The sequence below is a fragment of the Trichoderma reesei genome (genome assembly GCF_000167675.1).
Source record: "Trichoderma reesei QM6a unplaced genomic scaffold TRIREscaffold_14, whole genome shotgun sequence".
NCBI lineage: Eukaryota > Fungi > Ascomycota > Sordariomycetes > Hypocreales > Hypocreaceae > Trichoderma > Trichoderma reesei.
The window spans coordinates 115003-174046 of record NW_006711161.1 but is presented as its reverse complement, the minus strand read 5'-3'; the positions used below and the strand labels follow the sequence as shown (position 1 = coordinate 174046).

The 59044-nt window shown below is 54.2% G+C and overlaps 20 protein-coding genes across 20 annotated transcripts; 11 read left to right on the top strand and 9 right to left on the bottom strand.

Moving 5' to 3' along the window:
* Positions 1-4330: 4330 nt before the first annotated feature.
* Positions 4331-5196, top strand: TRIREDRAFT_64790 (uncharacterized protein; the record flags this gene model as incomplete). Its single annotated transcript, XM_006966796.1, has 3 exons — positions 4331-4566; positions 4645-5040; positions 5103-5196. 3 exons carry the CDS (start codon positions 4331-4333, stop codon positions 5194-5196), a joined length of 726 nt encoding a protein of 241 aa, XP_006966858.1.
* Positions 5197-7459: 2263 nt separating this feature from the next.
* TRIREDRAFT_64545 (uncharacterized protein) lies at positions 7460-8830 on the top strand (the record flags this gene model as incomplete). The annotated part of the gene is made up of 1 exon (XM_006966795.1): positions 7460-8830. The coding sequence occupies one exon, from the start codon at positions 7460-7462 to the stop codon at positions 8828-8830; it is 1371 nt and encodes a 456-aa protein (XP_006966857.1).
* Positions 8831-9576: 746 nt separating this feature from the next.
* On the top strand, positions 9577-12123 carry TRIREDRAFT_64498 (uncharacterized protein; the record flags this gene model as incomplete). The annotated part of the gene is made up of 4 exons (XM_006966794.1): positions 9577-9637; positions 9709-9943; positions 10011-10542; positions 10651-12123. Coding segments are annotated over 4 exons (2301 nt in total), but the record flags the coding sequence as incomplete, so codon positions are not given.
* A 216-nt stretch (positions 12124-12339) lies between these two features.
* TRIREDRAFT_122657 (Hypothetical protein) lies at positions 12340-13475 on the bottom strand (the record flags this gene model as incomplete). The annotated part of the gene is made up of 1 exon (XM_006966690.1): positions 12340-13475. Exon 1 carries the CDS (start codon positions 13405-13407, stop codon positions 12340-12342), a length of 1068 nt encoding a protein of 355 aa, XP_006966752.1. The 5' UTR covers positions 13408-13475.
* A 1625-nt stretch (positions 13476-15100) lies between these two features.
* Positions 15101-17662, top strand: TRIREDRAFT_122656 (uncharacterized protein; the record flags this gene model as incomplete). Its single annotated transcript, XM_006966793.1, has 1 exon — positions 15101-17662. One exon carries the CDS (start codon positions 15101-15103, stop codon positions 17660-17662), a length of 2562 nt encoding a protein of 853 aa, XP_006966855.1.
* Positions 17663-19311: 1649 nt separating this feature from the next.
* Positions 19312-20998, bottom strand: TRIREDRAFT_49696 (uncharacterized protein; the record flags this gene model as incomplete). The annotated part of the gene is made up of 3 exons (XM_006966689.1): positions 20869-20998; positions 19524-20764; positions 19312-19434 (listed from the first exon to the last, which is right to left on the bottom strand). Coding segments are annotated over exons 1-3 (1470 nt in total), but the record flags the coding sequence as incomplete, so codon positions are not given.
* Positions 20999-21683: 685 nt separating this feature from the next.
* Positions 21684-22648, bottom strand: TRIREDRAFT_64836 (uncharacterized protein; the record flags this gene model as incomplete). Its single annotated transcript, XM_006966688.1, has 2 exons — positions 21684-22133; positions 22193-22648. The coding sequence occupies 2 exons, from the start codon at positions 22646-22648 to the stop codon at positions 21684-21686; spliced, it is 906 nt and encodes a 301-aa protein (XP_006966750.1).
* Positions 22649-24258: 1610 nt separating this feature from the next.
* Positions 24259-24840, bottom strand: TRIREDRAFT_108975 (uncharacterized protein; the record flags this gene model as incomplete). The annotated part of the gene is made up of 3 exons (XM_006966687.1): positions 24259-24302; positions 24508-24648; positions 24753-24840. The coding sequence occupies 3 exons, from the start codon at positions 24838-24840 to the stop codon at positions 24259-24261; spliced, it is 273 nt and encodes a 90-aa protein (XP_006966749.1).
* Positions 24841-25012: 172 nt separating this feature from the next.
* Positions 25013-26701, top strand: TRIREDRAFT_122653 (squalene synthase; the record flags this gene model as incomplete). Its single annotated transcript, XM_006966792.1, has 4 exons — positions 25013-25068; positions 25132-26185; positions 26243-26404; positions 26461-26701. The coding sequence occupies 4 exons, from the start codon at positions 25013-25015 to the stop codon at positions 26584-26586; spliced, it is 1398 nt and encodes a 465-aa protein (XP_006966854.1). The 3' UTR covers positions 26587-26701.
* An 815-nt stretch (positions 26702-27516) lies between these two features.
* Positions 27517-28898, bottom strand: TRIREDRAFT_64719 (protease; the record flags this gene model as incomplete). Its single annotated transcript, XM_006966686.1, has 4 exons — positions 27517-27686; positions 27770-27965; positions 28018-28320; positions 28404-28898. The coding sequence occupies 4 exons, from the start codon at positions 28896-28898 to the stop codon at positions 27517-27519; spliced, it is 1164 nt and encodes a 387-aa protein (XP_006966748.1).
* Positions 28899-35567: 6669 nt separating this feature from the next.
* On the top strand, positions 35568-37661 carry TRIREDRAFT_79466 (uncharacterized protein; the record flags this gene model as incomplete). The annotated part of the gene is made up of 3 exons (XM_006966791.1): positions 35568-37026; positions 37106-37398; positions 37481-37661. The coding sequence occupies 2 exons, from the start codon at positions 35568-35570 to the stop codon at positions 37363-37365; spliced, it is 1719 nt and encodes a 572-aa protein (XP_006966853.1). The 3' UTR covers positions 37366-37398; positions 37481-37661.
* Positions 37662-38064: 403 nt separating this feature from the next.
* On the bottom strand, positions 38065-39513 carry TRIREDRAFT_64543 (glycosyltransferase family 50; the record flags this gene model as incomplete). Its single annotated transcript, XM_006966685.1, has 3 exons — positions 38065-38340; positions 38432-38690; positions 38795-39513. 3 exons carry the CDS (start codon positions 39511-39513, stop codon positions 38065-38067), a joined length of 1254 nt encoding a protein of 417 aa, XP_006966747.1.
* Positions 39514-40080: 567 nt separating this feature from the next.
* TRIREDRAFT_64625 (uncharacterized protein) lies at positions 40081-40990 on the top strand (the record flags this gene model as incomplete). Its single annotated transcript, XM_006966790.1, has 3 exons — positions 40081-40259; positions 40335-40352; positions 40417-40990. 3 exons carry the CDS (start codon positions 40081-40083, stop codon positions 40988-40990), a joined length of 771 nt encoding a protein of 256 aa, XP_006966852.1.
* A 2460-nt stretch (positions 40991-43450) lies between these two features.
* TRIREDRAFT_33811 (uncharacterized protein) lies at positions 43451-43858 on the top strand (the record flags this gene model as incomplete). The annotated part of the gene is made up of 1 exon (XM_006966659.1): positions 43451-43858. A coding segment is annotated over one exon (408 nt), but the record flags the coding sequence as incomplete, so codon positions are not given.
* A 2124-nt stretch (positions 43859-45982) lies between these two features.
* On the top strand, positions 45983-46669 carry TRIREDRAFT_64672 (uncharacterized protein; the record flags this gene model as incomplete). Its single annotated transcript, XM_006966789.1, has 1 exon — positions 45983-46669. The coding sequence occupies one exon, from the start codon at positions 45983-45985 to the stop codon at positions 46667-46669; it is 687 nt and encodes a 228-aa protein (XP_006966851.1).
* A 901-nt stretch (positions 46670-47570) lies between these two features.
* On the top strand, positions 47571-48308 carry TRIREDRAFT_41590 (uncharacterized protein; the record flags this gene model as incomplete). Its single annotated transcript, XM_006966663.1, has 1 exon — positions 47571-48308. A coding segment is annotated over one exon (738 nt), but the record flags the coding sequence as incomplete, so codon positions are not given.
* Positions 48309-48819: 511 nt separating this feature from the next.
* Positions 48820-51817, bottom strand: TRIREDRAFT_79464 (uncharacterized protein). Its single transcript, XM_006966684.1, has one exon. It carries the CDS (start codon positions 51715-51717, stop codon positions 48892-48894), a length of 2826 nt encoding a protein of 941 aa, XP_006966746.1. The 5' UTR covers positions 51718-51817; the 3' UTR covers positions 48820-48891.
* Positions 51818-52549: 732 nt separating this feature from the next.
* TRIREDRAFT_64685 (uncharacterized protein) lies at positions 52550-53387 on the top strand (the record flags this gene model as incomplete). Its single annotated transcript, XM_006966788.1, has 3 exons — positions 52550-52605; positions 52680-52750; positions 52858-53387. The coding sequence occupies 3 exons, from the start codon at positions 52550-52552 to the stop codon at positions 53385-53387; spliced, it is 657 nt and encodes a 218-aa protein (XP_006966850.1).
* A 292-nt stretch (positions 53388-53679) lies between these two features.
* Positions 53680-55579, bottom strand: TRIREDRAFT_108962 (uncharacterized protein; the record flags this gene model as incomplete). Its single annotated transcript, XM_006966683.1, has 2 exons — positions 53680-55443; positions 55514-55579. 2 exons carry the CDS (start codon positions 55577-55579, stop codon positions 53680-53682), a joined length of 1830 nt encoding a protein of 609 aa, XP_006966745.1.
* A 1080-nt stretch (positions 55580-56659) lies between these two features.
* Positions 56660-58998, bottom strand: TRIREDRAFT_79461 (uncharacterized protein; the record flags this gene model as incomplete). The annotated part of the gene is made up of 3 exons (XM_006966682.1): positions 56660-58369; positions 58430-58693; positions 58741-58998. 3 exons carry the CDS (start codon positions 58996-58998, stop codon positions 56660-56662), a joined length of 2232 nt encoding a protein of 743 aa, XP_006966744.1.
* Between the last annotated feature and the right edge of the window lie 46 nt (positions 58999-59044).

Here is a 59044-nt window from a genome sequence, read left to right as displayed (position 1 = left end):
CGAATCTGGGGGAGATAAGATGCTTAGTTCACCCACACGCTAGAGTTGACAAACGAACAGCCTTTTTGCGGGGGAATCGGGACCTTAAGCAAGCGCTCTCGTCGTAGCAAGCAGCATAATTATCTTCCATCCTGACAAACAAAGATGCGTTGTGCAACCCGAGCCATTTCGTCATGACTAGTTGATCGATCTGGCAGGTTGGAGATCTGCGACTGTGCCCCAGATGACGATTTTGGTTCGTGCGGAGGGAGAGGGGCCAAGATCGTGGACCAGCAACTAGAGGGCCACGACACCAAGGCGAATAGCCCTTCAACCGACCATGGCGAGCGCCCATCTCTGTTGCGTGATAAATCAACCGGCGTGGCGGGTGGCTGTCGGTACGCACGCAAATACAAGCTTGCTTCTTCGTGCCCGCTCACATCCACGCCACCTCCAGTCCCGAGCCATTTGCTGCGCTGCAGTGACGACATGGTCTGATTGGAAAAAAGCCACAGTCAGAACACTGAAGCGGCTCGCACCAGGGGAAGGGCTGACATCGATACTGTCTCGAACGGCGGTGGCAGTGTTTTCGCTTCCTGCTCCTCTGACTGCTTGCTTGTAGAGAGTACGATGACCTCGTCGTCAAGCCAAATGTTGCAAGTAGTACTCGTACCTGGAGAAGCGACCCGGGCACACGAGCGAAACGCCGGGACAGGACGTGATAGTGCGCCGAGGCTTTTGAGGGCCATGAAACGTACGAGAACGTTCCGAAGATCTCAACTTGAGTTTCATGGCTGGCTCTCCCGACTGATGAGCAGACATGAAGCTCTGACGGTCGATCGTGCCACTCTACTCTCCCCTATGTGGGCTTGGCGATATTTGTAGCATGGAGACAACCACGGAGGCGTCATGCAGTTAAGATGAAAAGAGGTTTGGCGGTAATAATAGTCAGTCATGTATTCCGTACCAATGCATGGTGCCGCGCACGAGTTGCAAACAAGCTCTCCTGAAGAGATGGCGAGGAGGGGCTCAAGATGGGGGCGAGGAGCTTGCTGAACGATCGTATGAGTAGCTCAACAGCCGTACACCCGGAGCTCCTCTATTGTCTCCGTCCCAGCAGCCAGCTTTGCCAGCCTCCATGCTACTACTGTAGTTCCCCATGGACATTTGCTATCCTCCGACGATCCGCAAATCATTGATTGACTCGACTCTGATGAGGAAGGGTGCGGGACATCAGGCGGCGTGTTAGATTAGCCGCCTCCTAGCGAATTCTGGACATTCTTGCGAATCCCCCTTCCGTCGCCGCTGGCCATACGGACAAGGCGGCTATCTCCCTGTGAAGGGAAAATGAAGATATGCGCGAGGCACCAGCATCGGTGGTATCTGCACGGAGTAATATGGCGGGACTCCACAGTGTTCGTCGCAACCGAAGACAGACAGATCTCTGCAGGCCCCTTTCCATCCTCTCCACAGGCCGACAGGTTCCTGGAACGAAGAGGCCGGGAGGATGATTAGATGATCAAGAGCATCGAGATTCACAGTCGATATATTGCCCACGATGTGTCATAACGCTTGTGGCCGGAATGGAAGAGACTGGCAAATCATACTGTAATTCCACAAAAAAGAAAGGTCAAGCACGCGCTCCCAGCCTTCTGTGCTTTTTATTGTCGTTTGCTTTTTCTCTTGTCGATTGACTCTGCTTTGACCGATTGCGCATGGCAGCAGCAGCGACAGCAGCAACAGCAATGGGTTGCGCGCTTGGACCTGATCCTGGCTCGACGATGCAGAAGCGTCATGCAGCATTTGATTAGCGACCCAGACAATGGCCACCAGGCTTGACTCGCGCACGGAGCTCCTGTCCGAATGGAGGCATGGGCTCGACTTGAGTTCTCTGGCGATCCCCCAGTACCGCTGCCAAAAGCACCAGGCAAACCAGGGTCCGTCACCGCATGGAGCTAGCATCCCTTTGCCGGGCGTTCGAGTGGCGGACAGGGGGGAGGGATCAATGTTGGTCAGACCGGGCCTCGATTGCTCGGTGATATTTTTGCGTGCCATCGAAACCGGGTGCTGCTTGTTATTGCTTCCATTGCGATGTGGCCAACCTGTAACTTGCCATGCGTCAGCTACTATTCTGAGGTTGGTGCACCGTGCCGCTACCAACAGCACTTTGAGCCGCTTCTACCATGAGTGATATTCGCATTGATTGTCAGGAGAATCGTCAACGACGTGGACCCGCTCGCATTGGACCAACAACAACAGCAATTTCTACATGCTAAACATGTGTGTATCCGTTAGCATGCCGCGCAGGAGACAGGAGACGCTTCAGGAGCCAGTGATGGCCATTGGGGGTGTGTTTGGATGCTTACCTTTACAGGTACGCAGTTGCGAGCGGCCTCTCATTGGAGCCAGGCCGGCCGAAAGGGAGTGTGATCACATCTCACCATCCCTTCTAATTGCTTCTTCCATCGCGGATCTAGCTACGAGTATTACTTCGTGGAGGCTAGCAGATGGGCCCTTTCGAGAGTACGAGGTACGAAGTAATGTACGGTGTACGAGACTTCAACGGCTGGCCAGCAGCCTTACGAGCGGACTGCGTATCGACGCTTCTCATTCTCTTTCTGGCCAGGCCGTAATGATTCACACCTTGCAACTGCTCGTTCGATGTGCATGGGCCTCGCCAAGCCTTGACACGTCCAATTCCCACAGCGACCACCAATCCTCTCGACTGTTGTTGGTTCTCGTCGTCGGGCTCGGTGACACGCCCAAATAGCCTAAACTCTGAAAAATTTCCAGAAAAGCCTGGGCAAAAGTGGCTGGCCAGGCTTGGCCCTAATGCGTTGTGGCGGCCTGTGCCGGGGACAAGGATGACTTTTCCTCTCTCGTTCTCTCTTGTTTTCTCGCCGTCTCGCCCTTTCACCGTTGCGCCCACCAAAGACAACGGATGGCGGCCTAAGCATGCATGAGATCAAGCACCAGGCGACGCCTCTTCGGCAACAAGGTCCTTCGTCAGCTCAAGGAGGATGTGGGTCAATACTACCCCAATCCTGGGCTCATTCGACGGGCTTGACTCTGGAGGGCAGGGATCTGGAACCCCAAGCTCTCCCCACTCCTCTACCCCAATCGTTGTTCTCTCGTTTGACCATTGGTTCTTTTCTTGGCCGCAGAAATTTTGGAGTCTGTAGTTCCCTTCGTCCATCCATCCTAGCGGGAGGTAGCCTTTTCCACAAGCTCAAACATAGCCTCGAGCAACGGAGTGTCCCGTAATCCTAGTGAGATGATTTGACCTGTAATGGGCGGCAGAGAACGCCATGAACGGAACCTGCGCTGTTCGCCTAGCTCCTAGCCCAGGCTAGATGGGGCTTGCGGGAACAGTCCTCGGCAAGGAAGTCGACCGTTCTGAACATGGCCCAGGGGGTAGCAACCCGTATGAACTGCGAGTACCTGACTTGCGGTACTTCGTAGCGAAGTGACGAGTGCAATTGAGTACTTGACAGCCACCTGGAGTTTCTCCGTATGTTGATAAGCTTTCGAGAGGAGCGGCACCAAGTCGAGGTGGACACAGCAGGCTCGCCACCCACCTCTTTGGCTTGCTGGCGACGGGACTAGAATCCTTCATGTACTGCCGGAAGTACGCAGTAGGTACGGAGGGGAGCCGTACATCACATACTGGATGCAAGAATATCCCAATGACCCCATAACGAGAGCTCCCCGGAGGGCTACGGGACAAGTCCGTCGCCAGCGTGTCACTCGTTGCAACCCTTTTCTCTTCCCAGTCTCCACCTGCTAGATCTGTCGCACGTTGTTGATTGACTCGCGACCGCCGGATTGTCCCCCTGTATCCCGCAGTGCGGTGCTAGCTGTAGGCACGGAGTACGAAAGCAGCTGCGGTACCAGACCGCGACCTTTGGGGACATTGGGTATCCGCCGACGAAAGTCTCAGCCATCGGTCTCGTTTTGTCCGACCCTGCGTACGGCAGCAAGGCATAGCGTGCTCAATGTAGCAATATGCCCTGTTTATAAAAGCTTCTTTGCTCCCCACCCTCTCTTCTTGCTACCCTCTCCTCTTGCTCCGGTCGTTCCTAATTCAAATCGTATTAGCAGTTGCTCTGTATGCGAAGCTCTGCTTTCTCTCAACCCATAATACCCCGGTCATAGCTGGTCTATAAGAGAGCTCTTCACTCAGCCTCGTCTTCGCGTTTCCAACCAATTCGATCGATTTCAAAGCAAACAGCAATCCACAATGGCTGACGAAGTTCACGTCGCTCCCAACGAGAAGGAGACCAACGGTGTCGAGCAGACAACCACCCCGCGCCATGGATTCAGACACAGCCACCACGGCGACTTCAGCGAGATGACCCTTGGCCAATATGCTCAGGCCTTTGGTGGTGCTCTTCAGCCTGGTGCCTGGAGGCCATATGAGCACCGAAAGCTTGCCAACCCTGCTCCTCTGGGTCTTTCCGCTTTCGCCCTGACCACGTTTGTCCTGTCGGCCATTAACATGCACGCTCGAGGCGTCTCCGAGCCCAATGTCGTTGTGTCCCTCGCCTTCGGCTATGGCGGTCTTGTCCAATTGCTCGCTGGCATGTGGTAAGTTTCGATCCAAGCTGGGGACCACCCGCTGTCGCACAAGTGGAGCCGAGTGCTGATGACATGTCTTCAATTCAGGGAGATTGCTGCTGGTAACACCTTTGGTGCCACCGCCCTGAGCTCTTACGGCGGCTTCTGGATCTCGTACGGTATCCTCTTGACTCCCGAATGGGGCATCACGGCGCCCGATGGCCCCTACAAGGGCGATGTTGCCAGCGTTCTGGGCTTCTTCCTGACTGGCTGGTTCATCTTCACCACCGTCCTTCTTATGTGCACTCTGCGATCCACCCTTGCCTTCTTCCTCCTCTTCTTCACTCTCGACCTGGCCTTCCTCTTCCTGGCCTGCGAGCAGTACGCCTCCGACCTGGGCAACGCCTCCGCTGCCCTCGCCCTGCAGAAGACTGGTGGTCTGTTCGGCTTCTTGGCCGCCTTCTTGGCCTGGTACAACGCCCTGGCCGGTATTCAGGACAGCAGGTTCGTACCCTCCAGACATGTCGGCGCGTTTGTATGTTGCTCGCCTGCTGACCAATCAATAGCAACTCCTTCTTCCAGGTCCCGGTCATCCACTTCCCCTGGTCTGAGCAGGCTCGTCAGCGCCGTGCCAGCAAGTCTGAGCGCGCTCAGGCCTAAATTCCCGTCGAGGATAAGCGAAGCGTGTGCTTGGTTACGTGTGAGCGACGGTGGAGGAGCGTGGATTGATACCTGAGTGAAGCGAAGTCGTGGTTCCTGGCGGGCTGGGCTGCGAGCAGGAACCAATACCTTATCTTGAACCTGGCGTTTCTTTTTTATCTGTTTCTCATTTTCTGATTCCCAAACGTACTGCGATGTAATACAGGAAGCAGCTACCCAGCTGTTGCTATATACCATTAATGAAAATGACGTTTGCGTCTGCCCAACAATTGGAAACTGTCACCGTGACCATTGATTGTAAACCTGCCTGGCTATCTAAGGTACCTACATGACCATTTGTTGACAGGTTCGTACCTACCTCACCTTACCTTACGGTACCTTAGGTAGTGTTGCCAATTGAACTCGTTTCAACTCGGCGACACCTTCCTTCCTCAAAGCTCGAGAGATTCTTTCGGGGCAGGACTTATCTGCAGCAATTGACAACCGGCAGATGTACTAGTACGGCGACTCCCCCCTCCTTTCTTGTAACTGCCGTCTTTGGTGCAGTGTTGTGTCTCAAAGAGGTTTCCTCTTACAGATTGGGAGATGCCGGTCTGCAGGTGTGAGCTAGTTACTAGGCAGGTAGTGGTAGTTACTGCCTTGGACGGCACCATCCCATTCGACAGCGATGTTTTGCGGCACATGATGTTTCACCGCGAGAGTCATGAAGATCATCCAAATTCTGCCTTGCTGCAATTTACCATCCAGACGCTCATTCATTGTGCTCTGCTGTTGATCGGGACATTACCCCTGAGGCACGAGGACATGCGTCGTCAACGGAGAGTCCAACGGCGCCACGTCTTCGTCAACTTCTGCTTTGACCACCTCCTATGTTCGCGTCATCAACACTGAAGGCCGTTGAGTCGGGTAAGGATCTATCTATAGACGACCAACGCTCAAACAAGCGCCAACGTTTCGCTTCTTCTACACCTAATGCAAGGTACAGAGAAACGTTCCATCTGTTGGCGCAATCGAGCAACCGGCTTGGCAGCCCTACCGACGGGTTTCAAAGCGCCGGTCTCAGAGCAATCTCAAGAGAGCGGGAGGCGCCCCTGCTAGCATGTTTCAAGTAAGGTGAGGTTCATGCCGTGAACAGAAGATCTCCATCTCCATCGAAAGGCGCAGCAGCAGAGCAACAGAGCAGCAAGAGTTTGTTGATCCTTGACCAGCCCACAAGAGAGGCGGTCATGGTGCCGAACGGAGATATGGTATGAGGCTCTCTTGGCCCCATCCCGACCTCATAAGCCATCATGCGCACGGCACAACGAGCACGAAAGCCGGAGCAGTATGAGAACCTATGACAAACTCCCGGCATGCGGGATGGGGCAGTCCTCCGGCTTCCGTCCCGGCACCGAAAGAGTTCAATCCGCAGTCCGGGACGTTTCTGTTCCTCAACAACCGACGAAGGGCGACAGACCGGGCGCATACCTCTCTGATCCGGCTGAACTTTGGCTGATTCGCCACTTCTATCTTGTGCGTTGCCTCTGTTGGCAGACTGGAGCTCGCCGCTGAGCTGTTAATTACTTGGGATCACTCTCTGTAATGGATGTGTCTCGCTCAACGTTTTGTTACTTGCAATCTGACATTCTCGATGGAATCGCTCACCGATAGTGATAGGACTTTGTCTGATATCGTGGCCGCAGAATTGCCTATTGAGACTAGTCTGAAAATGCCAGCAATTGCAAGAGTTAGCTGAGTTCAATTACCATTCACACTCATTAATCCCCGGCAGATATTCCCGGCTTGAGCGAAGATATTGTTGACCGCGCCCTTCACGTTAGATCCCAAGCCAAGCTTCGGCGTGGCCCAAAACAGCAAAAATTGGAAGTGTTTTTAAGTAATTAGTTGCCTCTTCAGATCTTTGCGGATAATGGGGCCGATTTTGGCCCCCCGATGACCCATCCAGCACCACATACATAATGCTGCCCATTCGGCTCATCGCCAACAGACATTTTCTCTCCTCTATCGTCTTTATCTTGCTCTTGCTGTTTCTTACGAGCGTACGATCAGATTCGTCTCACTGGCAGGACTTTGACTCGATAGTCACCCTGTGCAGTTGTCGGAAGCTGTTTGAAAGGTTTGAATGGGAAAGATGAATCACGGCCAGACGCCGAGCGACAAGTATGACACAGACAACACAATCGTGTCGGCCTCGGGGCCTCGCCTGGACAACAATGACCACGGAATTATGAGTGATGAGACGGAAAAGGGAAACTTGCAACTCATGGTTGAGTCACAGGGTCAGCAGCTCGAGAACAATGCGCCGCCTCCACCCCCAAATGGGGGCTATGGTTGGGTTGTCACCGCCGCCATCTGCATCGTCAACGCCCACACATGGGGCATGAACTCGAGTTACGGCGTCTTCCTGGCTTATTACATCAAGAACAACACTTTCCCTGGGGCAACGACTCTACAGTATGCTTTCGTGGGATCTCTCAGCATTAGCTGCGCCATGGGCATCTCTCCGTTTGCGACACTCGCCGTGAAGAAGTTTGGCACCAGACAAGTGATGCTGCTTGGCGTCTGCGTGGAAGCGGCCAGTTGGATCGCAGCAAGCTTCGCCTACAAGATATGGCATCTCTTCCTCGCGCAGGGTGTCTGCTTCGGCCTGGGCATGGGATGCCTCTTCACGGCCACGGTGGGCATCATTCCACAATGGTTCACGACTCATCGTTCCCTCGCCAATGGCATAGCCGCTGCCGGATCAGGTCTGGGAGGCCTTGTGTACTCCTTCGCTGCCGGCGCCATGATCCAGAACTTGGGGCTTGCATGGGCTTTCCGAATCCTTGGCATCATCGCATTCGTCGTCAACTTCATCTGCAGTCTCCTGGTCAAGGATCGCAACAAGATTGTGGGATCGACGCATATAGCCTTCAAGAGCACTCTTCTGGCGAGGCCCGAATTTCTGCTGTTTATCTTGTTCGGCTGGTTTAGCATCTTGGGTTATTCCGTGGTGATTTTCAGTCTTGCCAACTATGCCAACGAAATCGGCCTTGAATCGTCCCAAGCAGCCCTCATCAACGCATTCTTTAACCTGGGCCAGAGCATTGGCCGGCCGATTATGGGATACTCTAGTGATCGAACTGGGCGAATGAACATGGCTGCCGTCTGCAGCTTCTTGGCCGGCATCTTTTCGCTGGTAGTCTGGGTCAATGCCAAAGTATATGGCGTATTGATCTTCTATGCTATCATCTGCGGAACTGTTGCCGGCACATTCTGGACGGTTGTCGGACCTGTTGCGGCCGAGATTGTCGGGCTACAAGATGTGCCCTCGGCGCTCAATCTTCTGTGGCTGATGATTCTGCCCCCTTGCACCTTCAGCGAGCCCATTGCTCTGCAGATTGTGACTGGAACGGGGAGCTATCTCGGCACCCAGCTATGGACGGGGCTGATGTTCATTGCTGCTACAGTCTGCATGGTTATACTTCGTGGATGGAAGATTGGCGAAATCGAGGAGCTTGCGAGGGCGAACAACGAACGGCCGGAAGAGCTTGATCCTTACAAGACGAACAACGGGGAGGAACTGGTTGAGCAAGGCAGAAAGGCTGGTCGACGACGAATGTTGGTTGACTTTTACAGGAAAAGGGTGGTCTGAGGATTGAAGGCGAGTTGCATTTTACGATACGATAAGCGATGTTGGTAATCATGCATTAAGGGAGGAACCTGGGTGACTGGCAGCAGGACATGTAATGAATGCCATGGTACCTACTTACCTATATACCAACGTCCATCTTTGTACATATAGCATTTGCACTCTTCATAATGCATATACGAGCATATAGAGCAATTATAGCCGATTGTAGATTGTTGATGGCTTGTGATGTATACAGCTTTTCCTTCTGACGAAGTCCATGTCTCTTGTTTGGGGGGACCTGAATCCAGTCTTCCTCAAATTTGTTGGTGAATCATCGCACTCGAAGAAGTGATAAGTAAGCTGATCCATATGACGCCTCTGATATTGATTGGAGTAGGTAGTTTCAGAACGATTGGGAGGAGCATCAATGTTAGCAGCACGCACCAAGAAAGACGCAGTTTAAACGGCACGTGAATTGGCGTCGAAGACGAGCCCAAGGTTGACGCGCCGCCCCGCCCAGGATTCACGACCAGCCAAGTAAGTGCGTGCACGGCGTCATTCGCCTATCAGCAACACCACTACCTGCCTACTTGCACCTACTACCTATACCTCTATCATACACGCCTCTAGGAAATGGCCTGTGGCACAGAATGAATCACAGCCTGTGGCGATGTGGCTGTTGACAAATGAAGGGGCCTTTCAAGGTGAGCCAGAAGACGCGCGCCTCTGCGCCAGAAGCCCTGAGCTGACCCGATCTCTTTCACGCAGGGCGTACACTTTGGCTGCGGCCGGGCAAAACGTACCTCTTTGGGAGGACGGCATCGGAGCGTGAGTGACGAGTTTTGATTTGCTTTGAGCAGGTATTTCTTGGGGACAAGCGCTGATTGACTTGAATATAGCTGGCCAGCTAGTACTTTCGCACAACACCATCTCGCGCAAACACCTGACAATCACGGTCGACCCCGTTACCGAAGGACACGCGCACAATCTCTCAAGCCGGTCCAAGATCAAGATCGAAGACCTCGCGACTAAGATAGGCACGGTGGTCAATGGGCAGAAGATCAAAGGAGAGGTTTACGATGTCCAGGTCGAGGAATATGAGATCATGCTGGGCAAGTGCTCAGACTCGTTCAGGTACTTGCGCCACAAACTCGTGGATGCGGATGTCTGCACAAGCGCGTTCTGCTGACAAGATCTTCAGTCTGAGATGGGATCCAAAGGTCTTCACCTTCTCGTTTACGAACAAAGAGCTGCAGACGCAGCCACTGACCTCGCTCAAAGAACGATTCGAGCAGCTAGATATCAAGCTGTTGACGGACTACAGCGTGAAGCACACGACACACGTCATATCGAAGAAGCGAAATACAGCAAAGGGCTTGCAGGCTCTCATCAACGGCAAATACATCGTCACGGAGTCCTTCCTCGATGCAATATCCGCCGCAACAGAACTCTCTGGCGGCGCGGACAGCCAAGAGCCGAGCTCTTTAGAGACGGACTTTTACAGATTTTGGCCCAATGAGATGGAGCATCTGCCGCCGCGGGGTAGTGAACCAGTGCAGCACCCGGACGAACTGTATGCGCCTGACAGCGGGAGGAAGGGCGTCTTTGAAGGATATACCTTCATCTTCTACAACCAGATTCAGTATGATAACCTCATGGCGCCGATCACAAACGGGGGCGGCAAGGCCATGTTGCATCCCATCCAGCCGGAAGAGACGCGGCCCGATGATTTCGTTCGATACGTAAAAGGAGTTGCGGGTGAAAAGGGGACCGGGTCTTTCAATGACGGGAGCGAAGGCAAAGGAGTTGTTTTGGTGAGGTTTCTGCCAGCTAAAGGAGAGCTTGTTGGCTGGTACACCGAATTCATCACCGCGGTCTCGCTGCTGTTAGACCACAGGCCTATTGAACAAAATGAGTTTCTAGAAGCGATTCTGATCAAGGATGCGAGCCGATTGCGACGACCATTGGAGGTAGAGTCCTCCCTCAGGTCCCAGGATGCTCAGCCTGCAGAAAGTGCACAGTCGGAGCGAATCACTCAACCAAACTCGGAGAGCCAAATGACAGCAGGGGTGAATGAGCTTTCTCAAGAAATTAGTTTTCAGCCCCTTCCGCGGCGCAGCAAGATGCGAAGACCAGTCAAGAGGAGGTTTGCGGGCTTTGACGACGACGACGACGATGAAGTGCCTATAGAGGAAACGCCTCCGCCCCCTGCCCAAGCCGCAGCGAGACAGCAATCGCAAGCGCAGGAGGACGAAGGAGGGTTGTTTGTGTCACAAGAGGATGATGCTCCATTGGCGCCCGACACCCAGCATGGCACCTTTCGGTCACAGAGAAAGAGAGCACCTTCCCCTGTACCAGAAGCTGATCTGATGGAGGGCATGGCGCCGGCTGTGGCAAAGTTCAAACGGCAACGTCTCGAAAGGGGAGGACGCTTTGCTGAGCCTTCGCCTGAACCTGCGCCGGAGGAACGTGAAAAAGCAGAGCCAACCAGCGAAAAGAAGAAGAAGAAGGTCAAGGAAGAGATAGACGTCCTGGCCTTGGCTGCGAAGAACCGCGAAGAGGCGGAAGCCCGGGCTCGAGCCGAGGCCGAGGACCTGGCCCACCTACCAGAGGACATCGACCTGGCCGAAATACGTCGGCTTCACATTGTGGAGGAGATTCAACCTCGCCCCGCAGACAGGGCTTCGGACAGGACGAGGGAACAGGACATTGCCGACGGGCGATGGAACCCCAAGTGGAACGGCATGAAGAACTTTAAAAAGTTCCGCAAAAGGGGCGAGGCAACGGGAAGGCAGCCCGCCCGGGTCATTGTCGCCCTCACCGAGGTCAAGGCCAAGGAGTTTGGAGTCGGCGACAACTACTGGCTGGAAGATGTCAGTAGTGACCGCAGAAGGGCGACGAGCCAGCGCTCTGCCGTGGGCGCCGGCGAGGCAAGGAACTCCAACTCCCCCTTTGTGGAGCCGTCGCTGCCGACGACGACATCGCGTGGTGCCTCTTCGGCGCGGGTTATTATTGCCTCTGATGGTAGCGACGAAGAGGAAGGAGCAGAAGCAACGCCGGAGGCGTCGTCTGCCAGAGCTGCGGCGTCGAGAAGAGGTGGAAGTAGGGAGGAGTCGCAGAGGGGCACACGGAGCCAGCTCACCGGCGGACAGTCTCGGGCGACGAGTCAAGCGAAGAGGGCGGCCACGGAGCCTGCGGCAGCTAGGGACGCGCCGCCGCCGAAGAGGTCGAGGGTGGCGCCGAAGCTGCTGGAGGTTGGAGATAGCGATGATAGCGACGACGAGCTCAAGTTTAGATTTGGCAAGAGACGGTAATCGTCGCCTGTACGTAGAACGTAGCATACCTCCATAGGTAGCGTTACGCCATCTCTTCATATATGTACATGTAATTCTATCCTACCAACCTTGGGGGGGTATCTCTCTAATTGTGAATGCGTAGCTTCCGTCTAGTGATTTACGAAGGAAGTCCTCTGTCTGCTCTTTGCGTTGCATGCATATATCACTTCGTCTCGAGGCAAAGCCCTGAATCATCTAGTCCATCCTGTCCATCTCACTCTCCTTGCCCTCCGGCTCTTCTACCAGCAGTCCGACAAGACACGCAGCCAGCATAGTCTCGTAGTTGACCCAAGGGTGAATCTCCCCAAACAGCTTGGTGCCGTCCCTGCCCGCGCCCCTCATCAGCTCCGGCACGCCTCCCGGGTGGAACTTTGCGTACGGCGTGACGTTGTACACCTTTCCGTTGATGGCCATCCAGGCATCCTTGCCCTTGCGGCCCGTCTGCGCCTTGAGCATCGAGGGCGTCACGCGCAGGTAGGGCGTCGCAGCGGGCACGCCGCGGAGGTCGGAGTTTGGGCCGGAGATGCGAGCCCAGTCCAGCGGGGAGTGGCCCGGCGTGAGAACAACTTGCCGGCTGGGCTTGGCGGGCTTGGAAGAGTGCGTCGGAGGAGGCGCGAGGCCAGAGGAGGAGGAGGATGATGATGCGGCGGGAGGGCCTCTATTGGGAGTTGGGCCACGTGCTCGCTGGGCCGAGTTTGGGGCTGGGTATTGATTGAGGGCGGGAATGCGGCCGTTGGGTCGGGACGAAGGGAGAGGCGGAGGGGGCATCATGAGGGAGGATGATGACTCGGCGAGGAAGAGGCTGGGGACGGGCTGTGATAGGCTCGTGGGCTCGGCTTTGGGCGTGGTTGGACTTTCTGGCTCTTGGATGACTGGGGACGTGATCGTGGGAGGCATGATCGTAGGCGGTTGGATGATCGGAAGTGTCGAGGGAGGGACATTGTCGGGCTTGCGCTGTCTCAAGGTCGAAGAGGCTCGATCGGTGGAAGAGGCTGATGACGACCCCCTCAGGTCCAGCTCTGTGTCGTCGTTTGGTGGCTGAAGTGCGATCTCTGGCGCGACTCCATGGCTGGCGCCTTTGCCGTTCTGTCGCGCTTCACTGTTCCTCCGCTCATGGCCTGAGAGTGTCTTGTTCTCCTTGCCGTCCGTGATGGCGCCGACTCCTCCGACCCAACTCTGCCACGGCAATCGCAGCCACTGCGGCTGCTTGAGCGCCACGAAGACGAAGGACACGACAATCAGCGAGATGCCGAGCAGGGCCATGGCAGGCTCTGAGACGCGAGGGAAATGAGCGAAATGAAGGGAGATTCCAGACGAGGCGCAAGAATCGCCGATATCAAAGTGTCATACAATCAAATCGAGAGAATCGCCCAATAAAGAAAAAAAAGATGACGGCAAAGCAAAAAGGCATGCATCTGGGGCTTCTACAAACAACTAAATTTGGAAGGCATGGCGTTGGCGCCCTAAACCGTAAATAGGGGGTCCCTTGAGCGTGCGCAGCCAATTGGAGGCTGAGTCCTGATGTGGCCGGGATCTTACTAGCGCAAGACCGGGCGGGCGGGGGGCTAGGCTTGATGTGGTAAGAGAAGAGATGAAGAAGAAATGGGTTGTTGAGGCAGCTGCTCGCTTTGGGTGTTGTTTTGTTTCATTCAGGGGAGCTGTTTGACTAGGAACGTCTTGTTTATTTGAGGCGGGATGGCTTTGCGTGGCTGTTTTTATTTATTTTTATCTCGGTTCTGGTGAAGATTTCAAGTCTTTGGGTACGTACTGGGTTCATGCAGATAACCAAACAAGTGGGCGATCCCATGATTTACCCGTTGACGCCATCCTTCGAGAACATACAAGGTCTGTTTGTAGGTACCTAGGTAGTAAAAAGGAGCGTGCACTACTACTAATAAATCATTCGGCACGGAGGATTCTTCTCATAGCCCAATCTGCGTGCCGTGGGCGCACATGGATCTCATCACTCTGCCTCTGCCGGAGCCAGGGGCCTGATTCGATGGGCATTTCTGCATGCACGAGGCGCGAGTAGTTGTAACGACGTATGCGGCACTGGACAAGTCAGATAGCCTCGTAGCATCCCATCTTGCATTGCTCGATATCCACCGGCCCCCCCCCATCATACGCTGCTATATGGACTAGCAACTGTCACGAACGACCATCTCCTCACAACTGCTCCATGCTCGTACATGCAAGCTTGGACGAATACTGTACATGGTAGACGCGCGAGGCGAGCGCACTCTTACTCGTACCGAGCACTGCCGACCCCATCGGCGCCCATCCTGGTGCCCTTTTCGACGGGCATGTGCGCGCATGCAGTGGACTTGGGCATCTCCCTCTGCTCGCTTCTCAGGCTCTCACTGGACGGCTTCGATGCATCTTGCACCAGAGGCTCCTTACCGCCTTTCTGGATACAGACTTGCGGGGGGGCATAAACCCTTGCGCTTGAATGGATTGGGCCACTCTCGCAGCGTGTGCAGCTGCGTCTCCTCACATCGTCTGACGATGCGATGCCGTCCGCCTGCATGTAGTACCGCCGCCTCGTTTGCGCAACGTAAAAAAGGCCCCCCCTCGCGATCTGCGGTCCTCTATCCAGCTGCTGCGCAGTTTCCATCGTCTCCGTCTCTCCGTGCCGTATCTGTCTGTCTGTCTGTCTGCCTGTCTGTCTATCTGTCTGTCCGTCCGTCCCTGTGCCTGTTCAGTTCAGATCAGTTCACAGTTCAGTTCTGTCCCGTATTATCATCACCACTTACTCGTACGGCTACCTGCGACATCAATCCCTCCTCCATAGCTGCGCCTGTGGACCTCGCTCAGGCTCTTCCCGGCTCCTTTTATCCCTCCACACGCCCCCTAATTTCTGGCCCGGGCTAGTCACCACAGCGGCCTTAATTACCTGCCAGCGCTGCCCGAGGCCCTGCAGTGGCGCTGTTCCGCGCGACTTTGGGACGCCCGGAGGATGCGCTCAGGCTCAGGCAACGCATGCTCGGACGCTGTCGTCGACAATCCCCGAGCCACGTCCAGGCCCAAGCCCAAGCCTCATCTCCAACCTCGACCTCAATCTCAACAACAACAACCACCACAACCACAACCACAACCTCACCCTCACCCTCACCCGCAACCTCAGCTTCGGCCTCAACCCAGCCTTCATCACCACCACCAGCAACCGCGCCATCACCCCCCCAAGCCGCAACCCTCCGCCTCGCGACTGTCCGCTTGCAAGCCCGCGCCGCAGCGACCAGCGACCAAAGCCTCGACGACGACCACGACAACGACTCCTGCTCCTCGATTGGGCTCGACTCCGCCCAATCCCCAGGGACCGCCCCTCACCCGCCCGACAGCTGCTCGACAGCCGAAACAACATGTGCTTTCTGTGAGGACTGCCGCTGCCCCGACTACGCGTTCTTCCACCAAGAGGGACGCCGCCACGATGCCTCCCGGCGACAAGCCTCGCCAGCCCCAGCTGAGCGCTGGACCCCCCCGAGGCATGACCCGAACGCCCCTGACGCCCAAGGTTGCCGTTAAGGGCCCGCCAGCAACCACGCCGCTGGCTCGCAAGTCCTCGTCCGTCGTCAGCGCGCAGTCGCCGCGCGGCGAGAGCGCCGCCGCAGCTCCTCCGGGTTCATACCTCAGCCATACCAGCACCCCGCGGTCGGGCGCCAGGCAGTCCCGTGCCGAGAGCACCGTCTCGACGCCGGGCAGCTCGACGAACCTCGACAAGATGAGCGACGGCGGGTGGGAGACGCGGAGCAACCGCGGCCTGGGCGTGTCGCCCCTGGCTCGTAACGACAGCCTGAGCTCTAGGAGGAGCGTCACCAGCTCATCGTCCACCGGGCCGGGCGAGGACTCCAAGTTCTTCTACGCGAGCAGCGTAAAGCCCTCGGCCCATGCGCCGCCGCCCCGACCGGCCTCGGTTGTTCATACTAAAAGTACGCCGACCTTTTTCTACGCGAGCGATGCTGCCAGCAAGCGGGTGACGAGCCCTCCGGCATACCCCAGCTCAAGCACCCACTCGCTGGCCTCGGCGCAAGAGGGCGTCGCCACCAAGTTCTTCTACGCGAATGGCGCGCCAGACATGGACGCGAGGCTGTCTGCCCGCAGCTCCGGGACGGGCTCGACCATCTCCAGCGGCTCCAGGGCGACGCGCGCCAATACCAGCAACTCCTCGGCCGTGGGATCCAGCACGACTCAGCTGTACTCGCGGCCAGCATCACCCTCAAAGAACCTTACGCACCCTACACTACCGCAGCAGCAGCATGCCCAGCCGACGCTCCGAGCCAGTGCCATGTCGCCTACCTCCCCGATCAGAGCCTCGGCTCACCCGGCTCCGAAACTGGCGGCTGCCCCTGCCCAGGCCAACAAGAGGCGAGTGAGCATCGAGTCGCCTCTGCGGTTGAACAAGGGGCACGGCCGCGCAGGAAGCGTCGTTTCTGTAGAAGGAGGAGCCGCCGTACCAAAGATCGCCTCACCGACAAGCGTACCCCCCGCGATTTATGCGCCCGATATGACACCGCCACTTCTGAGTCCCGGACTGGCGCAATTAGCACAGCCCATGACGATGGCGTCGATATTACAAATGGCCGACGAAATGGACGATGAGGATGAAGAGGATGACGAAGACGGGAGCGAAGGCGAGGGAGAGGACGGAGAAGATGGAGACAGCGACGATTCGGAATCTGACTCCATCAGTCGAAAGAGATCTTCGCAGAACTCCGAACCTCTTAGCCACCTTGTCCTGAGCGCCCGACGCGAGCGCAAAGTTCAGGACCTGGAAATCACAAACGCTTCTCTCGAAGCCATCAACAGAACCCTTGAGAGGCAACTGCGCAAACAATCCGCAGAACTGCGCCGCTTCCGGCGCTTATCCAGAGCCGGGCGCCTTCCCAGCGGCTCGGGAGCCTCCGGCCAAGGAGGTGCCTCTCTCACCGTTCCAGATGCCTCGGGGGCCCTCACCGACGTTAGCGAGAGGGAGGAAGATGCCGCAAAATTAAATGGAGAACTGGACGAGGACGAGGACGAAGAGGACGAGGAGGATGAGGAGGACGAGGACTCGCTAGTCGACTCCGACTTGTCCCACGGAAACTCAGCCGCCGACCCCAGTTCTACCACCTCTCAGTCAAAGGTGGAATCGCCTGGCGACAAACGGCGGAAACGGGACGAGCGCCGTCTCCAGCTCGACCTCACGAGGCACCAAGAGCTCTTGCTCGACAGCCAGAAGATGAACCAGAGTCTCAAGAAGTGTCTGGACTGGACAGAGGTGCTCATCAAAGAGGGCCAGAAGGCATTGGCCTACCGCGTCCGGATTGCCGACGTGGACGCCATGCCCGGCCGCGTCCTGGCAGCCTCGTACTACGACTACGGTGACGACACGTCTCAAGTCGAAGATGATACGGTGTCCACCGTTTCCGCATCACGTTTCGACGACGATACCATATCAAATATTGAATCCGAAGCAGAGGCTTGGCCGAAAGGAGCACAGGATCGTGACAGCGGCATAGAGCTGCCCGTTGCGGGTCACTAGCTAACCGACTCTATGCAAACACCATGGAGAGGAGGGCCAGCCGGACCCTTCTTCTTCTACTTCGCATATCGACCAGCCGATATGCCCATTTCTATGGTGCATTTACTGCTTGCTCTCATTCACATCACCACTCATGGATATCTCGTCTTTTACTTCCTTTCTCACTCCTCCTTTTGCCCCCGGCTGCTGCAATATTTCCTTGTCTTTGCTTCTTTCTATCCTTCTCTTTTCTTTGTCTCTTTCGTATTTGCGACAGCATATACTTTTATGCACGTATAGTTGCATCTCGGGATATCGGGGATACAAGGCGCTCATTCGGATTTGCATGGCGTTCTACTTATCACTTTTGATTTTCAAACACACACACTCTCTCTACTCTTACTCTTCTCTTCTTCTCAGCGGCTGATGTAATCCATCAGCGCTCTTATTCGTTTTCTCTCATTGCGTTTATGAAGGCCATGATCACTGCATTCTTCTTCCTACTACTCGCCGTCTCCAGTCCTTTCCCTCGAGAAGTTCCCCTCACATCTTGGTCTAAGTTTAACCTTCTTACACAACTTGAGAGTGTCAATCTCACTTTCCTTCTGCGCTTTAAGAAGGTTGAAGGCATTGCCTTCCTGCCCCTTTTTTTCTATGATATCCCTTGTCATATATGACTTACTCGGTTGTTTTTTGACGTGTTTTGTTTTTTTAAATCGTTTTCTTTCCACATGTGTAAGATCAGATACCCGCAGAGGCAAGGCAAAAAAGACTTGAGAGAGGGAGAAAAAGAAAGGGGGGGAACAAAGCTATCCATGGAAACACGCATAAAGACAGATGCCTCCCCCAAGACGAAGAGGCAGACCTTTTATTTTCTTTATTCACTTTTCATCTCCCCTTTCGAAAGGCGGTTCAGCATCATTCAGCCCTTCTTGCAGCAAAAGACTTACTCCAAGAGATCAAAAACTTGATTAAGCTTCGCCAGTGTTTTCTTTGGATACATTCATGAGGGAGAAGGAGGGGGGAAAAGAAAACCAAAACCAAAACCAAAACAACCTTGCATTGATACATCTTTTGCATTTATTCAGAGTATGTGCGAGATGTAGAATTACGTGCGCTGCCTTTTCGGTGAATGATGCGAAAACGGAATAGAAGAAGAACAAGCGTTTATGCCTTCCATGCTCAGTCAGTCTGCTTGCTTGCCTATAATCATTTGCTACGTGAGTGAAAGCCAACACCATCTCCACTGGTCCCTACACGGGATTGGATGTCGGGGACACGAGATAGTAGATGCAAGATGTTAATGCCTTGAGCATCACCCAAGAAAAACATAAAGGGAGACCTCAAGGAGCAGAAGAAAAAAGCTGTGTGTATTCTATGTACCTAAGTAAGATTATGCCCGATCGCTCTCTATCTGGCAATCTCGACAGTATTTCTCTAAACAAACAAAAGGGCCGCATAATTCCGTTTTTGTGCTCCTGAGCTCGCTTCCTGTTCCCCGAATCCTTCTTCCTCTTCCTCGTCCTCTTCTTCCAACTTCTCCATTTCCGTGGCCATTAACCCCCCTCCCACTATCTGCTCCATCGTAGCTCTTCCCCCCCATCTTACACCGCCGGCTGCTCTGGTTTGGGCACGTTAGGCGCATCCTGGGCAACCTCTTCCGCGGTCATATCCCTAGACTTCTTGTCCTTCTTGTGCTTGTGGTCTTCGTGCTTGTCCTTCTTCATGGCGGCCTCGGCAACGAGCTGCTCAAAGAGCAGATAATCGCCCTCTTCTTCGGGAGACCGCTCAGCCTATGGGTGGAGAGTCAGACAACACTTATCCCTCCCAACAAATAGGTTTCGTCAAAGTGGGAGACAAAAGAAAAAAAAAAAAAACATACCTTGATGAAAATCTCGCCAATGAGCATCAGCGCCTGCGCTCGCTCTAACCGCTTCGACAGCGGAACCTTCTTGTCCTTGAGAACCCCATCGCACACCTCGCGCAGCACGCCCTGGATCTCAAACTTGCTGCCCCTCCACGCAGCCGTCAGGATCTTGCCCGTGACGCGGCGCTCGTACTCGACGCGCTTCTCGTCCGTCCAGTCCTCGCCGCCCCGCTCCTCCATCTTGGCCATGTCCTCCACCGTCTGCTGGGCGTCGATGGCGCTGCTGATGGTGTTCCAGGTGTCCTTGACCAGCGTGCCCTTGTCCTTGAGCTTGCTGAAGAAGCCACCGATGCCGAGGAACTTTTGGCTGTTTAGGAGAGCCGAGGCCTTGGACATGTACGTCTGGCCGATGGCGTGCAGGATGTCGATGCCAAACGACTCCATCTTGAGATTCTCCACCTCGAGCCGCATCTTCTCCTGGAACGACCGGGTGACGTCGGGGCCCTTGTCCGTCTCCGTCCACACGCTGACCCGATCCAACAGCTTCCGTGTGAGGGCCTCGACCCGCTCCTGTCGGATGCGCGCGCGCTCTTTCTCGTAAGCCAGCAGCTTTTCTCGCTGCTCCTTGCTCATGCCGCCCTTCTTCTTTCCTTTGCCCTTGGGGTCGTCCTCTGCGTGATCCACTTCCTTCTCTGTGTCGTCGTGGGCCTTTTCGGTAAGAGCCGGTCGGATGGGAATCTGTCGGCTCCGGGAACCATATGACGGAGCGGGAGATGTAGCTTCAGATCGAGGCGGCGGTGTCGCAGCCGTAGGCTGCACAGGTGTCTTTGCCTTCTCGTCCTCTACCACCACCGCGGGAGGCGGCGGCGGCGGCGGCGCGGACGCAGAGCCTGCGAATGTCTCCTGGTTCTCCTTCTCCTTCTCCTTCATGCTCTCCTTCATCGCCTCGGCAGTTCCAGGAAATTCTTCCTCTCCCTGCGGCGCAGCCTCTCCTTCTTCACCCTCATCCATGGCAATGTCCATTGTCGCCGCCAAATCCTTCATCAAGCTAATCTCGCCGATCCAGTCGACAAAGGCTTCGCCGCCAAAGATGGCGGAGAAGAACTCGGCAGGGTCGACGAAACCCTCTTGCGGTTTCGCGTGGTCCTTTCCATACTTGTCGTACGCCTTTCGTAGATCTGCATCTGAGAGCACCTGGTAGGCCTCGCCGATGGCTTGGAACTTTTCGTGCGCTGTCGGATCGTTGGGATTCTTGTCTGGTGTCAGGGGCAGGTGTCAGTCAGTGTACAATGCCGCAGGACGCAAGGCGCAAGGTGCCAGAATGCTGAATATGCCAAAGAAGGGATAGACGGCCGCTTACCTGGATGATGGACAATGGCCAGCTTGCGATAGGCTTTCTTGATCTCTAGCTCCGTGGCCTGCGGCGAGACGCCGAGGGTGTCGTAATAGGCCGTATCGACGACCATTTTGGGCAAAAGAGAGAGATGGTGTTCGTCTGGCAAGTACGAGTGCTGCCGCCGCGGTTCTCGAATGAATGAATCAGCAGAGCGGGAATGACTTGGCGGCGCTGCGGGATGTGTAGGTATAAGATGTAAGGCGACAGTCTTCGCGGCCGTTAGTCGAGGGAGTGCATATTCGCTCGCCTCAGCCGAAATTTTGCCCAAGGCTGAGTGCGCTCTGTTTCGATGGCGCTACGTAATGGCGGGGCAGTGCTGCTAAATCGAGATGTACCGCTACCGGTTAGTACCTGTTATCTGCTTGTCTGGTTCTCTCTTTGGGCGGCAAGTTTCGAGTGATCCGGATCGTCAGGGTTCATTGACATGCGGTTTGCTCATTCGAGTGCAGATGGCAAACTGACAAACGCCATGTTCACATGAATGTTTTCCAGCACGCTGCCAATCAGTGGGACCGCGATGTCACTTGGCAATGATTGCATCTTTTAGGTCTGCACAACACACGTGGCCAGCCAAGATCAACGGCATACGCATGGGGGGCACACAACGTGGTCTCTTGTCAACTACCTAACTACCTAGATCAACGTATGTAGCCATCAAGATGAGCAGACGATATCTTGCACGGCGACAAGTGCCAACTCAGGCGCGACTCTCAATAATAAGGTGCCCATCGTCATGCAGTTGAGTCAGGGACAAACCACAGCAAGCTCAGCATCAGACCTCACTCAATTCCTACAGCCTTCATGCGCTCAAAGCACTTCTCGTAAGCCTCGTGAACCTCGGGAATCTCATACTGGTACTCCTTGAGCTTAGCAACCAGCTTCGACGTGTCCAATGAGCAGTTACTCCGGTCTGCCTTGATGACCTTGGCCTGTTCTTCCAGAGTAAAGTTCTGCCAGCTCAGTTCCGGCCTCACAATATCCTTGAAAAGCGTGAGTACCTCGTTGTGAGAGATGGCGCCGGGGTTGGTAAAGTTGTAGACGCCAGTCTCACCGTGTTCTGCGAGCATAATAGAGGCTGGCAGAAGATCATGGAGAATGGTGTTGCTGTTGGGAATGTTGACCACCCGCTCGTAGTTGAGGAGCTTTGTCACAAAGTTGCGCGGATGAAGGTCATCGCTAACAGGCATGCGAAGACGGAGGATGAGGCAGTTGGGATAACTGCTCAATACCTAGAAGGCACGTCAGTCTCGCTATCCCCTGGAGCAACACGCTCTCGCCATGGGCTTACCGGCTCAACGTGGCTCTTGGTTAAGGAGTAAAAGCTTCCCTCAAAGTTCGGGCGGTCTTCCTCCGTATAGCCACGCCCACCGACGGGATGAGTCTTGTCGTACTGATATATGCATCCAGTAGCGAAGGTGGTGCAATGGATATTGGCTTGATAACACGCATCTGCCAAGTTCAAAGTACCGATAACATTGGATCGTACCGTCTGGCCCTTGTTGTCCTCACACCAGTCAACATTGGGCCTCCCAGTGCATCCGGCAGCATTCAGAACGTGGGTTGGCTTGGTGAGTAAGAGCTCCGACAGCACAGCCTCTCGGTTCTCCATACGAATGGTTGTGGTGTGAACCTCCTTGCCCTGTTCCTGCAGGAGGCGTTTCAACTGACCGGCAATCCAGCCATTGCCCCCCCATATGAGAAAGCGCGGCTGTTGGCGATGGCCGTTGGAGAGCTTGCTGACCATTTCGATGGATTTGGCACAGTTGTAGCTCAATTGAATTCGTGGTTTTGGTGGCCAGATTCTCTTAATTCATGCCTAGCGGGTTGCTTCGAGGAATGAAGATGAAGATGTTCAAGAGTCATTCAGAGTCTGAGCCGAGACAATGAGCGATAGAAGCCGCATTTGGGAGCAATGTTGAGGAAGGCGCGATGTCTGTTCCTCGATGTGAAAGGTGTTGTCATCTGATGGAAGGTGCAATCTGTCAATGTTTCAACTTCGATCAAGGCCCAACTCTATTTGATTGTCCTGGGTGTTTCCTGCCTCATCTTGTATTGTAACTGATCCCGACCAGTCTTTTGAGGTAAGAAGCCTCTCGTGTATCTCCTTCCACCATCTTCACTGTCCACGGCTCGAGAGAAATCGGGCTGTGTCACAAGCTTCTCAATCAGTTCAAGCAATCTATACAGTACTTTATGTTGCCCAAGCTGACCCAGGTGCTACTTACCTATCTAGGTAGTAGGATAACGCGCATACGGAATCATCAGCTACAAACATATCAATGCCGCCCTGTCCATCTTCGCTGCATCGAGAATAGCGGTGCTGTTCGGAATAGGGGAAACTGCTCAACGGCCATCTAATTGGGGTGCAACTGGCCGATCCTCGCTTCTGAATAGCATGCCACAAACGGCCTGCCACGGCTCGATAGGACGTGATACCTCAATCCCTTACTGTACCTACCTTACGGTAGAAGTCACAGGGCTCGGTTTTCGTCTGGGCACCTCATGTCGGAATTCCGTCCTGCACGGAAGGTCTAACATGTAAGGTAGGACTAGTACCGTGTTGCCACCACGTGTGCGTCATTCGTTCACAGCAAGATGCTCCTGCAGCCGAAGCCCTCGAGTGGTTCACCTGCATTTGGGTGGTATTACATACTAATACCTAGGCAGTTCAGCGTTGCTTGCATTTTGAGCAAGCTTGCAATGCCCTTGCTTTTCGGAGCATCTCCAACTTCGCTACGACTCTGTTGGATACGTCGCAGCTGATGAACTTCAAGCATCGTCACAAAGCACCACTTCTCCAGTCCCGGGCAAACCGAAAGTTGCTAGGTAATATCCGCAAAAAAGCTACCCACGGCATTGACGTCGTGCCACGAGGTGTCAACAAAATCCCGGTGTCTCTGCAATCGTTCCATATGGACTGCTGCCAAGGAGGGGTCCTAATGCCAGAAACTCCACCAGCATCAATATCACCCGCTTGTCTCAGCTTACGTGCAGCTCTCACCGCCGAGAATCTGTCCACGATATCAACTCGTTTGTGCAGCACAAGACGTTTTCGCGGCTGAGTCATCAGACAGGGGGCGGCTCAGGTGAAATTGGTGGCGCTTTGGAAGCGAGTTACTAAACGGCTCGCGTGTGAAGCTCGACGTTGCCGTGCCGCACCATGACATCTTGTGCCTTGTATACAAGGTGGCTGTTGTTGGTGGTTTTGGTGGTTTTGTTGTTGTTGCTTGCTTGTCACCGTTATCCGTGATACGGAGTACGATAGGTAAAGCGAAGACCATCTTGCCCCAGTGTATGACGGTGTTGTTCAGCCTCCGTCATCATACCTAGGTAGGTAGAAATAAGTCCCTGAGATCAGATCAAGGTGCTTATGACAGACACACTCTCCTCTCCAATACCTACCTACGTTGATTCATTACCCCTATACTAACGTGCCTCCTGCTTGATGCTCACCATTTTCTCTATTCCGTATTCGCAATAGCTGGCGGAATTGGGCGTCTGCAATCCCATTCCGCGCCCGTTCTAGCGCTGCAAGTGATGGAATCGGCTCAGCCGCCCAGCGAATGAATTTGCAGCCTCTTCGTGCTAACCCTACTTGCCTACCTCCCAGGCCTCCGTCCCTCGCCCAGCCCGTTCCGAGCAGAGTTTTGGTGTGGGGTTCGCGTGCCTTTTCCGCCCAGTCAAGCCACTCCTGGGCCGTATTCGTATCCACCAGCTCCCACTTCTTGGCTGCCTTTTGGCAATCTTTCATTTTAACCACAGCTTGCTATAATTCCTTCTTCCCCCCATCATCGACTCTTGTTTTTTTCCCTCTCGTTGTTTTCAGCTGTTGCTCTCTATCTTCTTACCAGTAATTCTTGTTTTACCATATACCCCGTACTTTCTCTTCTTCTTCTCCATCTTCGTCTTCGTCTTTGTCTGTTTCTTCGCGTTCATTTTGTGGCACCCCGACCCAGTCGTTGCGAACACGGTAGCCAGACGCTTCTTTTCAGCTCTTCTTCGCTTTACGTCCGGTAGCAGCTAGCAACAGCTCTGCAAATTTTTGCCAATTGACCCTTCGCACACTCTACCAACATATTCTACCCGTGCGCAAAGACGAACCACCACAATGGGCGCCATCTACTACCTAATGCACCCGCGCGAACTGCGCTCTATCGTCCAATGGTACGTTTCGCTAGGCGGGACGCTTGAGAGAGGGGAGACACGTTGCTAACTTGAACTCTGCAGGAAGTTGTGGCATGAGCCCGTCAACCGCCGTGACCCCAAAACCGAGAGTGCGACACTACAAGAATGTTTCCGCTTCCTGAACATGACGAGCCGTAGTTTCTCGGCGGTTATCCAGGAGCTCAACCATGAGCTTCTGGTCCCTGTCACCCTCTTCTACCTAGTTCTACGTGGTCTGGACACCATTGAGGACGACATGACCATCCCCCTCTCCACCAAGGTCCCCATGCTGCGAGAGTTCCACGTGACAATGGACCAGGACGGCTGGCAATACCATGACAGCAAGGAGAAGGACAGAGAGCTCCTGGAGCACTTTGACTGCGTCATTACCGAGCTCAAGAAGCTCAAGAAGCCTTACTATGACATCATCAAGGACATGACGTTCAAGATGGGCAACGGTATGGCCGACTACGCGCAAAACACCGAGATGATCCAGAACGGCGTCCAGACAATCGAGGAGTACGAGCTGTACTGTCACTACGTTGCAGGACTGGTTGGTGAGGGCCTGACGCGACTATTGGTCGCTTCGAACCTTGCCAACCCGAAGCTTGGCGAGAGACCCGAATTGACTGAGTCTATGGGTCAATTCTTGCAAAAGACGAACATCATTCGAGATATCCATGAGGACTGGGAAGACGGCCGGCGATGGTACCCCAAGGAGATTTGGAGCAAGCATGTTGAGAGGTGGGAGGACCTATTCGACCCCAAATACCGAACACAGGCAGTGGAGTGTATTTCCGACATGGTTCTCGACGCTCTGAAGCACGTCGAGGACTGCCTCTTCTACATGGCGGGGATGAGAGACCAGAGCGCCTTCAACTTCGTTGCCATTCCACAGGCCATGGCCATTGCCACCTTGGAGCTGTGCTTTAGGAACCCTGCTGTCCTGGAGAGGAATGTCAAGATCACCAAGGGAGACGCTTGCCAGATTATGCTGGAAAGCACGCAAAACCTCCAAGTCCTCTGCGAGGTCTTCAGAAGATATGCCAGGCGCATTCAGAAGAAGAACGATCCTCGCGATCCCAACTTCTTAGCAATCAGCGCGCGGTGCGCAAAGGTATGCATACGTCGCCCAGCCAAGACGTGCTGTAACAGGAAGACTAATCGATTCTAGATTGAGCAATTCATCGAGACTTTGTTCCCTAGGCAGGATCCAAAGAAGCTGGTCCAGGAAGCCAGGGCGAAGCAGACCCAGGAGCCTACCATGTCCACAAGCGAGACCGCCATCATGATTGGCGTTGTCCTCGCCGTCTTGTTGACCATGACAGGTCTGATGGTAAGTCGCCCCTATTGCAAGAGTCATGAGTGCGCGATGAGTCTAATGTCGAATAGGTCGGCATTGCTTGGTTCATGGGCGCCAGATTCGACAACACCTTCTCCGACACCGCCAAGCTGTTCTCCAGCAGCGCAGGCAGCGCAGGCAGCCCTACCTCAATAACGGGCCGCGACGAATTGTAACAACAATCACTATAGGGATCCCTTTCACTGAAGCACTTCGTCGGTGACGATGCACCTAACGCCGTTCATGTATTACAAGATTCTTGGCTCATGACATCTGCCAAGCCATACAACTTACATCTAACAAAGCATACTTAATGTCTTTAATATCTAGAGATCGACGGGCAATGAATCATCGAAGAGTGGGTGCGTTATCCATGACATGTGATGGCGTCTTTTTTTCCTGCTCTCCTGCTCTCCTGCTCTCCTTTTTCCTCTGTCCTTTGCTTTGTCCTAGCACGGATGTCAAATTGCAATCCAGTCCTCCTATGACTGTGGTTGTGCCGAAGAAGTGCTGATATCAACCTTTGCCATTGCTCTTGGTCCGCTCTGACGAGCTGGACGCGGTGTGGAACTTTCTACCTTTTGTCTTTCACAAGGGTAGATCCGCGCTGGCGAGCAAACAACTCTTTGTGCTTCTGACTTTGTGATGTAATAGTGAATGGGTTGAAGAGGCTTTGCCTGACGTGATTCTGTCAATCGTTCCAAGAAGTCCATTTTTCTGGTTCTGGGCAATAGCAGCATTGGGGTAATTGATTTGATTGCTCCATCACTCTGTTTCTGCATTATCGATACGCCACATGGTCATTACCATTGTTCTTGCCATCTCAATACAGTCCTTCTTTCTATTTCTCCAGAAAAGCTATTCAAGGCTCTCGTGCTCTAATCTCAATGAAATGTACGTTGGGCCGTAATTGCCATTATCCGACTACGATTCGTTCCCTAGAAGATGGCCTCTATTCTACGAGGACATCTGACTTCCTTCCACATTGATGTGTCTGAAAATGACAAGATGAAACTTTTGTGCAATGCGCGCGCGACGTGTATTGGTACTGTCTTCTTCTAGAATAGGCTTAATGACGAGGGAGCATGAGCTTGGGGAGCACATGCTTAAAAGTTGCCGTTGTTGGCGATGAGGCTGGTGGTCCCAGCAATGTTCTGCTTCACAGCAGCACCCGTCTTGGCAGCCAAGTTCTTGATGAGGTTGCTGACATCGTCAACATTGGAGACACCCTCAAGAGCCATCAGGTAGGCAGCAAGACCAGCAACGTGGGGAGAAGCTATACGAGTTGCGCAAGTCAGTCATTGATTCGAATGTTGTAGTGAGTAAATGGTGAGTAGCTCATGGGGCTCAATTGCTTACCCATGCTGGTACCGCTGAGGACTGCAGTGTCGATATCTGACTTGATGCCGACGCTCAGAACGTCAACACCAGGAGCATAGATGTCAACACCAGTGCCAAAGTTGGAGAAGCCGGCTCGGATGTCGGTGGTGGCATCGATGGCACCGACAGTAATGGCCTGAGGGGCAGAGCCGGGAGAGGTATTGGCAGTGTCTTGCTATAGGACTGTTAGAAGGTTTGAGCGAGATGAGGGAGGGGATGCAACATACGTTCTCGTTACCGGCAGCGACAACGGGGACAATACCAGCGTTGGTCAAAGCCGTAATGGCGTTGTTGACAGCAGTAGAGAATGAACCACCCAGAGACATGTTCATCACAGCCTTGCCGGAGCGCTTCTTGGCTTGGACGTCGTTAACAACGAATTGCATGCCGTTGAGAACGCCAGAGTTGCTGCCAGAGCCGTCGGCATCGAGGACCTTGACAGCAACGAGCTCAACGTTCTTGGCCACTCCAAAGGTAGCACCGCCAATAGTGCCAGCAACGTGGCTGCCGTGGCCGTTCTCATCGGTGTCCTGAGCACATCAATGTTAGCCAGCGTTCATCAAGTGCAAGTTGCATAACCTCGAATATCAGCTGTAGGACATATACTTACGACATCGTTGACAAAGTTGGCACCAAAGGTGGCACGGCCCTCAAACTCGCTGTGGGTAATCCGAATGCCAGTGTCGACAACGTAAGCTGTGATGTTGGAGCCAGCAGAGTTGTCGAAGATGTAGTTTTGTCCACCGACGGCCTTGTTGGAGAGGCGGATCAAGCCAGGGGCAGCATTCGTCTGGGCAACGAGGGCGGCGTGCTGGACCTTGGTGTCGGCCTCAATGTAAGCAACCTCTTCGGCGTCAAAAATGTCCTTGATCATGATATCATCGGCATCGAGGGCCATGGCACGCCAGGTGTGCATGCTGAAGGAGTGGATGGCGGTAGACAACTCGTTGCCGAAGAGACCTCGCTTTCCGAGGTTGCGCTTCGCGATCTTAGCAGCAAACTGGGCCTGTTTGGCAGAGATGGCCTCCTCGCCAAACGAGTTGTTGTAGACGACAATGTAGCGGTTGGGAATGATGTTCTTGGCAAAGGGGTTGGTGACGAGGCCCATGAGATGCGTCAAGTTGACGTTGTTGACGATGTCACCGAGGTCCAGGGACTGACGATTGCCGTGAAGCGGGACAGCAGCCGCCAGGGGGGCAACCACCATGAGGAGATATGCGAGCATGGTGCTGAAGGGCGCCATTTTGAAGAAGATGCCGTAAAGTTACAAGAGCGCGCACGCGAACAAGGAACAAGAAAAGTCGAATATTAATACTCTTAGAAGATGTTTGTCGTGAGGAAAGGCCCAGCCCGTTCGCTCCAATTGAATGAATGAATACTGATAATGATGTTCGTGAAGGAGAGAATGAATAGAGGATGGACGATCAACGGTCCTCTGCAGCCAGCTTGCTCGGTTCAGCGGTTGAGACGTGAAAGGAACGACGGCGAAGAAGGAGAATATGAACGGTCCAAGTGCGGAGGACCGGGCCGGGGACTGCTGGGCTGGAGAGGGGGGAGAAGCGACAAAAAGATACCGAGCGAGAGAGAGAGAGAGAGGAAGAAAAGAGTATGAAGAGGACGTTGAAAGTCCAAGATAATAAAAGAAAGGGACTGAAGCGTAAGTGAAGTAGATGACGGGGAAGAAAGGAAGAAAACAATGACCAGGGGGGCCGCAGAAAAGAGGAGAAGTCCAGCAGGGGAATCCAAAGTGAAGAAACAACCTGGTTGGGAAGTGGCCTCCCACTCACACTGGCTCGCACCTGCACCTACCTAGTACCTTACCTACCTACCTACCTAGGTACTTACACCCTCCTCCCCAAGCTGCAAGTGCTAGTAGCACGTACTGCAAGGCAATTGCTAGGTACCTAGGCAAGCGCAAGGCAAGGGTCCCACGGCTGGGATGCGTGCTCCGCAGAAGCAGGTGCAGTGGACGAGAGCGCCGAGAGGGACATGAGGCACGAGAGATCCATGGATGCAGGTCGTTGGGGATTGGCCTGGTTTGGCCGATGCTGCAACAACAGCCGGTGGGCACCCCTGCTAGCGGGCAGCTTGTGCCTGACTTAGCGGACCAAGGTTCTGACAGGCCTTGTTCTAGTGGCCACAGGGCCCCCTCTGTTGCTTCTGTAGCGCCGGGCGCGAGATGCTGAGACTGGGGCCGAATGGTGTCTCAGAGCGGGCGAGCAGGGGTCGCTGCCAAGCGAGTAGCAAAACGTTCGGGAGCGGCTTGGGAGAATGCTCAAACGCCAGCTGCTTATTGCTCCTATGCGTCTTCTCTCTAGTCCTGTCGGGTTGTTTTTTCTCCTGGGCTACAAAAGTCTAAAATCTAGACCTTCTGAGTTTGTGGCTGACGCATATGATTCGTGCTTCAGCCAGTTCTTGGCAGGCCAGGTACGAAACTTGGGCATGACGAATCAATGCCGTTTGGCGGGGTGTTGTGCGCGCATCAAAGACATGGAATGAGACTATGGACCTACTACTGGAAGGTGCTGGGTACGGTACATACATGCTCCTGAGGTGCAGCTTCCATCCGTAATTACGCACCTGGCAATGTTCCTGCTAAGTGACCACAAGAGTAACCTCTCTGAATGACAGCAGGTAAAGGTCCAGCAGCTGCTGTTACTAGTTGCCAGCATGAAGGCCGTTGTTATCACTCGAGGCTCCTTTATCAGGTACAAAGCGACGTGCACTCTGAAGGCTTGGCGAGCATCTCGGCAGAACCATTCCGACGCAATCTCCAAGGAAGTGGCACATCACCAACTCATACCCGCGTATCGAGTGCAACTACAGCTAGATGGATGGCATCAAAGGCACGATGCCGGATTCAAGAACATGTAATTGCATTTATGCTTGTTTGTTAGTGTCAATGCTCGGAGGGAGTTGGTTGGCCACCAATCACGCTGGGAACATGCGACTTGCCGTTGGTTGTGCCGATCAGCTGCGGCTTTGATTGATGCTTGCAACGATCCCAACTTCCGGTTTCCAGCTACGAAATATTAGATTGCGCAGATGAAAAGCCTGCAGATCCATGACTGCTGCTGCACTACAAAGACGTGATTTCACACCATCCGGAGCAGATACTCACCGCTTCAGTAGAGATTAAATCTACATTCTCTTGTCCCTTTTCACTACCTACTATTGTTCAGTGTCTTGGTTCAAGCCTTAGAGGTTCTATTTTGAGCAACACGTACGAGTAGATACATGTAGTAGGTACCCAGTAAAGTCTTTGATGTCCTGGCGCGCTCCTGCATCTTCAGCACCTCGGCAGCCCTGGAAATTGGCGACATAAGCTTCCGGTGGCGTCAGGGGCCGAGTTCCAGCACCCCACCGCTGAAACGCACCGCTAGTGCATCTGAATTCGAACTGCAGGTGCTCGGTGATGTGAAAGTCGGCGGCTGTTCCATCCAGCTGGGGCAGCTGCTGCCGTCAACTGATTGGCCGGCCACAGAGGCAGTCTGAAACGCGCGCTACGGAGCCGAGTCAAGCCGGCGGCGCCCTTTGTTCGTTCTGTGACTGTGAGACGGCCCAGAGGTGAGCACTCGTTCGTTAATGTGCGTTCATGATCGGTTTTTTTTTTTTTTCTTTCGGCGTTCTCTGTTTGTGCTGGTCGAAGGTCGACGACCAAATGTTCTCACTGCATCGTATATGACTCTGTGGTGGTGCGAAATGGGCAGCCGATTTTCCTGCTGATATCTCTGCTTGGTGAACTTGTCTTTACTTGTCTTTCTATTGTTCTTTTCGCGGATTACAGGCGCTGACCGATTGCCTCGGTGGGCATACTAGGTTCGTTCATCTGTGAGCATTTCATGCTCGAGCCTCCTTTGAACCTTGATAGGTGCAAACACCAAGCCGGGAGCCCTTCAGAGTGCATCTGCGCCACGTGCCACAACGTAAGTAAAACCCCAAGACGGAGGTCATTGCTACAACTAGCATGTGGTAGAATAAAGTCTCCAGTCGTGGTGAAGCGATGTAACTCTCCCGAGGAGAATCCACCATCAAGGAGAGGGTTATTCCGTATCTCAAACTGCAAGTCACCCAGCCACTTAATACTGCACAGCGACTCCTAGGTAATAGTGAGCAAGTTGGTAAGAAATAAGGTACCTACTGTAGGTAGTTGTAAGCTCAGCTGTCACATTCATCCAGAGGCGATCCAGACTTCTGCCACCCTTGCAATCCCACTCTCTTTCTTCCCCACATCATCTCAGGCACTGCCCTGACAGGCTGCAGGCCATCTGCGTGTGCTCCGTGCTGTTTGGGATTGAGTGTGCAATTTCCGTATGCCAACGCATACGAGCTCCTTTGCTTTGTACGCCAGTGTGCATGCAGGCCTTTGCCATTTGCTTCGCCTCATCGCTGGGTCACGGTGCTTAGGCTCCATACAGCTTCACCGGAAGCTTGCAAGCAACCTCGGCGATACTCAGGCTTACGCCAAACGCCTGCAGTTATCTTACTGTATTACACTCTCACTCGAGCCGACAAGAAGATTTAAATTAAGCTTGGTTATCACACTTGAGATAGGGGTCCAACTCGGCTCAGGTGCTCGCTGTATAATGGTTGGTAACTGTTGCTGTACATGTAAATGCCAGGATACTGTACCTTTCACATCCATTCAGGCTTGAACAGTAGGTGGGTACCTTATGTATCTCACGTGGATACTCAAAATGCACCTCTCTCCAGAGACATCTGCATGTCTTCCAGGCTCCGAATGCGGACAGAGCAGCACCAGTAATATGATGCTTCGCAAGACTCGGCGTGGTCAACTAGAGATCACCTCAAGCTCTCCTTGTGGCTACAGTCAGAGTTCGAGTGAGATACTTGAGCAGGCAAAGCCACATCATCACACATGAAGTACCTTACAAGCAACAATAACCAATGCCTGCCTCCAACATCTCACTCCTCGGAGGGCGCTCTTAAGCTCAATGTAACGAATTAAGCATAACAAGAAGCTCCATGCCGGCGTCGGTTCGATTCGAGTGATTCTAATCCTTCTTGAATCGATGGGTAGTCAAGTCAAACACGGAGCTGCTTCATTCAAGCATGGGTCATGCCTGTGTCTTTTTTTTCCCCTGTCGACGTGATGCATGTGGTCTTGGCCGCGGCATCTGCGACCTTGAGCTTGGCCATTGTATTTTTGGAAAGGCCTCGTCTCATCCTGTCGATCTGGAACTGAAAGTCTTTTGAAGATACGGAGTAAACTGCAATTGTTTGTTTCATTCGAGTTTTGAAGGAGCTTGTAGCAGGATTCCTCGGCCGATCACCGGTATGCAGGAGCCGGGATCCTAGTTGCAGTGCAGCGTACCGCTGGGGAGGTATGATTGCGGAAGAGGAGTTGCCGTCTTCTTCTCTGCATCTTGTGTGTAGTCAGCATCTTGGCATAAACGCTCCATTCCATGTGTGCCCTATTGATAAGCTGTAGATTGTAACCTACGTGAAGAAATATCTTCCACTTCCATCATTTTCTCTCATTATCTCAACCGCAGTTGTGTACTTTTTGTCGAGCCTTTGGGTCTCTCAGTCGTATGACACGGATTACTCTCCCCTGTCGCTGGAGGTTGTGATACCGGTGCGCCGAGGTTCACAGTCTAAGTGAGAGACACCGCTGGGATGCCTGCAAGGTGCTGCAATACAATGGAAATCAATGGTTGCTCTGTTCTGTTGTGGAAGATGCGTCTGATGGTACAAGTTGAGAGCTCGGGGGCGTAGTGATGCCTACCTAGGTATGTCAGTGTCGAACACCAGGAACACATCAACAGCATGAAGGATGGAAGCCAACAACGCGTGTTGAGGTGCCTGGGCAGAAGAATATGGCTCCTCGGATAGTATTCAGCTCGATCGAGTGCTAGTGAGAGCGCCTGATGCCTCACAGAGCCGGATCGGGAGTTGAGGAGGTGGTAAATGATGTTCATGATCGAGGAGGCCAAGATACTGACTGACAAAGTAGCTGAAATGGCATTGCTATGATCACGATCTGTCTTGGTTACATAGGTAGGTACTTAATGCCATCTCTAGGCCTGGTTTGCGAGTAGGTAGTTTGCCTTTAGGAGAGCCACGGCTAAATAAATGATGAATTCAAGATCATGGAAAATCGGCAAAGGCAGAGAGAACAAGGCACGGGCTGTAGCATGAGTGGCTGGCTAACAGCACTGTCGCAAGATCGCGAGATTGATGATGAGCTCGTTGCTAAGCGACTAGTACCCTTTGCACTGAGTTTTAATCTCTGCTGTGTCGACTTGATATGAGAGGACATCTGTCACGCATAAAAACCATGCAGACATCATAATCCGTCATGTCATGCTTTTCTCTCCTCATCCTTTATAAGAGATAGGTACCTATTAGTACTTAGACCCAGCTTTATTCATGTCTTGGAGGAGGATGAGGAGGAGGAGGAGGACTTCTGTTTGGGCGGGCATAAGATTGAGGTGGGGTAATTTCACTTGTGCAAATGAGATGTCTTTCATGGGCGGCTCGAGAGGCTCGCAGGCCAATCATTCCATCAAGACGACGATATTGGTACGGGAGCACAAGGCATAGAAGATATGGAGATGAAAAAAAAAAAAATGAAAAGAAAGGGAAAGAAAAGTTGTGCATCTAGGGAGAAGATGAGGAATTGTACATATACCTAGGTAGATACCAGCATCGTGCTCGTACCTTAGGAACCTCTGTCATGTTTTGCTGGCAGCTCTGAAGAAGACATGAATCCATACAGGGTCTGGTACCTACCTACTCTCGGCGATGGGCGTCATTTGAATTGATTGCTATTTTGCTTTAGCGGCTTTGACGCCTAAATCGTCACTCCAACACTCGGGCAAAGTAAGCCGCCCTGCTGCTGCTGCTGCGCTGCACGCAATTATATTGGATGCGCCTCGGGACAGCCGCTACGGAGCGCCATTCGTCGTCTGACAGCCCTTTGATGCCCATTAAGTTTCCGCCTCATTTCGTTTTTTTTTCTTCTCGTCCCTTTCCGGTGCACTTCGTGACGTCCTCTGTCGCACTCTCCCCTTCTGCCTTGTCATCAGTTCTGGTCTTGTTTCCTTCGCCCTTGTCGAGCATTTGTGCCGCATGCTCGTGGCCGCCTCGCCGCCTACATTCCTGCGCGGACGAGACACATACGACGACGACGTCGACGACGACTGGGACCTAACCAACGATTCTCCAATTTCCATCATCTGATCGGCCTGGCCCTTCTGCGTCCTGCACCGCCCCCCCTCTGTCGCTTGCAATCTCCGTTTCGGCACGCGAGCACGAGACCTGGAGGCACCGCGTAAAGTGCCAGCGAAATCCCACCTCGCCGGCCCCAAACTGACCTGCGCTGCGCTGCGCTGCCTCGACAGGGCCTGTATCCTGCCTCCATCGACGCCCTCGTCGTGCGCCGTATTACTGTGCGGTGCAACCACTCTCTCCGTCTGCTCCCACCCTCGCCGAGAACCCGCGAGCTTGTCAAGACGGGTCATTGACTTTGGCCCGGCCACCGTTTGGGGGTGTACAGCTGCCCAAGAATCAGAACTGGAATCGCCTCCCGTTCCAAGGGCGGCTGACGACGCCACGATAGCGAGCACGTCGAGCCGTGAAATGCATCTCTCTTTGGCCCTGCAGAACCCACAGTCCAGAGTTTGAAATAGACCCCGGTCTATCCAAGATGAGAGAACCCATGGATGGCGTAAGCCACGATGATGCAAAAAGCACCCGCAGCCTGAGAATGGATCTGGACGAGAGGGCGACCGAATGCCCAGACGACATCGAAATGCAGCAGGACGACCCAGGCGACGGCAGCTTTCCATCCCCAATGACCACGTCCATGGTGGCCTCGTTTCTCAACACAACCTCGAGTCCCGTCTCTCCCGGTCCGTCAAGCCCATCCTTCCAGATGGCCAAGAGCACGTCCTTTGTCCCGCCCGCGCGGCCCAGCAGCACCCCGTTCCCGCACCCCGAAACTCGAAACCCCCAGATTTGCTGCCTGGATGATTCAGAGTCCAGCTCCGATGGCAGCGGCTGGGACAAGTCCTCGACCGAGCCAGTTGACGCTGCCTCGGGAAGACCGCTCGCGCGGCATTTCGACGAACTACCCACCGAAGTCCATGAGGCGATCCTCGACCACATATTCGGATACTGTGTGTCTGCTACGTCGAGAAGCACAATGAGGATCTCGAGTCTGACCAGGGGCTGGAGCACGGCTCTTCGCCATTCGCGGAGGCGAGAGCTCACTGCGCTGGCTCTGGTCAACCGCGTGTGGAGGATACTGGTCCAGCAGCGGCTATTCCGCCATATCAAGCTCAAGGCGACGCTTGATTCCATCACCGGCGCAATGGACTTCTTGATCGAGCGACCCCATCTTGCGGAGTATATCAAGCACATTGAGATCTGGTTCCCCGTTTTCCAGCCGACATACGGGCCGTTCGCCTTGTCCAATACTCTCACGCTTCCCACCGTGACGACAGACGGGCTCACCAATGCCACATACACGTTGCCGGGAGACAACTGCACCCTCGATCAAGTATTTCTGTTTGTCGCCGCTACACTTCCAGCGACCAAAGTGCTCACGCTGGAAGGCGGAGAGCGGCGCAAGGCACCCGGAGTGGTCCATTTCGACATGAGCACGGGCCCGCCCATCGAGGAACGGCGGCTGGAGCCTCTCGACTCGGTGCGCACTCTGGTGACCAAGGGCCAGTGGAATCTCATGAGGGACGACGAGGACTTCAAATATCTCATGAGGGCATTGCCCAACCTAGAGGAGTGGCAAGGATCCTACAGCAAGCCAAAGTCCAAGACCTACATCACAGCAGCAGAGTTTATGCCGTTCTTGCCCAAGCATGTCACGAACCTGAATCTATGCATGGAAAGCGACTACCGCCGAGAGGGAGTGATGCCGTCCTTTTACTACAAAGTTGTTCAAAAGGCTCATCTCTGTTCCAGCTTGGCCTTTGTCTTACCATCGCTGGAACACTTTGTATATACCGGCCGCATCTGTCACCATTTCTTTTATGATGCAGCGCGTTATGCAGAGCACCAGACAACGAACCTCAGATCCGTTGACATCACCGTCAAGAACTGCTGCCGCCAGTCCTTTAGCTTCCACGACTCCGGTTCTGGGATCCAGGACATGGCGTTCATTGACGCTTTTGAGAAGCTGGTCCTCTCTGCGGTCCGCTCGATGGAGATATTCAAGAAGCTGGAATACCTGAGGATTCGATTCGTCGATTTAGGTAATTTTTTTTTATCTTTGCCTTGCCAATACTCCCTCACTCAAGTACGACTGCCGGTTGCTAACCCTATTATCAACAGATTCCGTCTTGCCGCCGCTCAACCCCTTTTTCTTGGTGCAGGGTGGAAAGTGCACTGGGGTATGGAGCGACGTTATTCTCACCGAAATGAACAGGGTTCGGCCTGATGTCACATTTCCCGGGCTGAGCGACAGCTTCGGCAATATCGTCTACAGTAAGGATGGTCGGATGATTATTGCCCCTGAGCCTTCCAAGACGCGCATCACCTCTCTCAAGCTGGCCAATTACCGATCGCTTGCAACTCGGATTACGATTCAGTAGCCACCGAGCCATCCACGAAGGGTGACCAAATCGTGAGCAAGTCACATCAGAGATCTGCATAGAAGTTTTCTCATCTTCATTTTTTGGAGCAGGTTGCAAGCAAAGCAAAAGTCGACCTAGGTTCATGTTATGGATTGCATATGCCGAAGAAAAGCGTCCATTTCTTCTCTTCTTTCTCTCTCTTTTTCTCTCCAGGCGTTTGCGACCTTTCACATCAGCACAAGGCGAGATTGCAGGATTTGAATTCTGTCCGTGATCTCGGCTCATTTTCTGTTCTTTTTTTTTTTTTCTTTCCTAGTCGGATTTTCATACCCAGGAACAGTCGAATAATACGAACAAAGCTTGGAGTTGGGTTGTTACTCGCATATAGGGTTCGGGGCCGCGATTTGGGTTTGAGCGCACTGCTGCTTTTGAACGCCATGATAGGGTAACATCTTGGCGTTTGGCATCTCAGAGAAGGGGGGGAGGACGTGATTTGCAACGAGATTGAGAGATATTGGGCCAAAGTTTAGGTCGATACCCGTAATGAGATTTCTGGTATCCTATGCCGTCAATTATCATGCGCATTCACATGCTTTTTACTGTGGAATCTTTAGCAAGCCTGGTCATGGAAGAACATTGTGTCCCAAAGAGTAAAAAGGCTTTTAAAAATGCTCTTGTTCCTTCAGGGGATGGGTTCTCTTTTATTGCTAAAGCACTCTATGAAGTATGCACCTTCTGAATGCTCCTCTCCGCCCCATCGCTGATGATGATGCCCAATATCCAGCAGTTGATGAGGAAGAAGGCCAATGAGGCGAGCCATAACCCAGGAAAGAAGGTGCTAACCCCCAAGAATTCCAGCTCGTACCCTTGCTGTAACCAAGCAGCCTGGCCCAGGACCCAAAGTAGCAGTGCGGTGATGCCGCGCCTGGGGTCACGCAGCATGGATGATCCAGGAAGATAGAGAGGCAGAAAGATCATATACCAGAGGAAGTACTACAGCAAGAACAGACAAGAAGAGAGGTAAGTTGTGAGTTACTGGAAGCATCGAAAGGAAAGAGTAAATAGGGGAGGCGGGCCGGCTTACCTGTGAAGTGCAGACCTTGTTAAAGGTGACAAAGGCAAAAGTCTGTGCCATCATGGACGTGGCGAGATCCTTCTTGGCGAGGACAAAGGGGATGAGGAGGCACGAGAGGAGCAGCTGGGGGAGGAAGGCATGGAGGGAGCTGGAGGACGGGTTGGCGGAGGCGAGGTAGAGGTAGATGTTGTACGGGGAGAAGTTGTGGCGGTGGTCGATGCGGGTGACGTGGTGGAAGTAGGAATGGGTGAGAAAGGGGGTGCCGTAGCTGGGGAGAGGGGTGTTAGTGAGTTGCCCGTTGCTGTCGTAGACGATTGATGACGGGGGCTTGGGAAGAAGAAAGGGGGGAAGGAAGAGAAAGAGGAGACGTACATGTAGTACATGAGAACGTTGAGTCCCATAAAGGTTGATAGGCTGATGAGCGTAAGCTTTATCCTCTCGGGAGAGACGAGGCGTAGTACAGCCTCCGCGAGCGCCGCTGGAGGCTTCGACGTCTTCTTCTTGCCCAGATGCTCATCGTCCATCCACCAGATGATGGCCGGCGCATAAATGAAAGGGTATATCTTGAAGTGCACGCTCAATCCCAAAATCAAGCCGGCCACCCCGATCCTCCTCCCCTCCACAGCCCACAGCAGCGCCATGGTCAAGACGCCCAGCAAGCCCTCCGAGCTGCCCCTGGTGCTGATCGTGGCGACCATCGGGTTCCACAGCCAGATGGCGGCAAACGCGCCGGCCCGCTCGGCGCTCATCCCGCGCTGTTTCCGGAGGACCCTGACGATGAGCCATCCGGCGAGCAGGTCCGCGAGCGCGAAGACGACCTTGCCGAAGGAGAAGAGGCGCGGGCTGGCGGTGGGGACGAGGAGCCAGGCGAGGAGGGGCGTGTAGCGGTACGTTTCCCGGGCGTAGGGGCTGAGGCCGCGGGAGACGGAGCGGGCGGCGTCGGTGAAGACGAGGTAGTCGATGTCGGTGTACTTGACGGCGGAGTGGGCGTCTTGCCAGGTGCCGTAGAGGAGGAGGACGAGGCGGAGGAGGGCGGCGAGGGAGAAGAGGGGGGCTGGGCGGAAGAGGGTGGTGAGGAGTGAGGGGGGCATCTTCCTTAATCAAGTTGTTCTTGTCGTCGTTGTTGAGAGAGGGATTGGTATGAGGGTGAGGCGAGATGAGAGGTGAGTTGAGTGAGGCTCTATAAAGGACAGCGTGTTGTGATGGTGGAGGAAGCGCAGGGGAGCATGGTTCCTAGTTGTGAGGCTGTAACTGAAGCAGCTCCAAGTAATATCTTGTCGAGTTGGATATAGAGTGAAGATTGGTCAATTAAAGGTTGTGTGTCTCTCTGGAGGGCTGGCCTCATTCCAAGTGTTTGTCTGAAGCTGACCAGATACTACTATTATGACGATAAGCTGCCTTCTGTTGCTCCTTTAGCTCTGACCTCACAAGCTTGTAAACCGCAGTGGGGCCGTAGCAAGCAGTCTGGAGCTTCTGAGTGGCTGCTCTCGACCGCCCGCGTCTCCACTCTCGACCACCAGGGCACCTCGAACCAAAACTTTTGGGGACAAGCTTCAGTTGAGAGACCTCATCAATCAATAATCGAGGCATCAGACAATAAACGACAGAGCTTTCGCGGCATTCTCACGCATCATCTTGGATTGAGAGAGAGCAGCACCATGGCCGGAGGCACTAAGAGAGACTACGATGGTAACGCTCGCAAAAAGACGCCGCAGCAGCCGCGGGGCCGATTCCACGCCATGTTTGAGAATATCCGGGATGAGCTGGACGAGCATTACGATCGCAGAGAGAGAGTCATCAAGGCGTCCAGAGACGTGACGGCCCAGAGCAAGAAGATGTCAGTCATGATTATTAGGATCAATGTCAATTCTTCTCATACATGAATGACCGCCAAGCTCATACTGTCCAATAGCATTTTCACATTACAAAGGTATACATACTCATGAGGAGAGCTCGACTCTTCACCAGTCCCTCGTTGACTTAAATCAATACAGGGTCAAAGAACTCAACAAGGACTTCCCGGATGACATACAGCAAGACGTCGACACGCGCCTCAAGGAAATCGCAAAGCTCCTCTCGCCCATCGTCGCAGACGTGCAGTCCATCAATCGCTACCGCTACGGCTACTCCCTCAGATGCCTAGAGGAGCTCGTCGAGGCGCTCTCCTTTGCGCACTACCTGCGGCACCAGAAAGTCATCACCCCAGAAGAGACTCAGGCGGCCACGCCGGCCGACATCCTGCTCACGCCACACGACTACATGTTTGGCCTGTTCGACCTCTTTGGCGAGCTCATGCGGTTCGCAACGGTCACGACGGCGCAGTCGGGCAGGCTCGTCGGCGATTATGAGAGGAACATCCTGAGCGACATACAGGAGCTTGGGTGCTCGTTTGAGATGCTGCCGCAGATGCCGACCAAGGACTTTAAGGGCAAGATGGAGGTCATGCGGCAGAGCATCAACAAGGTCGAGAAGCTGGGCTACGGGCTGGTTGTCAGGGGGAGCGAGCGGCCCAAGGGGTGGGTTCCTGATATGAAGGATGATGTTCCCCGACCTGCATCGCCTGTGTGAGGGAGGAATGGAGTGGGTTTGTTGTTTCCTTTTGCTTCTAGTTATGTTGTGCGTTACATTGCTGTTTGTTCATTGTCGACATAATCTTTGAGTTGTCAGGGAGCTGTATGCGTCATAGTATGGCAATTTGTCCTTGGATTTTCCACATGACGCGCGTTCATTCTAGTCATAATACAGTATTCGGACGGAGAGCATCTGTGGTAGGTAAATATGGATTATGCCGCCCTCTCTGTTCGTGGCATACTGACAGGATCGGCTTTCTTGGTCTTCACAAATCGTGCTTCGAGCCGGAGATTGGAAGCCATTCATACGTCGAGGGTAAAGTGCACAGGTAGTTCGGGAGACGGGATGCAGGGTATGGTGGAAGGTACCGATTAACCTTTCTATGGCTGGCAGTTCAACGCCAATATGTTGGCAGAGAACAAGAGACATACTCATGCCTTAGAAACTCAGCATGGTTCCCATCAAAACTGCTGACTGTCCCCCTCAAAATGTCCGTGTATCGCAATACTAACCATTAGAAGCACAAAGGCGTCGCCCCAAAGTCAAACACTTCGACCAGGCGCATATCTTGCTGAGTTAGATTTTCCCCTGTATCTCTCCGTCTTCACAGACAACACGCGAAATATCGGACAAAAGATACCAGCGTGACCAAACACCTCTCGAGGCAGAATCAGGCTCTGCCACCGCTCACCGACTTGCCAGCTGCGAGAATCTGAGCACATGATTCTCACATCACTCATGACGTTTTCGACGTGCGCACGCACAGCGTTGAGCATCACCTTCGGAAGGATAAAATTAACTCTCCGGGTTCTCTCCCCTTCTTCTTCTTCTTCTTCTTCTTCTTCTCCCTCCTCCTTTCTCTTTCCCCTCTCACCTCTTTTAGTTCCTCCTCCTACCCACCCAACTCAACGCCAACACGCAACTTGTTGAGTCTGTGGCTCTCCTTGAGCTATACCTCATCAACAGCGATAAAGTAAAGCCTCTCATTGCCGCTCGAAACCTTCTCTTATCAACTGGTAGCTCTGCCGAGACTTCAGTTTCTCTTAAATCGCGGTAGAGAGATGGTTGAGGTGGCTTGACCTTGGCCACAGTCGCTACGAACCTCTCTGCTCGTTCACCAATAACTTTTTTTACTCTTTGCCGCAGCGGTCCCCTACCATGGTTTGGTCTCTCTAGTTATTCCTATAAGAACAGTCATCTCCTTCCATACCAACCATCTCGACACTTTTCCTCGTCCACACATTTTCTGGCTTGACTGCCTTCTTACCATAGGCATTGGCTACACCAGTTGCGTCTGCCACCTCTTGCCCTGAATTCATACCAAGGGCTGCTCGAGGTGGTCTCTCGCCTTCATACCCAGGTGTATATACAGGACACTGTTACAAGCTCGGTTACTTGGCCTCCATCGGCTTTATGCCCTGTCGTTGCGACGGTATGGCTCCTCCTATATGTCCGCACGTCGTTTGTTGGGGCTTGAAGCTAACTCTTGAATAGATATTTCTGGCCACTGCATCCACCATGGCATCCAATGTGTGTGAGCCTCGTCCGGGTGCGCCGGTAGCCGTGAGGTGCCCTGATGTGGTATCTAGCAACGAGCAGATCCCCTCCGGTATCGTGGGAGCAAACTGCAGTCAGTCAACCTTTTCTGTGCCAGCTGAATGGCCTGGCAGAGAGGACGGGGTCGTCGCCAGAATGCACGTTGAGCATCTCGCGCCCGCAACTGTCGAGCATGATGAGCCCATCGTCTTGATCCACGGCGATTTCCACAGTGGCGATGTAAGTCTCGAGAAACACAATGACATCTTGGCGGACGATATACTGACATGTTCCGGTAGATATGGCTCACGAAGCCAGATTTCGGGACAGGATGGGCCGCGTACTTCGTCAACCGAGGTTACAGCGTATACATTGTCCATTTGCCGGGCAGCGGCTGGTCCAGCTTGCCTATTGCCGACATCTTGCCTGGCCAACTGTTGCCGAAAGCGCAGTATATGAATCCGCGAAGTGTTGAAACTCAACTTACTGCTCCCGAGAGAAACCTGATTCGAGGCGCGACCGCATGGCCGACAGCTGGTTTGCACAACAAGTGGCCCGGGGTAAGATTGTCTCCCTCCGCTATGTTGAAGTGTTAAACACGACTAACTAAAATTTCCTTGATAGACCGGCCAACCTGGCGACCCCTTCTTTCACCGGTATCATTGTACACTGCAGGTCCTTCTTGTGCAAAAGCCCCTGCGAGAAAAGCTTGCTCAAAATGGTCTCCGCAACCTCCTCGCCATCACCGGAAGGGCAATACTGATCGGACAAGGAGCCGGATGTACCGCAGCCTGGGTCGCTGCCGATGCTGTTCCAGAGCTCGTAGCCAAGGTCGTGGCTGTCGAGCCGGCCGGACCGCCAGCAGCGAGAGCTCACACTAGCTATCGTGAGGGCCGGGTGTACAGCCCATGGCTGAGCGGGGATGACAGCGTACGGAAATTTGGACTTGCTGATATCCCTCTGACCTTTGAGCCTCAGGTAACTGGGCCGGCGCTGGAGTTTGAGGCCCGCCAACTTCCCGACAACAACGGCTGCTACATGGCGCAGAGATGGAGGCCGGGAGGCGTGGCTCTGCCCAAGCCGCTCAAGGCAGGGCAGGAATCTGTGCCACAGCTGGTTCACTTGAAGAAGATGCGCCATGCAATTATCACTGCCGAAGCGAGCTCTCATTCCATGTTCGACTGGGCTACTGTGCTGTTCATGCGACAGGCCGGTGTGACGGTGGACCACATCGATCTGGCCAAGTTTGGTATTCGGGGCAACGGGCATCTAATGTTCCTTGAGACCAACAGTGATGATATTGCTGGGATTGTGGCTAACTGGATCGAGGATTTCGACGATGAGCCAGTCTCTCGCTCGCAGACAGCTTCGCTCGACCTAGACCAAGCGAACCCCCAGGTTGTAGATGCTCTCAATGGAAGCCAAGGCCAGAGCGCTCCGCCTGGTATTGGCGAGAAGCGGATACGTCAAGACTCGGATAGCAACGATGCTCTGACCTTTCCGAAACGACAAAATATTGGCTTTCAGACCACCGCGGCCGAGCACGCCCAGGCTTCGAACACAGCGCTTCAAGCACCCCTGACACAGTTGTCACAGGCTCATCAGCTGACCGACCTTGGCTATACTGGTCTTCAATCACCTGCGGCTGAATGTCCTCTGGTCGTTGCTAGCATCAGTCCGCAGAGACTCACGGCCGAATATCCTCAGGCCCAGAAGAAGTCAAGCGATTTGGGCCTGATGAGTCGTCAACATCAGGTGGTCGGACCGTCTTTATCTGATACCACTGGCCTTCAATCGCCAATGGCAGAACCTCTCCATGTCGGAAGTCAGAGTCTAGATGCAACAGCCTTTCCCGTCGAACTTCAAGACAGCCAGCCACAGGTGCTGGCCCAACCAGACGCAAGCTATCCCAGCCCGGAAATGGAAATCATTGAGGAGTTTGTCCCCTTGACGAAGTCTGTTCCCGCTGTCGAGCCTGCTCCCGTTGTCGAGTCTCTTACCATCACCGAGCCTGCTCCCGTTGTCGAGTCTCTTACCATCACCGAGCCTGCTCCCGTTGTCGAGTCTCTTACCATCACCGAGCCTGCTCCAGTCGTCAATCCTGTTACCATCACCGAGCCTGCTCCCGCCAACGAGCCTGCTCCCGCCAACGAGCCTGCTCCCGCCAACGAGCCTGCTCCCGCCGTTGAGTCTGGTCTCGTTGAAGAGTCCGCTCTCTTCCGGGAGTGTGCAGACGACTTCGAGTACAATCCACTCACCGAATACGATTCTTTTGCAGAGTTTATGGCAAACCTTGCACCAGGCGAGGAAGCCTTTTTCCCGTTCATGGGTAACTCAAGCGACCATGCTACCATGGGAGAACAACAAACCTCTCTCGATTCTCTTACCTTCGAAGACCCCTGGAAGGACCTGGGAGACTCGGAGTTCCTGAATATGTTTCAGTAGCAATGGCGGTCGAAACCAGGGCGGGTATAGAAAGTGAACCAGGCGCTTTGGGTGCACGAAATTTCTTTTCAAATATTGCTTGATCTTGCTAAGTTAGGTTCATCTGGGATTGGGATTCGGTCGTCTGGGTTTCGGCTTTTTTTTTCTTCTCCTTTCTGTTTTCTTTCGTTTCGGCGTCTTCTGCTTCATGACTTTGAAGACATTGCCAGAGATACCAAGTTCAATTTCGGGTGCGTATGGGTCAGATTATCACGGGCTTTTCACCGAGGAGTACTCCGTACTAGCACGAATACATTGCAAATATTGCTGGGACTTGATCCAATAGTCCTGACGTGAGAGGCTGTGAAGTTGTCAGTATTTGGATTGGCCGTGAGCTGAATGTAAGTCGTACCTGAGTTGCTAGGGCGATGAACGAACCGAGAGCAAGGTGCCAGAAGAGATGGTTAGCCAGAGAGGATGTCTGCTTGATGAATAATCTGGGACACTGATGCATGCTGTCTGAGGTCAGGCTGAAGATAGAGATGGAGTCACGATGCTTCCCCTAGGTGAATGACAGAAGGATCTTCACCATCTTTCCGGCAGTTGCAAGATTGTTCAAAACGATTCCACGGAGTTGTCCGTTCTTGCCTTGTAAGATGATCGTGTGGCTTGTTAAGCTTGTGTTGCCTATCGGCAGGTACGACCTGATTGGTCATATTGAGAGCAAGTGCCCGCTTTTTAGATCTTGAACACGGACGAACTCGCAACTGCCGCAACTCTCACAACTCTCAACCACTTCCACAAGTACTTAAGAGCACCTGAAGATGCACATCTTGGACACGGTCAGCATACCGACTCGTCTGCTCTTCATTGCTGTCACCACTTGATTCTTGCGCATCAACTGCAGGAGAGCGAACCGTATCCTTGCCGAGGCTCGCGCTGCACCCGTCGTCATAGGCACAGTTACAGCCATTACAGCCGATACAGCTGCCGTCATCAGTCACATCGCGATACTCCATGTTCGCAGCCATGGACACGCTGCACATTCCTCTCTTCCTGGACGACGACTCCAAATGGCAGGCCGTCCAGTCACGCGATGCCGCAGCCGATGGCTTCTTTGTCTACGGAGTCCGGACCACAAAAGTCTTCTGTCGACCAATCTGCAAGGCTAGGCTAGCTCGCCGCGCAAATGTACGCTTCTACGCTACGGGGGACGAAGCCAAAGAGAACGGCTTCAGGGCGTGCAAGCGATGCAAGCCCGAGGTGCTGGGCTTGATGCCCGAGGAGCAAGCGGTGCAGAAGATCCGGGCGTTTGTGCGGCATCGCCAGGCTGCCAGCGGCGGAGACCAAGATGTGGGCGACATGAGGATGAGCCTGAGCCAGATGGCCAAGAAGACGGGCCTTTCAAAGTGGCATTTCCATCGCGTTTTCAAGAAGTGCGTTGGCATCACCCCCGTGGAGTACCTCAGGATGCTGCGAGATGATGCCGTCAGCCTCAGTCCTGGAGCCGAGAGCGAGGGAGGACTGAGCTGGACTGATCAGCTGGGTCTGGTCAACATCGACATGGACTTTGACTTTGGATTCCTCAACGATCCGGGGGCCCTGGACGCAGTCCCGAGCGCCGATGACGCAGCAGCAGCAACCTCGCAGAGCGACTGCTCGCTATTTACATTTGACGATCTCCTAGCTTGGCCCGAGAGCATTGGAAATGAGTAATCCCGCTCGTGGCAAACCGCTCGGGACGGACTAATTTGTTCGGGCACGGATGCTTGAATTCGAGGGCCGGTGAGAGCGGATATGAGTCTATATCTCGGGATTCGGTGAATTCGACGTCTACGGGGTGGCGACTTGCTGACAGCAGGCCACGCCGCAGCGCAAATGACGGATGTGCCCGCTCGGTCTACGAAGGACTTAACAGCGCGCCATATTCCCCATGATCGCCTGGATCAGCATCTTTATAAGAGGAACAGATGAGAATGGCGAGCAGAAGAGCATCGAATCCCTTCTCACCGCATCACCGAAAAGTCCAGGTTTATAGCTTCGAAGCACTTCCGTCCAGGATCCCGCCTTGGCACCGCCGTCACTTCCCAATTGGGCAATTTGTTACTCGCGGCTGACTAAAGCCGAATTGCTGATTGGCTCGCGCTCCCTGGCAGCAGCTCCCGCCTCTCTCATATCGAAGAAGCTTGGATCACTTCAACAGCAATAAGACGTCAAGAGCCGGCCGCTTCACGCGTAAAAGATATCTCCGAAGTGCCTGATCCGAATTACCAGGTCGCCGATTGGCTCGGTCTGTTGGCGGATTGCGAGAGGGTTCCATACATGCGCATCCAGCGATCTCTCTTATAAGGGCTGTCTTGATGCATCGATCTCACAACCAGATCTCATGATAATATCGAGTTATCTCCTGCTTGCTTCCTCATCAACCTCCTCACATTCTTGGGCCGATTCACATCGTTTTACCTGCTCATCATCATTGATCATAATTGCCTGATTCACATTGGCCATCATTTATACCACCCTAGCCACTCCCATGTCCGGCGGCCCTCTCCGCTGTAACGTGCAACACAACAACGAAGAGGAAAAAATAAGCACAGACACCATGTCACAGCCTCCATCAGAATCATCCCCTCTACTACCCGCAGAGCCTGCCATAGAGCGGCCCTGGGACAACAAGTCCATCATTCAGCCCGACTCGTCCTCAATAACCTCGTCTGTATCCTCAAGCATGGACCTCACAGACGTCCTCCGCGATGTCATCATCGGCTTCTCAGACGGCCTGACAGTGCCATTCGCCCTCACGGCGGGCCTCTCCAGCCTCGGCAGCACAAAGCTCGTCATCATGGGCGGCATGGCCGAGCTCTTCTCCGGCATGATCAGCATGGGCCTGGGCGCCTATCTCGCCGCCGTCACCGAGCGGGACCACTACAACTCGGAGGAGCAGCGCGAGCTCAGCCTCGTCGACTGCAGCCTGCCCCAGGAGCAGCGAGACGACATCTTTTGCATCTTGGAGCAGTACAACATCTCCCGGCAGGCCGCCGCCCCCCTGGTGGAGGAGCTCTGCAAGAACCGCGAGCAGTGGATTCGCTTCCGCATGGACTTTTCGCTGCGCCTTGAGAAGCCAAACATTCACCGTGCCTGGATCTCTGGCCTCACCATGGGTCTAAGTTACTTCGTCGGCGGCCTGATTCCCATGATTCCGTATTTCGTCATGAGCAAGGTTGGCGACGCCCTCTTCGTCTCCATTGCCGTCACGGTCGTCATCCTCCTAGGCTTTGGATACGTCAAGAATTACGTCGCCATCAGGAACCACAGGGCTGGTCTATGGGGCGCTATTCAGACGCTGATCATAGGCGTCCTGGCTGCTGGGACGAGTTATGTTCTTGTTAAGGCGCTCGACAGGACGGATGTCTGAAGGGCATTGTTGCGTTATTACTCTTGTACTATATCATCTGTGAGGGGGCATATACATGCATTCTGGCGTTTGGGACGGGGAAGCGTGTGGAGGGCAAAAGCGGAAACAGCACGCTGGCGTTCAATGGTTGCATATTTCTTCCTAGCGATATGATAAACATGAATCACGATTTAACTCCTTTCTAACCCATCTCTTGCCGAACCCTGGTCCTACCACTATCGTACTCAGTGAAGAGTTGTCCTCTCCTTGATCATCTTGCTCCAACTTGACGCAGATCTGTTGTGTGAGATAATAGAGAAAAAGTTGTAACATTGTTGTTCATTTTTGCATGTAGATACAGCTTCTATACTTCATGTTATCTGCTAATACCTATTTACACGTCTAATAGTATACAATTACTCGGACTACCTAAGCAGCTTGTCCCATCTGCATCCACATCGCTGGCAGCGAAAATGACAACCCCCTCCCCTCACAACAGCAAATGCAAATGCAAATACACGCTTAACGACTTTTGTTGTTCGGCCTAAGGAATGCAAAAATCTATCCAGCTGCCCAGGTAGTCCAGCCTGTTACCCTGGTGCTCCTGATTCTTGTAAATCTCCTCAAACTCGGCAAAGTTGAGCCTGCCCCAGCCTCCTCGCTCGGCCGCCTGCTGCTCGGCCATGTTGAGCTTCTTCCATCTCCGCAGCGTCTTGATGGATGGTTCGCTGGAGATCTTCTTCGACGCTGGCGGCTTCTCCGCGTCCGTCTTGGCCCCGTCCTTAGAGGGCTCCTTCTCCTTGCGTTTGGACGAGGACGATGGCAGGGGTAGCGGAGCCGCGGGGACGCTGTTGGGACGGAACTGTGGGAGAGTAGGGTCGCGATGCTCGTCTTCGGCTTCGTCAAGAGACTCAGACTCGGATTCGGTGGTCTCGCCCTCGGCCGGATTCGAGGAGTGTTCGCCAGCCTCGAGAGCATTCTCTTCCCGTATGATTTCTTCTACAATACTAATCTCGACAGCATTCCGGGGCTCCTGATGGCTCGAGTCAAGCATGTATCCGGATTCTTCCAGAAGCTCCTCGAGTGTCTTGTGTCGAGGCGACTTCTCGGCATAAACCGACACGTCTTCTTGTGGGGCGTCGTTGCCATTTTCCGTCTTATCATCGGCGAGGCTAACGGCGTCGATTTCGGCTTTGTACTTGACTCGTTGCTCCTTGGTTGCGGCTGCCTGAACCGCAAGGTCTTCAGCTTGTTTGAAGATGATATCAAGAAGCTCGTTAAATGCCTGTTGCGTGACCTGGTAGAGGATTTCCTTGCCGGCGTCCTTTTCAGCGACGGGAATTCCTAGCCCCGCCCAGCGCTCAGGTTGACTCGCGAAAGACGCCGAGGTGTCGGATTGAGTCTCTATGTCGCTCGTGTCTTCTGCCAGACGAGCCTTGGAGCTGGAGCGAGAGTGCGCCGATGCAATGTGCGGGCTCGCCCTTTTGGAACTTTCTCCCATGATGCCCGATGTCTCAAGAATGTCCTCTTCCTCTTCCCATTGCGAGGGTGGCTCTCCACCTTCCTCCTCGTCTAGGTAGAAGTGCCTCCTCTTCCACCTCTCATGGAGTTGGCGGCGAGCAAGATCCTGACGTCGGCGTGTCATGCGGGGGCCGTGTTGACGATAGTGGTTGACATAGCTTGCTCTGATTTCGCTTTCTGTTGGGATCCTCTCGGTTGTCCGAAAGACACTGGTGAAGTCGTGCCGTTGCGCTGGTGGATGGTCAACATTGTCATGGTCGTCGTCTGCTTCCCTGTCCTCCGTGGCGTCGTCTTCCGATGTCTCGTCTGTAGCGTTGTCATCGAGCCCATTGTTGCCTGCTATCGCACCAGGTAACTCGTCGAGACTAGCGGGCGGGTGCATCAGGGCCAAGAAGTATGCTCGGTCAACGTCGTTGGAAGTCAGGGTACGAACCGTACGCCAGTTGGTATCTACATCATCCGTGGGCGGCATCCGTCGACGAGAGTACGGGTCGGTGTCGTAAGCAAAGAGGTTGGTCAGAATCTCATCTCGGTCAGCCGTGTCGCTGGTGTCGGGCACGACGGCGTCCTCCATCCCAACGTCAATCTCAACATGTCCGTCGGGATACAGAGTCTTGCCGCTGAATGCCAGGGGCCCGTCTGCTGTCGGAACTCTGCCCTCTCGCCCAAAGAGGCTGCTTAGGGGTTGGCGGCTGGCGACGAGTTGCTGAGCTTCGGAGCTGGCGAGCAGCTGATCTTCGAGACCATCGAGAATATCCTTGTGCATCTGCTTGTAAAGGACGTAGTAGGCTCTGAACATGCGAAGGAAGTCACGCCTGTCGACGAAGCCGTCGCCGTCGAGGTCGTACCCATCGAAGACTTTCCTAAGCTTGTCTTTTCGTTTACGGTATGACAAGCCTCGCAGGAATTCAGAGAAGCCTATCAAGTCATCTTTGTTGTCGTCGTAAAAGGCAAACATGCGGTCATGAATCAGGTTAGGAGAAGCATGGCGCGAGCCACCCGTCGGCACAAGGCATCGCTCAAAGGTCTTGCGATCCATGGCAATGCCGAGCTCACTGGGGTCGTCTCGCCACTCGGTGTTTGCCATGAAGGTCCATTGTTCCCAAAAAGCCTCGAGCTCCGGCCGTTCGAATCCCGTTTCCCGTGTCAGCTTTGTGATGAGGGCTCTCGGCAAGTTACGCCGGCAGCTGTCGGGATCTCCGGTGTACCACACGGGTTGCATCTGCCTGGGGCCAAACGGGGGCGCGGGTATCCGAATCTTGTAGAAGATGTGTGTCTTGATATGCACGCCCTGGGACTCGCACGTCTCGCAGAGGTCGAAGTCGGCGCAGTTGGCACAGCGGTAGCGAACCCCACGGATGGGGACCATGCCGCACGAGTTACACTGGCATCCCCGGTGGACGCAGCCGTTGCGCTTGGCATTGTCCTCCGACACCCGGAAGAGAAGGCTGACGATGTTATGGCCAGCTCGCTGCTGGGGAGGATAATTGCTCGGATCGTTCCACCATTCTTCGTTGGCGGGCTCTACGACGGTCTCGCCGTCACCCACGGGCTGTGCGGCCGGGACGTCTTGAGTCTCCGCGTGGTCGGCATTTTCCGCGTTTTCGTCGGGGGGCAGCTCGGAGGAGGAAGAGCTGTCGCTGTGTCTGTGTCCGCGGGATCGCCGCCTGCTTCGGCGGACGGCGTTGCTTCTGTGAAGGCCGCTGCCAGGCAAAGCAGTATCTGGCGCGGTGCGAAGCCGGTTCTGATAGGCGTAGTACCCGATCGAGGCTGCGGCGACGGCCGAGACAAGAGCAACAGCGATTCGCGGCCGAGTGAGAGACTCGGCCGATGGAGTCGAGAGCCACATGGCTATTGTTGTAGCATCGTGGCCGCCAGGGTCGAAAGGGCGGCTATTCCGCTGGTCGAAGAATGGCGAGAGTTGATTGCTAAAAAGCGGCACGATTCCGATGTGTCGAAGAGATGATGCCGATCGGAGCTCTGTGGATGCTGCTATCCGTAAGCCACAGTCGTTCTCTCAGCTGGTGCTATACTGTTGGTTGTCGAGCCTGGTCCGACGGATTGGTTCTTGGTTACCTTAGACTTTGGTGGTGGAAGATGGAGGAGAGGCTGAGGCGTCGTGTTAGAAATCCGATGGCGAGCACCACATGCGTAACAAGTGCGTGCGTGCAGGTGCTCCAAGGCTCCAGTTGCCACCAGTGAACAGCTCCCCGCTGGAGATTTAGCGGTTCCAGCAGCTAGGCGCCAGCCGCAGATGCGCTGAAAGCCACTGAAACTCTCCACTCCACCGCCATGTACTGTAGGTATGTAGAGCCGAGAAAGCACCACCAGCAGCAGCGCATCATACTAGGTACTAGGTAGGTACATGTGCTGTAGCACAAAGCGGGCTTAGCGCTGGGACCCGGCCATCCCACCTATCAAAGCGCCGGCGAGCGATCCGGAAGCGTGCAGCTCTGATGCGGGTGGAGGGGCCGCATGGTGCGGTTTTCAGAGGTGGTCGTGCGGTCATGGACAAAAAGTTGGACGTTTAACATACCTATATCAAGACAAAGAGACACCACAATCCGGCCCTTCTTGTTGATATCCTGGAGCGGCCGTCACTTGACTTGCGATTGAGTCGATCACATCACGGAACCGAGTATATCGCCGCTTGCCTTACTGAAAGATCGAGATCCGACATCATGGCGAACAGGCCGCCGGAATACCACGGGCAGATGCCCTCGTCCTTTGACGACCAGTGCGATTGCCCCCCCATCGCTCTATACCTAAACAGCATGTGCATACGCATCATGGCTAACAAGAAATCCCCAGAGAGCTCTACAACGAGCGGCCGATGCAAAAAGTCAAGCGCAAGCTCAAAGAAGAGCCCCTCGTCCCTCTCGGTGAGCCTCGGTTTCCCTCCTCGTACTCCACCATCTCCTCCTCCTCTTGCCTCCATTCACGGCCGCGATTCAAGACGAGACAATGCTGACCAAAGCGCGTGACGCAGGAATCGGCTTGACCGTCCTCGCCTTCGTCAACGCCTACCGAGCCCTCCGAAAGGGCGACTCCAGGCAGGCAAACCGAATGTTCCGCGCGCGAGTCGCCGCCCAGGGCTTCACTGTCATCGCCATGGTCGCCGGCAGCATGTACTACAGCAAGGATCGCGAAAAGACAAAGGAGCTGCGCAAGCTCAAGGAGGAGCGCGACGCCGAGGAGAAGCGCCAGCGGTGGATCCACGAGCTGGAGGTTCGCGACGAGGAGGAGAGGCAGATGAGGGCGGCGATTCAGCAGAGACAGTCGGGCCGGTCAGATTCCGCTTCTGCTGCTGCTGCTGCCCCTGCTGAGGGGACGGGCGGCGTGCTGGGGAAGATGGGATTGTGGGCAAAGGGTGAGAAGGCTGCGGCGGAGGCGGAGGCGGAGGCGGAGGCTGCCGGGGAGGTGCTGGAGAAGAAGGCGAAGAGAGAGAATCCGAAGAGCTCTCTTGGTGCGCTGGGAGAACTATATAGCTCCAAGAAGGACGATGGCTCTAAGAAATGATGCGTCTTTATGACCATCCGGCAGTACGACTCGATCGGGGAAGACAAAGGTATGTATGTATGTATGAACTTGTACGATATTTGATGAAAGGGGGGAAAAGACAAATCACCCCAACTCTCTGGTTATAACTCCAATGGAAGAAAGCATTGGTATCATTTTCTGCCCTCTATGTGCTAGTGAAGTCTATTCCGTCCGTCCAATACCCAAAAGCATATCATGATATCAGGGGAGAATCCAGTGCCCGCGACCTAGAACACAGAAGTTTACATCGTATCATTCCGTGATCATCCATTCAACCCATTGAACCGCCGCTGCGATTCCCTCCTACTAGCCCGGCCATCTCCAGCAATGCCCTGTCCGCCTCAATGTCACCCGTCCCAAGGTTGATCCTGCGACGGGCTTCCGCTTCACGTTCTTCCCAAGCCCATCTCTCTGCTTGCGCCTTGGCCTCCTCGTCACCACCACATCCCCAGACTTCCATGTTCTCGATTCGAAACCGATCCTGAAAATCATATTTCCTCACGATGCTAGTGTGGAAAGCGCCCCCTCTCGACTTGTAGTCATGATTGAAGACTCCGAACTCGAAAGATTCATCAAACAACAGAGACACGGCTCCTAAAGCATGTATGCCCTCCTTGCGATGCGACTGCGTCGGTTTGGGGTGTGGGCACCCAAATGCTAGACAGGGCCGGTTGCCAGGTGGTTTCGTGAAGGTGACGTAGTCTGTATTGATTGTAGAGGCAGGGAAAACATCGTGAATGGGTTCTAGTTGAAAGAGTATTGTTTCCGAATTGCCGAAGCACTCTTTGTGCGTGTGCTTCCAAGGCTCTCGAACGTACACGCCAAACGTTACACGCTCGGATTTACTACCATGAGGGAACCGTTTGGTGGGAAGCGAAGAGGCGAACGATGCCTCTTGGCCTCCCTCGGGGACGTCTGCTAATCTCGATCCGCTGACTAGAAGAATGGTTGGGGCTCTCCAGTTAAAGACCTTGGTCTGGAGGCTGCCCATGGAGAATCCAGCATCGTTTCCCGAATAGAGCAATCTCACTCTTCGGAACAGAGAGGAGCCAGGTAGAAACAGTGAAAGTTGCGACAGCGTATGCTCAGTCATGATGTCGCCAGGGGTTGGGAGCAGAGGTTGCGCAATCTTGCCAATGATGAGCTGCTCGTCACCAGGCTTCTCAACCTTGTGCTTCGAGAAGTCCAGATCCTTGGAGAAAAGAAAGTGTTCAAACAGGCCATTGAACCCAGCAAAGAGGTTGGGGAATAGGACCGGAATGACAGTCTTGAACCGGGTATATCCAATGCCTGGCGACGTCTCGACATCGACGAAGGATGCTAGTACACACTCTGCCGTGGCTCGCAGCGACTCTAGTTCGGGGCCCGCGACCCGGCTGGAATATTGCGATAGACTCTCCTGAGCATCCAGTGGCGCAATCAGCAGCAGCAGCATAATAAGTTTGCGGAAGTTGTCGGTCGGGATGATGGCTTCTTTAATGGCAGCGGCTTCTCCGTGCTTGGTAGCTTCATCGATGTCGAGCAGCTCGAAGGCCGTAATGACAAGATCATCGTCGTCGTCGTCGCCATCATCCTCGTCCTCGGCCATCGGCTCGTCGATTGCAAAGCCTCTTGTGTTGGCGCTCGGCCTCGCAGTGGCGTCTTTTGAAGTGGAATTCCGCGGTGAAGAACCGGTCTCCTCCATCACTTTCCGGTCATACACAGCCAAGCTTTTAAAAAATAATTTCGTCCTGTCTGTCGAGCCCTTCGCAAGAACGCGCTTATATCGCTCCGTCATGATGACAACGACCATGATCAACTGCGCCAGCTCGAGCACCACGGGGGCCTCCTGCAGAAAGGGAAACGCACCCAGATACGAGATCATGTGGAAGATGACCGGCGAAGCCCCGAGGATGTCTGGGATCTCGAGGAAGCGAGCTATGGTGTCCTCCTTGAGATACCGTATGTCGCCCTGCTGGTCGGCCAGTTTCTTGAAGACATCCTTCAGTGAGTAGTACTCCAGCGACGTGAAGCACTTTTCCTTGAATCTGTACGCCTGTTCACGCACAGTTAGCAAAGCCTAGGCCCTTGCTTGTTCCCAGGCCAAGGTGCAACGGCGCGCTCACAAGCTCCTGTGTCAGTTCCTCGTGCGTCCGCCGAGTCCGCCGCGTCTGAGAAGGGGCTTGGCCCATGGTGTGATGAAGGGTATCAAAGGTAGGAGCAATCAATCAATTCATCAATCAATCAAATGCGCAATCAACAGGATTGCAAGGATAAATCGGGGTATCACAAGGAGCACATCAATTGAGGAGGTACAGAATGGTTGCAGAGGGTGGAATGTTGGTGAGTTTCATTAGGTGGTCAAGTAAGGTAGGTAGGTAGAATAGGTAGCTGGCCGGCTGCCTGGCTCTTTGTTCTCTTCTGAGTTTTGGAGAGATGCAGCCATGAAACCATAACGCAGCCAAAGGGGGATCGTTGTCGTCACCCGCAGCCTGCTGAGTCAGCAGGGCATGCTTCTGTTCTGCTGAGTTGCGTCTTCGTCTCTTCATATCTCATTGATTGTGGTAGTAAAAGATGATACTACTGGACACTACAAGGTGGTGCGTCTATATATCATACCACAAATGCATCAGTCATAGTCAGCCCCATGATTCATAGCAACTTGGTGCAGCATCTGTGGAACTGAGACTGAGCGAGCAATCTTGGTGCGCATCCCAAGGCACCAGACATACACAATCATAGGACTTTGCAAGCTGGAACCTCTATAGACTAAATAAGCGGCGCCTTTCCACAAGAACCAGCCACCTACAACAGACGCCACAACGTCTGAGATCTTCCGTAGTATAGTGGTCAGTATGCAAGCTTGTCACGCTTGAGACCCGGGTTCAATTCCCGGCGGGAGAGATCCGCCACACCTCTTCAGAGGTGGTTCGTCTTTTTTTTGTCTCTTTTGAATCTCTCTTTCAAAGGGAACCTTTGTTCAAGATTTTTGCCATGTTCTAAGAGAAGAAATGATATGGATCAACATAAGTCACTCCGATTGCCTTTACATCTTTGACAAAATACGACAAAATCCCAGCCGTGTTGATACGACGTGTAATAAAAAAAGAACTATCCATATTCTCCGTGCCAAACCAATACTCCAGACCCCTTTCTCCCGCTCCCGCAAAATGCATGTCTTTTTGAAGCATCTAAACAAATAATAACAAAAAAACAGATCTAGCCATACACTTCACTGTCAACCATTCAATGCCTTCGCAGAGAGTCAAACACTACTCTTTTACTTCTTTTGCTGTGACAGACTGGATAAGACGCCTATACTTGGCTTCGTTCTCTTCCTCAGGATCAGGAGGTTTCAGATACTCGAGCTGTTTGGTCGAGTGTGCCGATTTGGTCCAGAGAACCGACGGTTTCACTTCCACGGTCTGCTCAGACTCCGTCTCGACCTTGGGGGTTGAGCCATTGGTCCTTGGTTCGTCGGACACGCCGTTTGGCCTGTCATCCTTTAACGCCCTGGGCAGATGCATTGCCAATAACACATACTCGGCACGCGTCATGTTGTCCATAACGTCGTCCATGTATCGCCGTACCTCATCTTGGGGGGCCACTACGCGCATCAAGTTTTCCAGAATGCGTCCAGTTTGTGTAGAGATGCGTATCGTGACGGGTTGGTAGTAGTCAAGCTTGGGGTCCCCGCCATACTCGGACGTGCTTCCTTTGCGGACAATAAGGAACGATGCAACCACTTCCTGGCCAGACGAGCTGGGCAGGTACTCTAGGATGCTAAACTTGGGGAACAGATAGCGATCGCCGGTTCCAAAATCGAACACTACAGCGGAAATGTCGGGCTTCGGCGCCGGTGGTGGTCCCTTGGACCGCAGTGCCTGAGGGTTTGCTTGCTGGGGGCCAGGTGGATTCGAAGGTCGCATGTGGCCATTGGGAGCTTCACTTGGCGGCTGCTTTGCTTGTGGAGGTGCAGGCGGCGCCTGAGAAGGGGCCTTTGCGTCTCTGTGAAGGCGGTCGAGGATTTCCTTCAGATCTGTGGCATCGGTAAATCCGGGACGCCCCTCAGCAATGCGTCGAATCATGTCGCTGGTTTTGGGATCTTCCAAAGCAGCCTTGACAAGCAGTACGACCAAAGGATCGCTCCTGGGCGGCGGCCTCAGTTCGTTTGATCTCTGACGAGGGTTTGAGGCTAGAACGATGTCGAGAATGGTTCGCACTTCATCTGCGAAATACTTGACTGTCCTTCCATCTACAAGTAGCCTGTCGGCCGAAGGACCCTGCTGTCCGCCGCTCCGCCGATATTCCGCATTCAACTGATCAATAATCTTCTGGAAGCGGTCCAGCTCCCCTTGTTTAGCCTGACCCACGGCAACCCTCTTCATGAGGTCTCGCAGCTCCGGATCCCCCGAAGCCTTCTGAGCCAGTAGAGCAATCACCGGGTCGTTGGGGACAGGCTTTGCCGGAGGACGTCCCGCAACTGGCGCTGCTGGCTTGCCCCCAGCTGGAGACTGAGCTGGCCCAGCATTGGCCGGTCGTGTATGCGGCGCTGCAGTCGCGGACGACGACGGCGGCGGTGGTGGTGGTGGTCTCGCTAACGGCGTGCCGGTATAAGCTTGCTGCTGTCCTGGAAGGGGGTTCGTGGGCGGTCGAATCGGAGGCGGAGGAGCTGCTGCTGCTGCCGGAAGTGAAGGTGGAGGCGCAGGGGACAGACCAGCAGGCTGCGCAGAGAGTGCCGGGCTGGGCGATGGTGATGTCGCTACGTTGATCGTCGTAAGCGGCGAAGGTGTAGGCTGAAGCCCCGAGATGCTCGGCGAGGACGTCGCTGGTCGCTGGGAAGGGCTCGGAGCAGCGAGGGGCTTGGGGGTGGTGGCTGCGGTTGGGATTGGCGTCGAGGCCGCCGATCCAGGCGCAGGCGGAGGGGGCATCGAGCCATTCGGGGGGCCATATTGAAGCACCGGCCGGGCGAGCGGTTGAGGCTGTGACTGCGGTTGCGGTTGCGGTTGCGGCGGCTGAGACACTGCCGGTGACTTTGGCACCTGCTGCGGTGTCCGGGGCGGGGGAGGACGCTGCTTGGCTTCCTTGACCACGTACATGGTGGCCTCGAAGATGTGCGGCTCGATGGTGATGGTGACGTTGCCGACTCGGGTCATGCTGTCTTTGGGGGGGTTCTTTGGATCCTCATTCAGCACGCCCTTGCGCTTGTGAGGCTTGGTCCAAAACTTTTCAAAGAGCCCATCGTTGATCCATCGATATCGAGACCGCGAGAGGGATTCCGCAAGAACGCCGCTGTGGAGGGTGAACTAGGTTAGCGAGCGCGGGGCTTCACGACGATACTTTTTGCTGGAACATGCCTTTCTGAAATTGATTGATACTCTTTGGTGGACAGGTCATCGGGCTGCGCAGTCTCGACGGTGGGCAACGGCTGCCCGGGCTGGAGCGAGGTCGGCAGCGGCGGCGGCGGCGTTGGCGACGGCTCCTTGACGACAGGCTCGGGCGGCGGAGGAGGCGTGACGGAGCGGTCGGCTCGCGGAGTCAAGTTGCGGCGTTTGTTGGCATTCTCGACGCGGGCCGACGTCCTCGCAGGGAGCTTCCGCTTCTTCTCCATCGCGTCTCGAGGCGGGTTTACACGGCTGCGGCAGGCGACGGGCGAC

What these genes read in the sequence shown, in the direction of transcription:
- TRIREDRAFT_79464 (XM_006966684.1), bottom strand. Translation starts at nt 51,717, where the DNA reads ATGTGGCTCTCGACTCCATCGGCCGAGTCTCTCACTCGGCCGCGAATC.